This window comes from Chenopodium quinoa, unplaced genomic scaffold, assembly GCF_001683475.1.
Source record: "Chenopodium quinoa cultivar QQ74 unplaced genomic scaffold, ASM168347v1, whole genome shotgun sequence".
NCBI classification, from domain to species: Eukaryota; Viridiplantae; Streptophyta; class Magnoliopsida; order Caryophyllales; family Amaranthaceae; genus Chenopodium; species Chenopodium quinoa.
The window spans coordinates 627,565-699,653 of record NW_018742455.1 but is presented as its reverse complement, the minus strand read 5'-3'; the positions used below and the strand labels follow the sequence as shown (position 1 = coordinate 699,653).

General features: G+C 37.2%; 3 protein-coding genes and 1 pseudogene across 3 annotated transcripts; 1 reads left to right on the top strand and 3 right to left on the bottom strand.

The window, feature by feature from the left end:
- Positions 1-10,556: 10,556 nt before the first annotated feature.
- LOC110717088 (cytosolic sulfotransferase 5-like) lies at positions 10,557-11,838 on the bottom strand. Its single transcript, XM_021895737.1, has one exon. The coding sequence runs from the start codon at positions 11,785-11,787 to the stop codon at positions 10,696-10,698; it is 1,092 nt and encodes a 363-aa protein (XP_021751429.1). The 5' UTR covers positions 11,788-11,838; the 3' UTR covers positions 10,557-10,695.
- Positions 11,839-20,576: 8,738 nt separating this feature from the next.
- Positions 20,577-22,046, bottom strand: LOC110718167 (probable carboxylesterase 6). The gene has a single exon (XM_021896973.1). The coding sequence runs from the start codon at positions 21,804-21,806 to the stop codon at positions 20,796-20,798; it is 1,011 nt and encodes a 336-aa protein (XP_021752665.1). The 5' UTR covers positions 21,807-22,046; the 3' UTR covers positions 20,577-20,795.
- A 19,907-nt stretch (positions 22,047-41,953) lies between these two features.
- On the bottom strand, positions 41,954-51,932 carry LOC110718157 (65-kDa microtubule-associated protein 5-like). The gene is made up of 11 exons (XM_021896962.1): positions 49,048-51,932; positions 47,811-48,014; positions 47,475-47,720; positions 47,174-47,389; positions 46,383-46,538; positions 46,110-46,269; positions 45,577-45,728; positions 45,103-45,190; positions 43,353-43,426; positions 43,186-43,260; positions 41,954-42,707 (listed from the first exon to the last, which is right to left on the bottom strand). The coding sequence occupies exons 1-11, from the start codon at positions 49,111-49,113 to the stop codon at positions 42,456-42,458; spliced, it is 1,689 nt and encodes a 562-aa protein (XP_021752654.1). The 5' UTR covers positions 49,114-51,932; the 3' UTR covers positions 41,954-42,455.
- Positions 51,933-54,699: 2,767 nt separating this feature from the next.
- LOC110717325 lies at positions 54,700-57,807 on the top strand (annotated as a pseudogene).
- Positions 57,808-72,089: the final 14,282 nt, after the last annotated feature.

Here is a 72,089-nt window from a genome sequence, read left to right as displayed (position 1 = left end):
TTCATATTTGCACACGCCAGGTCAGACTTAACACTCTGACTATCCACCAAGACCAAATCATCCCTTCGAACATCAGTTATAGTGGTAGTAGATGCTGAATTTGTAGGCTTCTGAGTAAAAACAAGCGATTTTTTATTCGACATAAGCTTTCCCATCTCCTCCACCATCTTTGCTCTACCCTTCCTAGGAGACGCTCTCAGCCATAGGCCCCATTGTTTCTCTTCAGGCTCCTCATCTTCTGCTATATTCGGACAGTCCTTCTTAGTGTGGCCAAGAATGCCACACATAAAGCAAAAAGAAGACAGACGCTCATACTTAAACTGAATGGTAGAAACGTCTCCCCTCTTGTTTCTGATTTTTTGTAGTCTACGCAAAGGCTTAGAAGTATCAACCATAACTCGAACCCTCCTAGATTTGTCCCATCCTAACACGCCATCCTCCACCTCCATAACAAAGCCAATTTTGTTAGCAATCATTTTCACATCATCATTCGTTCTACTATCAAGGGGAAGGTTGTAAATCCAAACCCAGAACGGGCAAAATTTCAGTTCAATCGATTCAGGTTGTTCGCCAACTTGAATGTCTTTAAACAACAATAATTGGTTATCAAAGTTCCAAGGAGCCCCATCTAGAACTTTTTCCTTATCCCGCCAATGGAAAAACTGAATCACAAATAAATTATTTTCTATCTTACGGAAGAGTACCTCACGTTTCAGCGACCAGACCTGTTTCAATGTTCTTTGCATCGCCTCGAAATTATACGATCGCATAGTTAAGATTTTTCCAACCACTGATAAGGCTAATTTGCTTTCTTGATCCTCGTTAATGTTCTCGCCCAAATTCGCAATTTCATCCTCTTCTGCCATTATGTTAAGTTTCGAACACTTCACAACAATATCATCTTCCATAGCCACCGTAGAAACCCCGCCGGAGAGGGAGAAAACGCTTGAACAAGCAAGAGAAAACCCACTCAGACCCCTGTTGAGAGGAAACCCTAACCCCAGAGCGAGACTATTTCAAGTGGTACTCGTTTTGGGTAAGCTAGCTAAAATGATATCGGTATCATGGGCCTCGAAATGGGTTTGCAATGAGATTGTGGGCTCAAGAATTGGGCACCAAAAGCCTTGGTAAAAGTTAATGGGGAAATACCCATTGTAATAAATTCATTCAGAATAATCTAATATATATATTTAAAGGCGAATTTTTCCCCGAGTTTTTAGAGAGCCACGTAAGATTTAATTTTCTTAGCGCGCTATGTAGAATTATAAATTTAAGTGGTAGCCAATTAAATAAGAGATTATTAATTTTTCTTACAATTAAATAATTCAAATGCCACGTAAGCAAAATTGGCGAATGAGATTTTAAAGTTTAAATTAATTAAATACAAAATATTATCTTTTGAGGTTAGGAATTTTATCTAATATTTTAAAACTAATATAATAACAATTTTAATCACATAAATATGAAAAATATTTTTTTTTTAAAAAAAAAAAAAACACTAACAAACCGTGCATCGCAAGTTTTTTTTCCCAAGTTTTTGAAGAGCCACGTCGGATTTAATTTTATTAGCGAGCCATGTAGGATTATAAATTTAAGTTGTAGCCAATTAAATAAGAGATTATTAATTTCTTTTACAATTAAATAATTCAAATGTCACTAAAGCAAAATTGACGAATGAGATTTTAAAGTTTATAATAATTAAATACAAAATAGATAAATTTGTTATAAAGGTACTTATATGTTCATTTTTTTGTGAAAAAAGGACCTTATATGTTCAAAGTGGTGAAAAAAGGCCTTATAAGTCACTTTTGTTGTGAGTAGGGACCTTGACATCAGAATATGGCCATTGACTTTACTTTTCCGGTGTTAACCATCACTCACGTGGCACGTGATGTTTTAAAAAGGCCCTTTCGTTCATTTTTTCCCACGTTTTCACATTTTCTCTCTTACTATCCCCAAGTTTTCTCTTGAAATCCCTTCTCTTTCCTTAAAATCAAGAGAAAAAAAAGTAGGAAAAGGCATTTTTAAAACATCACGCGCATATTACATGATGGTCAATGCCGGAAAAGTAAAGTCAGCGGTCATATTCCGATGTCAAGGTCTCTCCTCACAACAAAAGTAACTTATAATGACCTTTTTCACCACTTTGAACATATAAGGCCCTTTTTCACAAAAAGGTACACATATAAGTACCTTTTAGACAAATTTTCCTACAAAATATTATCTTTAGAGATTAGGAATTCTATCTAATATTTTAAACTAATATAATAACAATTTAATCACATAAATATGAAAATATTTTTTTAGAAAATACTAACAAACCGTGCATCGCACGGGATTCATCTAATTACTCCAAAACTCTATTTGTATTTTTCTCAGGTTTTCAATGTAGAAGTTCCTTCTTCGTTCCTTCAAGTTGTGTTCTTAGCTCCATTTTAATGGCGTTCAACAGATTTTAATAGTCTCTTTAGTGTTTGAACTTGGTTATTCTTCTATCTATCGAATATGTTTTATACTCTATCACGCACCCTCACATGAGGGACCTTTGGGCTTGAAATGTAAATGCAAAAGGAGGGATGAATGGGACTTGGACCCGTGACTTTTGTGTCACACTAGCTCTGATACCATGTTAAGGAACCAACTCAACTAAAAGTTTAAACTGATGGTTGAGGTCAAGAAATATGTTTTATACTTTATAAATTACAACCAATCACGAGTGCAACATTTAGCATAAACAAGATTAAGTATAGTTTATGTCATGCCTTTGTGCCTCTCTACACTATAAATAACACTCGAGCTAGGAGGTTGTTCGTATTAGACATGTGTATGTGATGAAGTACCGGTCGATTTATAAATATTTATTTATAACGATAAATAAATCGATCTAAATTCTCCTATGCTTTAATTGTACATCATCAAATAAAGTTAACATAATATATTTCCTCAATAAAAAAATTATATATATAAATACAACATATAAGATGAATAAACATTAAAAATCAATTATTGGAGGCAAATGAAAAGAGAATGAATATTACATGTCTAGAACTACAGCTACAGCAAATGATCCTTGATTGACGATATCTGAATAATAAAAATTATATTATGAATTTGGTGTTGGTTTAGGTATAACCTTAATGTCCCCCTGGAGCAACAAAATTATCATGGAAGTGCAGGAAAAGTAAAGCAAGTTTTCTATGAGTACCGGGTGCTGGTGTTTCGTCGGCCACTAAAGGACGGGTGGCTGAGACCGCGACAAAGGCCATGAGAAGCATTGCCATGGCTACGAACACCACCTTATTTTGTCGCTTGACTCATTTTGTTAATTTGTTGTATATGCTTAGTTATGTAAACTTGCATGAGTTGGAACAATCACATTTATATATAGAAAGGTAGCTAAGGGGTTTTGTTGGAAGGATAACAAATTTGTGGAACAACCATATTTATCAAACGTGGTTTCCACTTCGTCCAAAAAAAAAATTTAAAAAAGATCGTGGTTTCCATACTTCCATTTTCATAATTTGGTACTCAACTCTATTTTAAGGCAATAATATGGCTCAACCTTTCGAACAATAAAATAAAGATGACAGCGATAAATTATAAATAGAAAATGGATAAGAATTAAAATTTTAATTGTATAAAGAAAACTGGAAAAACTATATTTTACCACCCCAGAGTCAAAACACCTTATTTGGATTTAACCTTCCCTTAATAGATGCTTCCATACTTTTGACAAGAATATAAGAGTTTCTATACTCTGATATCTTTTCCAATATACATTATTAAACTTATTTTTTATAAATAATTAGGCTATTGATTACCAAGGTAATTAAAGTCATCCTTTCAAAAAAAAAAAAAAAAAGTAATTAAAGTCATATATATTGCCTAAAAAGAAAACGAGCCGAGTAAATTACTAAATTTTGTAAAAAATATAAGCAAATTAATCCAATATATTAACAGCCAAGAGTGCAATCATGCACATACTCTACATTCTTGATGTCTTACAGTTTTGTCGTGGTCTGACAATCAAAAAAACTTATAGAAAGATCCTTGCTAATTAGGTTATTATCCAGTTTTCCCCTCAAAAAAAAAAAAAAAGGTTATTATCCAGTTTCTAATGAAATTTGAACTATTTAGTGGCCGATTTCATTCGTTTTCAAAGTCAAGATTATTCCAATAGGGCTTGGATTAGCATTTGGGCTAGAATTAAATGGATTAGGCTTAGGATAAAAATAGTGAAACGCTAAACATCGCCCGCAATTTACCATATAAAGCCCACAAATATGTTATGATTTGACCATTATGCCCTTTTGCTAAAATTGAGATAATCTCGGTGTAAAAAATGTGGAGTCGTACTGGCTCGCCGGGGGAGACCGGATGGCAGGCCGGAGATGCGGGGGACGCCGGAGGTACGTCGTCGTCGACGGAAAACGAGGTAAGTGACCGCTAAAATTCACGGTTTACCGTCGTAGTGGCTCCGGCGCCTAGGGTGGACGCCCAAACCGTAGCCTGGACGTCCAAGCCGGACGCCAGAACCACCAGAGTGGCGTCCAAGCTAGACGCCCAGACCACCAGAGTAGCGTCCAGCCCAGACGCCCAGACCACCAGACTGGCGTCCTGGGCAGACGCCACTCTACTGGGTGAGGCGGCCCTGCCAGGCGCCAGTCCAGTGGCTGTGGCAGCCCTGGCAGACGCCACCTTTAATAATTAATTTTTATTTTTTCCTTTTTGATTTTGTTGTTGTTTTTTATTTAATTTTTTTGTGAAAATAAAAAATCGAAAATGATTTTTTAAAAAAATTCGAAATGGGTTTTTTGTAAATTAAATTTGAAAATTCGAAATAGGTTTTTTTAAAATTAAATTTGAAAATTCGAAATGGTATATTTTTAAATTTAGTTTGAAAATTCGAATTGGGTTTTTATAAAAATTAAGTTTGATTATATATAATTATGTTTTTTTTTTGTGTTAATTATGTGGAAATATAGAAATTAAATGTATTATCCGTTAAATGTATTTATTGTAATATATAATTGATGCAGGAATATGGTGGAGACGGAAATGATTACAGTGAGATATTTGGACATGATGGTCCATTCGAAGAAGCTCAACAGGCGATTGATTGGGCAAAACAGGTTGCAATTGCAGCTGGATTTTGCTTGGTAGTAGAAACTCATAAATCTCAACGGGATGGTAGAATGGATCGCATTTTGAGATGTGACCGTTATCGCAAAAGAGAAGAAAGAGATTTTCGTACAGCCACTCGGTTTGACACAAAGCGGAAAGGTTGTGGGTGTGAGTTCAGAGTAAAGGTTCGACAACTACGGAGTCGTGACGGTTGGGAAGTGATAGGTTACTCTAAATGGGGGTATCACAACCATGAGATGATAGTATATGAAGAGGGTCATCGACAACTGAGCGGCTTAAGTCCTGCTGCGAAACTAGTTGTGAAAGAAATGAGTGATGCTCAAGTGAAGCCTGCTAAAATATTAGCATCTGTGTTAGAGAAATTTCCAGAAGACCATCCAAACCGAAGACACATCTACAACGTCAGACAGCAACTCAGGTTTGAACGGTCATAGGGAAGGAACCCTATACAGCAGCTGCTACACCAGGCACAATCACGTGGTTACCTGTTCTGGTTTGATTCTGATGAAGATACAGCGGAGGTGACTCATCTTTTCCTTGTGGGGAGGTGGACCTTGCGGCGAAAATCATTATTTTGACGCGCCCCTAGATCTGTTTGCCGTTGCAAACATTTACAAATGCGCAGTCATGCATTTCGGCCTGGGAGTGCATAGTCAAGCTTATTATCCTTGTACCACGGTTCTCCCTTGGCGGTCGCGTGAGACTGTCACCACACTTGTCAGAGAGCTAGCTATTGCGTTTCTTGGGTCGTCATACAGACATTTCATCCGACTAGACATGTCAACCGATTTTCCGGTGCCACCGATTATACCTCGGTGGTACAACATTCGCACAACGAGCGTAGAGGGTTGGGGTGCGCTATATAATGACCGGATCCACGAATGGAACACCCTAGCTGCATTTTAGTTTTTCTTGTTTACATTCTTTATTTGTAATCTTATTTGTACATTGCTCTTTTAATGAGAACATTAATATTTTATATTGTATTGCTTACTGCATTCTACATGTTGCATGGGTAAGTTGCGCGGATCCACTGTTAATATGTTTAAGTTGGAAGCTAAAAGAACAATCTAAAATGTTACAATTTTACAACATAATGTCCAACATAATACAATAACCCTCTGACTGAATGGACCGTAATCATCATACGGTCCACTGCCATCGTCCACATCCTCATCCTCATCTGCGCCCTCCTCCTGCTCCTCCTCCTGGTCACCCTCCTCAGCATCATCATCGTCATCGTCATCCTCATCCCGACGGTGGATCCGTTCTCTACGAACTGAGGCCGAAATACCACGGGATCTGACATGTCTATGCCCCGACCTCTCCACTGAATAACTTCTACTAAGAAGCTCTATATTCTTCCCCCCACCATGACGACCCTACACAAAATTTTAAAATATATAAACATACAAAAATTTATACGATAAATAATCATCATCGCAAATCAAATACACTAAAAACATACAAATAATTGTAAACAAAATATAAACGTAGAAAAAATACAACGAAATTGAAAAAATTTATAAAAATAAACAACAAAATATAAAAACAATTCAAAATTATATTAAAAAAAAATAATAATAATAATTAAAAACAATTTTTTAAAAAAATTAAAAAAAAAATAAAAAAAAAAAATTGGGGGGGCGCCTTGGCTGGACGCCCAGCCGGCGGTGGTGGCGCCAGATTCAGACGCCGCCACCAGTTGGCTGGCGTCTGGGCTGGACGCCACAGCCACGGCTGCGGCGCCTAGACTAAACGCCACAACCGTGGCGGTGGCGTCCAGCCCAGACGCCAGCCAACTGGTGGCGGCGTCTGAATCTGGCGCCACCACCGCCGGCTGGGCGTCCAGCCAAGGCGCCCCACCGCGTTCACGGCGGTTTTCCCCTTTCTTTTTTTTTTTTAAAACAAAATATACCTTTCCTCCTTGGGACATCCTTCCCTCCGCCGCCGCCGCCACTTCCTTGCCTTGCCGCCTCGACATTGCCGTTATTTTGAAATTTTTTTTTTTTTAGAGAGGTTGAAAGAAGATGAGCAATGAGAGTGTGAGTGATGAGAGTGTGAGTGTTTTTTTTTTTTTTAAGGTCAAGGGCAATTTTGGGAAATCAAGTGAATTTTGTGGGCTTTATGTAGTAATTTGTGGGCGATGTTTAACAAATCCCTAAAAATAAGGAAAAGGTTAATATAAAATGTTTGGGCCTGAAACGAATGGATCAAGATAAAAATGGATCAAACAATTTTTTAATCGGATATGTAATCCGACCCATTATCGGGTTTGAGTTAGAGAGACAAAATTAAGTGTTTACATGGCACGACATTTGATGAAATGGTGGAAAATTAAAGTGTCAAATACTACCTCCGTTAACATTTACTTGCAACTTTGGAATATTTTATGTCTCTCAAATAATACTCCTAAGTTGCAAGTAAATGTAAACGGAGGTAGTATTATTGTTTATTAATTTCATGGCCTGACTAATTATATTAGTTTTATGTATTAGTTACGAAATAATCCATATGATATAATATAGGTGCTAATGATCTTTAAAATTATGAATTCTAATAATATTACATTTCATTCCATTAATCAATTCAGTATATAAATCGATCAACTCCGATCCAAATTAGTATGGGATTTAGAAGTCATACCTCTTTAATTTAGTTGAGATTTCTTACTAGTACATTTTAATTTAACAAATCAAACAACACCTAAGATGATGACATGAATTTTTTAAAAGACAAAACACAGTTTTCTTAAGGATTAATTAAGCTAAAACATATAATAGGAGTAATTAATAGCTAGAGTGTATGTAGCTGGCTTAGCATTTCATGTCTATCTCTAGCCTTTGACGCCAGGTCATCTTTGAGCTAATCAAAACCCACATAGCATGATCTTACGTTTAATGCCTTATTCCTTCCATTTTTTTATACACAGTATTACTCCGTATCTCATTAGGAATCTTTAATTTGAGTAGAGAAAAACTTTAACCATGAATAATCTATGGTAAATATACTATTAAAAAAAAATCTATGGTAAATATAAGTTAAAAGTAATAATGTGGAATCATGTTAAATATCTACTTTTAATATATTTTGTAATGCATAATTGAAAATATTGACACTCAAATAAGTGTATTAAGTTATCAAAAATAAAAAAAAAAATAAAAAAAATATGTGTATTAAAATATTTACAACATTTAAGACCAAAACAAGAAATAAAGGATGTATCATGTATGTACACATTATTTTGAATGTCAAATGTCACTACACGTAATTATATGAGATACACCGTACACATAGATTCATTGAATGTGTAGTTTTATGAAAGTCTTCCCTCAAAAAAAATATAATATGAAATTCTTAAAAAAAATTATTTAGAAATCAATATATTGGTCAAACCTAAATTTTAATACTATACAAAATCAAAAGATATTTTTTAGAAACGGAGGTTGTATGATTTACGGTGTAATACATTAATAGATCATTGTCTCATTGTTCATTAAGAAAGCAAAGCCAATTGAGAAATCATGCAATTCTATAAAATAAGATAAATAAATAAACTGGTTACGTTGTCCTATCCTAGCTATTTGTTCGTTCTTCCCACTTTTACTTTTTTCATCTCATAAAAAGATTTAAATGGAAATAACATAAATGATTGGAGGGAGTATTATATTACATAATACTAGTATATTATTTGATATATAAATTATTAGAAAAGATAAATTAAGTTACTACCTCCGTTTTATATTATTTGTAACGTTTATACATTTTCTACTCATATTTTATGTCAAACCGTTGCAAATTAAATAATACTTGTATATAATGGTTGTTTCAAATATATATATATATATATATATATATATATATATATATATATATATAGGGGTTCAAGGGGGTTCATTGAACCCACAGATTTTTTGAAAAAAAATTATTAGTTTTAATATTTTTTTTTTTGTTCATAAAGCATAAAAAACGGATATATACAATTGATGTGCATAAATTAGAGTTGGAAAATAGCGGAGCTCAGTGGTTTTGGCCTAGCACATTAGTTGTGCTTCGGGCTTATTGGTCAGAGGTTTGATTCTTTGTTACAACCTTTTTATTTAGTTTTTATTTTTTTCAGCCTTTTTTCCCCTTTGCTTCTCTTTTCTTACTTTTTTTTTTTTTTAAAAAAAAAAAAAAACCCCTTTTTCTTGAAGGACAAAGGTTTGATTACCATGTAACCTACATTCAAATTTAATGTTGCAACATTTGTAATTTTCAATATTTACTCACACTCCTTCTACTGTTTTTTTAATTTATTCTCATGTTGGGAAAAAATAGGTATAGTAAAATGGTATCTTGTTAGATTCAATTCATCTAGAAAAATGCTTTAATTTTGTAAAAAAAAAAATGCTTTAATGATATCAACTTTCTTTAATTTTTACAAAAATGTGATCTAAGATATTTAAGGTATAGAATTTCCATTGACAAGCGTAAAATCCTCAACGTTGCAATTTAAAAAGACCAGGGGGTTATATCTTATTTTGTAACGCTACCGAACCCCCACTTCATATATATATATATATATATATATATATATATATATATATATATATATATATAGGGGAGGGATCCGGTGAGAATAGGTCCATATGTGAGAATTCATACTTATATGAGAACTGATTTAAAATTTAGAACATGTGAGTAAAACTTTAGAACATGTGAGTAAAAATTTAGAACATGCGAGTTAAAATTTAGAACATGTGACTCAAATTAAAATTCTGAACATATGAGTAATAAATTAGAACATTTGTGTGAGTAATATGTTTAGAACATCTGATTTTAGAATTAGAACAAGTGATTAAAAATTTTTAAAATTTGCTTTATGAAATTTTAAACATATGAGTAAAATTTAGAACATCTGACTTAAGATTATGAACATGTGAATAAAAATTTAGAACAAACTGATATAGAATATAGAAAGTGTGAGTAAAGAATTTAGAACATACGTGTAAAAAAAAATAGAACATACGTTTTAAAATCTGGAACATATAATTAAAAATCTTAGAACACACGTTTTAAAATTTAGAACATATAAGTTAAAATTTTGGAACAAGTTATTTAAAATTTATGACATCAAACTTAACTAATTTATTGTTTAGAACATGTGAGTACTAAATTAGAACATTTGATTTAATTTAGAACACCTAAGGAAAAGTTTAGAACATCATATTTAAAATTTAGAACATACGAGTAAAAATTTAGAACATAAAGAGTGTTCTCACATATGAAAAATTCTCACATAAGAAAAATTCTCACAGGAGTCTTCCCCTATATATATATATATATATATATATATATATATATATATATATATATATATATATATATATATATATATATATATATATATGGTAAAAAAGAAAGTAGGGAAAAAAAATTATATACATGTGTTTTATTGTTGAAATAGGAGAGCTAAACAAATTAATTCAATTAACTAATAACCAATTAGCACTATAAACAATCTATAATGGAAACTTTACAAATGAATGAATAAATCCTTCATCCTGCTTACTTAGGAGCCTCAGTAAGGGGATGATAGTGTGTAAAAGAAAAGCCAGAGTCCTTAAATTTCTCTTGGATGTTTTGATCAAAACTCTTAACTATTGAAGGGCTCAAATAATTAGTCCAATCTCCAACTTCACCTTTTCTAAACAAAGCTTTGTTCTCAAAAAACCCATAAAAATTACCACTCTTATTCACTTCCATTTCCTTCAAACTTTCAAGGCTACAAAGTTTGATTATTTCATCAATGATACCTTTGTTTTCCTCCTCTTTCGAAAACGGGTAACCCACAAACTCCGCCAATTTCTTCACATAGGCTTTCGGATCCTCCTTTAGCCCTTCATATTCCATGAACAACACCTTGTTTGGATTTTGTATGCTTTCCTTCCAATACCCAAGTACATGATCTTCATAAGGGCCATATGGGAATTTCCCCTTAGAAAACATATTAAAATCTTCCTCTATCATATTTACCTTAAACTGGCGGTAAAAATAGAAAAAACCTAAAATCACCTTTAGCTGACGGAAAAGATGCTTAAAACCCATATTTACCTTCAACTGACTGTAAAAATGCTTTAAGCCCATATTTACCTTAAGTTGGCGGTAAAAATGCCATGATGAAACGAAAGTATCTAAAGGATTTCGACATACATAAATAATTTTGGAGTCGGAGATTTTCATTGATTTTGGTAGTGAAGAATACGGTATATGGGTGGCAAAGAGTCGAGGTGAGGGTAATTTGGTAAGATCGGGTTGACACCCTTGAATATTTTTATAAACTTTGGCCTCTAACTGAAGAACAAGTTCGTGGGCGTTTTGACTCCGAAGTGGGTGTTGATCAATGTCCGAAAATCTCTTCCGATTTATAATAGCATAAAGGAGAGATTTTAACCAAGTGGTACCTGTTTTGGGTAAGCTAGCTAAAATGATATCGGTATCATGGGCCTCGAAATGGGTTTGCAATGAGATTGTGGGCTCAAGAAGTGGGCACCAAAAGCCTTGGTAAAGGTTAATGGGAAAAATACCCATCCAATGATCAATTGGAAGGGAAAGTTGAAGTTGTTGAAACTCACCTTCAATTTCTTGAATTGTTGGCATTTTGGTTCTTGTATTTGGTTAATGGATATGACGTTGAGAAATTCTTGTTGCTAATTTATACATAATACGGAAAAAAAAAAAAAAAAAAAAAATGACTTGTACGCCAATACATACATTAAACAAGACTAATTTGATTTGTATTAAAGAAAAATGACTTGTACGCCAATACATACATTAAAGTGATTAAACAAGACATCTAAATCTAAATGAGTTAAATATTAAATTTTAGTTATTTTATTAGGGAATGATCTACCTATTTTTTGAGTATGATACATGGAATTGAATTAATAAAATTTATTAACTTTCTAATTTACCAACTGGTTGTTTGTGTTGTGGTGATTGGGACTACACTTGGTAGGGAGGACTCATGTTCGATCCTCCGCAACAACAATTGGGAGGGGACTGGAACATTACCACTCAAAACTGATCCACAAATCTAAATTAGTCCAAAAGGTGAAGCGGGTGGAACACCAAAAAATAAAAATAACTTTCTAATTTTAATATATACACATTTAATGCATCTAATAGAATTACGTATGATTATATATTATCTAATAAATTAATGTAAAATTATAGTCAAAGTTTCTAAAGTTAGAACATAAAGAAATGTTACAAGATTATTAAAATCTAATATTTTAACTTTTTTTAAAGGTGGTTAGATAAAACTAAAAAAAAAAAAATACAAAAAAATAAAAAAAAAATAAATAAAAAAAAAGAGATAGAGAGAGAGAAATGATAAAAAAATAATCACAAATCCTTATAGGTTGGTCACACGTTGTGTGTGGCCAATCATCATAAGGGTTACTTCGTTTGTTTTATAAGGGTTACTCAATCAGTGTTATATGAATTATTTTGTCATTGTTATAGGGTTACTCAATTAGTGTTAAAAGAATTTACTCGATCAATATTACAGAGGTACTCTGTCAATGTTATAGGGATTACTTTGTTCTTTTAAAAGCGGCCCATGATCGATATGGTTAATTGAATAATTGGGTTTTTTTAGGCGTGGTGTAAAAAAAAAAAAAAAAAAAAAAAAAAAAAAAAAAAAAAAAAAAAACTCGTATTATTTCTAGTAATATTAAAGCTTGAAGTAAATTTGTGTCTGGCGTGAGCTTAGATTATTTGAGTTATTTATTGGACTCCAGAATTATAATCTATTTAACTAATATTGTACGTGATGTCTTTCAAAAAAAATCTTCTACGTGATAGGAACTTCGCAGCAAATATATAAGTTTTTCTATGGTGTCTTGTCTTCCCTTTCCAATCAATGGACACCTTTGAATCTCATTAATAAATTTTAGTTTTTTTTCCTATATAATACTACCTCCAGTCCAAATTACTTGCAACTTTGAGGTATTATTTGTGAGATAAAAAATATTCCAAAGTTGCGAGTAATTTAGACTGGATGTAGTATTTAAAAGTTAAAACTTAGCTTAATCAAAGTGAAAATCTGATTCAAAAACTTTTATCACAAAATTAGCATGGGCATTGATGGCTGAGTCACTAGTCATTAGTTCATTACATAAAATTATTTAAATAGCAACTTTACCTTAAATCAACAACTAACACAAGTTTTTCAATAACAAAATCAACTAACACGAGTTTAGGATATAGCTTTACTCATAAAACGTGGTATCACGACTCTAGATAGTGTTATTTTTTTTTCCTTCGTTTAAGAATTGATATAGTCAAACTATTAGCAATATTATAAACTTGTGTTAGTTGTTGATATAAGGTAAAGTTGCTAGCTATATCCTAAACTTGCATTGTGTTAGTTGCTGATTTAAGGTAAAGTTGCTATTTTAATACTCAATGCCCATCTTAATTTTGTGATAATTTTATGTAATTACTAATGACCGAGCCATTAATGCCCATCTTAATTTTGTGATAATTTTGACCTATTAGTAATAATTAGAGACATTTATAGTGAATTTATGCTTTGATAAACATAATATAAGAAAGTAAGAAATGTGTCTATAAAACAGAACAAGTATAGTTTGTTCAAATCGCTCACGTTTCTATTGAAAGTCATTTTCAAATTATGGTCTTCATTTAAGGCAAGTACAACGTGGGCTTGGGTCGTTTATATCATTTATTAGTGACAATTGTTGCCTATCATTTCAGTTACTTGTCATATATGAATACTCAATTAGAGCCCACATTGGACTTATCAATGAAAATTTTAATTATACTTTGTATCTAACATTACTCCCTCTATTCATAAATTCCATTTCTAATTTTTTCTATTATGTAACGAAAAAATGCTAAAAGAAAGAATGTAATTTAAGAACGGAGGAAGTAACATTGCATTTATAATCAATCATTCACTATAGAGCGATTTCTCCTAACTTAACATGCTACATAGTGTATATATATATATAAAATAAACAAATTAATAAATAAATAAATAAAACCTCATGTAGGAGCTGTGAGATGTTTCTTCAACAATTATCATTATACTACCTTCGTTACATATTATTTATAACAATTTAACATAAAGTAGAGAGGAAAAGAAATGTCTAATCGTTGCAAATAATATGTAACGGAGATAGTATATTCACTTTTAAATAATATCTCCTAACCTAGCAACGGTATAAATCTTATTAGAATGAACAAAGGTGATGGTTTGCAATTTCAATTCCTCCCTAAAAATTCATGCTTGAGCTTAGGAGGACAATAATGTGAGAACGGAGAGTAATAATTTGCGTAAAACTTGTAGCACTTTTAAATAATTGTCGATACATATCGGACTATTTGAGCTATATTTGTTGTCCTTGAGGACCACCATAATTCAAGAACTTATGGTACGTATTAAATTTTCTGTAGAGGCTGACTTAAATTTTTTTTTTTTGTTTGGTACATATTAATTAGAGCCCGAGTAATATTAGGTACTAGCATTAGTTGGGATTTGGGAGACACTACATTTACACTCAGTGTACAAAAGGAACTTGCACACTCTTTTATGATTGGTTAATTAGGCTTTTTTTTTTTTTTTTTTTTTTTGTGGAACCTTAATATTTTCATTTAAAATTGAAATGAAAATCCTTAAAATTTTGAATTCAAAATTGAAATTAAATCTAACTTTTCAACCACTTAGGATTCGTTTGACATTGCTGTTGTTTTCTGTTTTTTGGTTTTTTATTTATTAAAAGTATATGATATATACCTGTAGACACCCATTTGTGTCTCCACAAAACCAAACCCAGTGATGAGTACTTTCGCATTGAATCATAATCGAATGAAGCGAAAGTGTAGAAAATCTAGTGTTGCGGATAATTTTAATTTCTTTTCTCTTCTCTCTGTTTTTGAAAACTTATTTTAAGAAAACAGCCAATCCAGTTTGGTTGGTCCATGATATGGGTCTAATAGTAGTGTAGTTGGATGGGGCTTGCAAAGAGCTTTCCAACGATATATTATAAGCCCAATTCCGATGAATATTGAGGAAGTTATGGCCAATTTACTAAACTGGGCTCGGTTTGAGCTTTATATGCGGCCCAATGATCTAGAGAAGGGCCTAATATGATTTATCATTCCTAATGCAATTAGGAATGGTTTTAGTCTTCTAAATTCTTCTAGAAGGTTCTTTTCATTCCTAATTCAATTAGCATTGATAAATTGACTTTTGTTGACTTTTCAGAGTTTTAATTAAAATCAAAAAGCATTTTCGAGGAAAAGACACGATTTTATCCTCCAGTACGGCAAACTTATCTGATTTTCGAAAACGCGTCAAAAACAGGCCTGGCGCCTGACTCCAGGCATTGGCGCCTGGAACCAGGCTTGGCGCCTAGTGCCAGCCATTGGCGCCTGGTGCTAGCCATTGGCGCCTGGCGCCAATTAGCTGGTTCTGGCGCCAACTCTGTTTTAGGTGCGCCAATCTCGTTTTACGTGCGCCAAGTGCTCTGTTTTGATATTTTATCTTTTTGGCTGATTTCTCTGTAAATAACGTATTAAAAACTCCGTTTTGATTCACCAATTCTCACGAATTCTCACCTACAATCAGTTTTCATTCGCAATCATTAATTCCCTAATTCTCTCTTAATTAATTCATCTCTCTCTTTCTTTTTCTAAACTTGCTTTATAATACAAAATTCCGCATTCATTAGATCTAGAAACACCTAGCCATATTCGAAGTTGCCTTCGCCCTAGACGTGAAAGGTTTAATTTCTGAGGGTTTGGTCCCAAATCTCTCTTTCAATTATTTAATTTAATTGTTTTGTTTATTATTTTCCTTGAAGTTACTAACGTGTGTATTTTATTATTAGAAAGAGGTACGAGGCATCAAAGTAAGTACTTTAATTGATTTATTGATATTATGATGTAGAAATCATGTTTAAATTGTTGTTATGATGTTCCTAGTATCATGTCTAGGGTATTTTTAATATTAAATATGCTTATTATGATTCCTGCGATGTCTTTTATTCTCTTCCTAATATTTATGATTGTTAGTATCCTGTTAGGGCTAAAGATTTGATTTTATTGCTTAGTGACATGCTAGGGTTTGTTATTAATCTTGTTAGTATCATGCCTAGGATCTCGCTATTTTTATTATGCTTTAACATGATTTATGATTGTTTTGATTATGATTATATTTTTATTATTGCTATAATTATTATTGTTATGATTAACATGATTATTATTATGGTTAATATGATTGTTATTATGATGATTATTACATTGTTATAATTTTATGGTCATGATTATACTTATTATTATTTTATTATTATTATGTTGCTTGATGCTTATTTATTGTTATTGCTTGATCACGCCTTCTATGCATGTTTAAAGGGAATTTGTACTTGTAATCACGCTTAATAAGATAATTAATAACCTTGTTTAGGGTTAATTTGATTATAATTCAAGTGATCACCAATAATAGATTTATTTGTGCATTATATTCAACCAACATAGATAAACAGGTTTAGGGTTAATCCTAATGATTGCATGTTATTTAGAAAGCGCACATGAATACGATTTGAATAAAGTAGAGGCCTATTATTAGGGCAGGTTCAATCTCTTTTAGGTTGGATTTGTACCTTCATCCCCGAACCCTTATTTGGTTCTAGACCTTATGGAGTTGACGATCTCTTGGATCGTTAAGGGGTGTAACCTTCACCTCGTGAATGGTTTACAAGTTCCTAAAACTTGTTAGCGACTCTTTTGCTCTATCTTCTTCCCTTTTGGACGCCACCGTACTTTAGTATATGATCACAGTGGGGTTCAAGCAAGGGGGTTAACGCTTGAAATTTATTCCCCACAATACCTCATAATGAATCAAAAATATTTAAACTTATTAAAATCATGAAAATTTTGAAAACTGACAACAGAAAAGTGAAAACACCTTTTTCTTGTTTCCTGTTTTTGGTTTTTGGTTTTTTTAAAAAAAAAAGAAAACTGAAAACCAAAAATGATGCCAAACAAGCCCTTAATTAATTATTGTACAATTTTCAAAATTCATCCCCTTATACTTTTATTTTTGCCTTATTGTAAATTTGTAACTAATCATCTTCCCTTTCCCTTTAAAAAGAAATAAAAATATAATAAAAATATAACAAAGATGGTATGGCTTTTTATTGACGTTGCCTCAGGATACTAATTTTGTAGTTGTACATCTGCTAATTTTTAAGAGCATTTAATTCATGTCATACATGAACTACATTTTTTTTTAAAACAATACATTAACTACATTTAAGAAGAAATAAATTAAATAAACAAAAGTATTAGATAACAAAGATAGTATGCTTCTTATTGACGTTGCCCCAGGATACTACTTCTGTACGTAGTTGTACAACTACTAATTTTTAAGAGCATTTATTAGTGTGTATGTAGTTGTAGTATGTATTTTCAATACTTGTAAAGTATAATATCATTTATTGTGCAACATTAAAGAATAAATGATTATTAGCCTAGATGGTTAAACAATAACGTTTCTTCAAAGAGGTCAAGTGTTTGAACCTTGTCATCCATATTTTTTTTTCCAATATATTTGAGGCAACATGAAGTATTGTTAGGGATGGCAACGGGTCGGACTCGAAGCGGATTATGCTACAGCCGACTCCAACCCGACAGGAAATCGGAGGTTAAATCCGACTCCGACATCCGACTCCGACTCCGACTCCGACTTCAATATCCGACCTCCGACTCCGACTCCGAGTTTTTTTTCATTATTCAATATACTTTGAGATGTTGGGCTATTTGGGCCTTTACAACCCACACCGAATGCCACTATGTCCCACACAAAAATCCACTATCTATTAGAGTCGGAGTCGAATAATCCGTTAAAGTCGGACATTTGTCGGAGTCGGATTTTTTTTCTCGGATTTTTTGTAGGATCCGACTCCGACCCTCCTTCGACTTGGAGTCAGATTATTTTAACGGAGTCAAACTCGGATTACTTTTTTCTCGGACTCGGAGCGGATATTTTACCTCGAATCGGGGCAGAGTAGGGTCGGATCTGGACTAGATTGTCATCCCTAAGTATTGCTAGTAGTGCGGATGATGTGACATATTGAAGAATTGAATGGATGACGTGGCATAATAAGAAGTTGAGTGAGTGACATAGCGTAGTGAGGGGTCCATGTGGCGTTGAGACGTTTTTAGAAACGTCTTTTAACATATTAGTATAGAACTATAGATAATCCAAATTCTCCAATCTTATAGTACGGTTAATGTTCATACTCAAAAGTACATTGCTTTTGATTGAAATAATTGTATGTCACCATTGAATTAATATAATTTTATACTACATCCGGTCCAAATTACTCGCAACTTTGGGGTATTATTTGTGAGATATAAATATTTCAAAGTTGCGAGTAATTTGGACCGGAGATAGTATATACAGTTATTCAATATTATTAATTGTTAGGAGTCAAATCTTAAAAACTTTTTGTTAATTGTGGAATACCAAGAGGCCAAGACATTCCAACTTTCTTAATCTAGGTCTCTTTTCATTTCTCTTGTAAATTAAATTTTAATTTTGGGTATTTTGTTGTAAATTACTTATATCTGTATGAATTTGTCTATGTTATCAAATGATTATTAATGGGTATTTTTTCTGTCGTGGGAGGTGGTTGGTCATGGTGACTTGGTGAGTGATTTGGTGGGCGGCGAGTTGTGGTATTGGGTTGTTGTTGCTGGTCGTTTGTTGGCGGGGATGGTTGGTGGAATTAGATTAGCAAATGGTGTTTTTGCGGGTGGTGGGACTTGGTGATTGTGTGCGTAAGGTTGGAGATTGATTCGTTATGACTTATGAGTATTCAACTATTCACCATGGACATTGTAATTGGTTTTTTTTATAACAATAATTTTACATGGAAAATGGAAAAATGGAATAATACCATTCACTAGGAATTTTCCGATCCATTATTCACTAGCAAAATGGGTTATTTAGTGAAAATGATAGTAACTCATCAACTAAAAGTACTTTTTCGATCCATTGTTCCAATTTGAAAACAGCAAATTTAAGATTTAAATCGCCAATTCTTTGACCTTATGTGTATAATGATCCTTTAAAGGGTAAGATAAGTGTAAATACCTAAATGATCTTATAAAGTGTATGATGATCCTTCAAAATGATACAAGATAATGGTCCATAGTTTTCCATAACAAAGGTTGATTGATATTAAGTTTGCCACAATAGCCAACAAGTTGTATATTTTGGTGGTATCGAATGAGAGATATTATTGATAAAACTCATTAGGCATTTTGTCGAACACCTTGTAAGCGGCAATCGAATACTGTAAGAATAACAATGGTTTTCTGAGTTATTGCAGACATGTTTGTCTTTGGATTTGAGCCAATTCATCCATTATGTTATGCAATTATAAAATCTCCATCGAAAAAACGCACCACCTGCATTTGCCCACCACCCACCCCGAAGATCACCGCCCACGTAAAGGGAGGAGAGAGGATATATAGTAATTAGTTTAAGCTGATTAAAATATTTAAAAAAAAAAAAATTGAGAAGAACAAAGTTGGGATGAAATTATGGATTGATTCTTCAAAAAAAAAAAATCATGGATTGAAGAAGACGATAAATAAGATACTTTCTCTCTCCTAATTAAAATTCACATAGTTATGTTGGTGCCATCCAAATATCTTCCGCTGCAAAGACTATTTGTTCGGGAAAATGCCAAAAAAATTTCCCTCTTAATTCTCCTTCCTAAAATTTCAGCTTCCCTCTTTCTTTTTTATTTTATTTTTATTTTTTATGTGACCTGTTGAGTTGTCCAAATTCTATTTATAGTGCGTAAAATTAATTTGTACATTGAGGGTAAATGTAGTGTTTTTGTGAGGATTTGGTTAGTCAGTTGGGCTTTGGAGGTATCAAAAATATATAAAAATAAAAATAAAAAAATAAAAATAAAAATAAAAATAAAAGTTCCCATCAAAAATTAAAAATAATACTGGTAATGAAATTTTCTTTTTTTTTTTTTAAAAAAAAAAAGTAAACTAAAACTTTTCTTTCTTTCAAAAAAACTATTTTGGATAACAAAAAATGGAAGGAAAGGGAGGGAGACAACTTCCTTGTTTGAATAATATGTTGGGGGAGGGGGAGGGATGGATCCATTTTCCCTCCACCTTTAATAAAGACCATCCCTTTAAAATTGGAGAGATTTGGAGGGAAAATAGAGCTCATCAATTCCTCCTATTTCCCTCCCTTCGATTTCCCTTCTAATTTGTTATCCAAACATAGCATTAAGACTTTAATTTTGTTGGTTACTCAAGTAGTCAAGCCATCAAGAGTTGGTTAGTCCACAATTCACATAACTAAAATAGTGAAAAGACCAAACTAGAGAGAGCAAGAAGTATTCATAAAATGGTTTGTCGACAAAATCCAAATAACAAGGATCTTAATCTAAATTACATCACCATTAAAACTACATAATCATTTATTAGGACAACATGAAGCTACATTACTACAATGTCACACCACCAATCACATCTAAAGTGACAAAAACACCTTCATTATTGTGACTATTGTCTATTGATAAGTCTTTTTCTCCAATCAATCAATGCCTTTTGATGAAATCAATTATAGCATCATAAAGATTATCAGTTTGGGCCTTAGTCTGAGGATCATGGTCCACGGCCATTTTATTGAGGTAAAAGCTATGAGTCACATTTTCACTCATATAAAGCTCCACATTTTTGTTAGCCTTCTTCAAGGCTTCATAGAATTCCATTTGTGTGTCAATGAACAAATCCTTTTCAGCCACACAATACATAATTGGTGGCAATTGGAGCCCATCTAAAGGCGGTGCGGCTGGGCCCATTGGGCATGTAATTGGGTGATCCTTGGTGCTCCCAATTGGTAAGGCTAGGCTCAAAAACTTATCAGCCATGTCTAGGGTCAAAAATGGAGTTTGGGGCATTTCTGACTCGGACCGGCTTCTCGTGGCTCGAACCACACCCGGGTGGATCGGAATCGACCCGGCTAGTTTCAATGGGCTCAAATTAGTTTTTCCACCTTGGGCCCCCACTTCATGGACTAGGTTACCACCTGAGCTATCCCCAATTAAAAAAACCCGTCCAAAATCAGCCCGGCCTGTGAGCCACTCATCATGGGCCTTGGATTGGGCCAATGAGGTGAGCCATAAAAGGGCCGAGAACCCCTCATTAACAGCAGACGGGAGCCGGTTCTCGGGAGCATGCTGAAGGTAGACCGAGACAACAATGGCCCGGCCCAACTTGGCTAACTTTGAGTAAAACACATAGTACATAAACCAATCGGCCTCACTTATGCAAAACCCACCACCCGGAAAGTGGAGGATCACGGGTAACTTCTCATTCGGGTCATCCTCGGGTCGGGTCTCGGGCATGTATACCCGAACCCGAGGACCCGATTTGAGATTCACATCACGGACCGCAACCCCGTCAATGAATTCTTCATGGGCCGAAACCGGGTCAACCATGAACTTTACCTCGGGTGGCCCGACCCAAGACCGGTCCACGGAACCGTCATCGTAAATCCTTAGCCAACCGGAGACCTCATCAACTAGATTTCTTTCTTGGACCGGCATGGCTAAAAATGGTATGGTGGGAGTTTTAGTTAGTAAGAGAGAGTTTGTTACTAGTGAGTTTGGTGTGTTCTACTCATTATTGTGATGAATTCTAAGAACTATTTATAATAGTCTCATCACATGTGGAAAAAAAAAAGGTAATAGTGCATGCATTAGATTGGAAATTTCGTGGACATTTGGTAGTATTTGCATGTAAAATAATTGGGTGAAGTAGTAACATACTTTACTACGGAGTCTCCTTTGATACCTAATATTCCAGTTTTTGGCTACAAGACTATTCCCTTCAAGTCTTTTTTTTAAATAAAATTGCACTATTGATACAGATACTTTTGTTTTTTTTAACATTACACTACTCGTCTTTTAATTAAAAAATACTTGTATCACAAATATTACACTACTTCTATTTTAATTAATTACGAGTACAATATATATTTTATGAAATCTTATAAGTATGTGACTAGCCATACATATAGTGTGGCCACTTAACATTTAAAGTAATAATTATGTAATAGGGTTGTTGTGTTGAATACCAATTGGTTGTTGGTGTAGTGGTGATTGGGACTACATTTGGTAGGAAGGACTCGTGTTCGATCCCCCGCAACAACAATCAGGAGGGGACTGGAACCTAACCACCCAGAACTGATCACCGAATCCGGATTAACCCAAAGGGTGAATCGGGTAGAACACCAAAAAAAAAAAAAAAAAAAAAACAGTCAGACTCAGCAACTAAAAAAAGGACCTTACTCGACATATTAGAAAAAATGGGATTACTTTCATAAATGGGTTGATTGATTGGGAGCTACGAGATTTATTGTATCAATTTTTATTTTATTTTTTTTAATTTTTTTTTTTTTTTTTTTTTTTGAAAAAAAGCTATAAGAGCGGATGATGAGAATTAATTCCATGATCATCTTAAATTGAGAGTGAGGGATAGCTCAAGTGATTAGAGCTTCCCTTCCGATTTCAAGAGATCCTGGAATCGATTCTCATCCTAAAAAAAAAAAGAATGATCATTTTAAATTGAGTGGATTTAACCATTTACGTTATCGTTCGCTTTCATTTTTATCTGTTTTTTTATTAATAGTTACACTTTTTTTTAGTGATACATTAAGTGGTATTGTATTATTGTACTCCGTACTTCGTATTTATATTTTGGTGGAGACGATGGAAAACGACCGATTAAAAAAAATTGATGAAAGGAACGTTACTACGGGATAGAATCTTTGAAATTTTGCTAACTTGACTGGTCGGGCCCAAAGGCCCACAACTACAAGTTAGGTGTGTGGTACATCACATCAATAAAATGCACACTCTTTTCAGAGCAAATTCCATTGAAATTACAAATGAGCTACTCATTTATTCTTCCTTATTGACCGTATTAATTTTCGTTCATCCCTTATTGACCGACTTAAAATACTACATAGTACTTACTCTATCCCTTATTGATAGTCTTTTATGACCTAGTTTAGGTTTCAAAATAATAATCTCATTTACTTTCTAATTTGACAAAATTTCCTCTAATTTGCAACGATATTTGTGTAAATTTAGCTTCCTTATGTAAATTTTGCATTTTCATATACTTTTATTACTTTATCTCTCAATTTTTTTTTTTTGTATACCCTGTATAAAATTACCTTTCGAATGTACTTTTATTACGGAGTACTTTTTATTTAAGTTTCTTAATTTCCGTAAAATTTTACCTATCATAGAGGACTATCAAAGGATGCACATAGTAACAAAAAGGCTTATGTTTTACGATTATAATTATAAAATCGTGGGATCAAGTCAGCAAACTCATTACGAGACTTGGTGAGCATCTTATTCGCTTATTGTTTTTCCCACTTTTCAAAGTGTTTTGTCCTCCTCACCTAGCTTGGTTTGATATATGAGAGGTCACCTTTAAAAAATAATAATACCGAGTAACATATTTGGTTCATTTAAGAGTTAATTTAAAATAAAAAATAAAAAAGTAACACACATTTTTCATGGCTAAATACTTACATTATACTCCGTACTTTCTCCGATGATTTTTTAGTTGACAGTATTTAACTTTTACATTATTCGTAAATTAATCTTTTACTAGTTTTTGTGATTTGTAACTACGACAAAATTAACTAGAATTTTGTTTGAATCATCTCAATATATAGTTTGTTAAAATTCACTTTTCGAAATTTTTCAATGTCGAGAATTACAAATATTAATCTTTAAAATAATACCACCTCCGTTTTTTATTTAGTTGACACGTTTTGACTATAACACTATTCACACACCTCTTTTTGACCATGTATTGTGCTTTATACGTAATGAAAAATATACTCATGTAGGATCTTGTTAGATTCGTCATATTATATACTTTCAAAACATCAACTTTCCATAATTTTTGTTTATCAATAATTAAAGATATTAATGATTGATAATTGCATTGACAAACGTGACTAAAGAAACGTGTCAACTAAAAAGAAACGGAGGAAATATATATTAACAAATGAAAAATGCAAAACAATATAACTAACACACATATTTACGTGGTTCACCAACAATGAGTTGTCTACGTCCATGAGCATGCGAGAGTAATAGTTTTATTGATATTGGGGAATACAGACTACAGATTCATAACAGATTTGAGACCAATCACAGAAAACATATTGATTGTCTCTTGGATTTCTAATGTTATCTCTCTCATAACTCACAGATGAGAAATGCACAAAAGACTCTCAGATTTCTGAATAATCACTCAACTAATGATTGTCGCGGCTAGGAAATAACCTAGGAGTATTTATAATAACCCCTACACTAGGAAATAAAGGCCTTAATTAAGGAAATAAGGCCCACGAGCAAACTACTCAAAATCGGCCAAAAAACTCCAGGCATGAGCGTGTCATACAGGGCATGGGTGTACCCTGAATCAGAAATAAAGCAGTAACTTGAAAACAAAATGGTAAGGGCATGTCAGATTTTGACATGGGCGTGTCAGTGCGAGTGCTCATATTCTCCATTGAGGCACGCCCATGTCTCCCTAAGGCATGGCTGTGTATCGTTGCATCTTCCCAACTTCTTCATCGAGGCATGCCCATATATACCTACGTCCCAACTATGCAATACAAGTTTCCTAACTCCTGAATTTCCTAGCTCCCCAATTCAAGGCACTATTTCTTAACATATTACTTGTATTCTTTTTTGTATATCTTTTATGTTGTTTTTTCATAGCCCTTTTGCTCTTTTGTTTTATTCTTTATCTAGTTCTAATTAGTTTTTTGTTCTTTTTTATTTTTTTTAATCTTGTATGTGTTGTAGCACCGATATTCTTTGAATTTAACCCTTATGTTCTTTCGTTTTAGTCCTTATGTACTTATAATTATGAATTTGACTACTACGTTATTTGAGGTATTGTATGATACATAATTTATGTTTTAACATATGTTATTCTTAAATTAGTTTTTAGCGCTATTTATAGTTGTTATAATATTAATTTTGAATATTATTTATTAATTTTATTTAAAAATAAATAAATTATTAATAACTAAATACTCCGTATTTTTTTTTCATTTTTTTTAATGAAATGAGCATCATAGAGGTTGGTGACAATATTCTTTTGGGGCTTCTTCCATTGATGATTAATTTCCAAACCTAAAGAACATCCTTAATATATATAAAGAACATGATAATATTATTATATGTGAACATTATTTATATTTATTCACCATGATCTAAAAACAAAATTCAAATAACATTTCACAATAATCAATGAACATTTTGTCACAAATAAAAGTATATTAGACTTATTACAATTAGCGAACATGGAATACTTACAATAGTTTATCAACAAAAGATCTACTCCCTTTGTTTTTAAATACCTGTTTTATTCTTCCCGCCCGTAGTTTTAGGAGAAATTGGAGAAAGTAATAAAATATGGAGGTAGTGGGGTTGGTGGAATAATAAAAATAAAAAAACCCAAAAGTAGTGGAGAGAATTAAAGGAGAGAGAATATGAAATTAAATATAGTTGAGTCCACTTGGTGAGATAAATTAATTAAATATTGTAAAAGCTTTCCAAATAAGGAAATGGAGCAAGTAATTAAAAACAACCGAAAAAAAAGTGGAGCAAGTATTTAAAAACGAAGGGAGTAATAAAGAACATTATCTGATATAATAATGGACATATGAAAAGAACTTAGTATAAATACTTTCTCCATTTTTTTTAAATGCATCACTTTGACTTGCATAATTCACATACCATGGTTGACTTAATTATTTCCTCTCTATAAAATAAACGGAAATTTCACCAAATGCCACTGACAAATTTAAAAATTCACCAAATGCCATCGCACTTTTCAGAATTCACCAAATGCCACTCACAAACAGTATAATGTCACATCGTGCCATTAATGAGGTCTGGATGTCAACAGTCCGTTAATGGGATTCTTAATTCACCAAATGCCACTAAATAATTACTAATTTCACCAAATGCCATTACTTATTGCAGTTATTACACGGTATACCTCTAAAGTAACGACTAGTTTTTTTTAACAATTTTGAATTATTGTTGGGGCACAGTAGCCGTTGCACACACATTCTTGTATAAATGTAAGACTTAAAACACACATTGCATCCCTCCTACTTTCATAATCATGAGTTTGATATCAAACACATCTTCCTCAACACACGAGTGTGTATATGTGCGCGTTCCAAACAAATTTTGCGGTTGTGGCAGAAAATACGCGATTAGAAGTTCGGAGTCAACATCAAATCCACAAAGGCTTTATTTCAAGTGTGACTCGTGTATTAGCTTCAAATGGTGCAAAGTTTTGAAGGCGCAAGAAGTTCACGGGAAGCTACTATGATAGGGATGGACTGGGACATAGCAATTTGCATGATGAATTGAAGCAATTGAAAAAGAAAGTGAAACAACAGCAAAAAGTTCTAAATTCTGTTTTGAAATTAGGTGTATTGATGTGTGTGATATTTGTGATTGTAATGATGAAGTGAACAAAATGTAATTGAGATGAAATTGAATAAAGTGTTAACTTGAACATGTCTTTCATATATTTCTTCCTGTTTCAATCATGTTCATCCAAAAAATAAGGCCACTGTTCATCCAAAAAATTAAGGCCACAATTGACAATGTATTTCTCAAAAGTTTACACAGAATATTTCCCAAAAAAATACCAACACAACACAGCACACATTGGAATTATATTGTTCAACAACTATACTACATTAACAAGTATGTTGTGCATTCAAAAGGGCAGGGGTTTGGAGCTCAAGCAGCTTTCTTTGCTCTCTTCTTGGGCCTTGAATTGCTTGCTTCAGCTTCTGCATTGTTGTTAGTTGCTGCACTTGTTGCTTCAGCTGCTGCAATCTTTTTCTTTGCAGCTCATGTCAACATGTTGTGCCCCAACTCCTTGCATAGGCTGCACTTAACTGTGAAATGCCTCTTCCCTTTTCTTGCTTCACTTGCACCTCTTCTTCTCTACTTCTTAGGTCTGCCTCTAGATCATTTCACTGGGGGTGGTAGTATGTCAGGGAGGTTGAATGAAGGCCACTGGGTTTGGTCAGGCATTGGGTGCATATGCTCAGCATAAGTGCTTTTGTATGCTCTCCCTTTGAAATAAGGTGACACAAAATCTATAGCCTGCATCCTTTGGTGGTAAATCACCCTAATCACATGCTTACATGGGCTCCCTAAAAGTTGCCACTTTCCACAACCACAAGTTCCAGCCCCAATTTTAATGGGAAAGTACACATGTTGATCCCTCACCTCAAACTCATCACCCACACATGGTGTAGCATAGCAGAACCTAGACTCATCTTATCTTGTTTGCAAGATCTTAGTTGCATACTCAGTGAGCTCCCCATCCCCCATTGATGTTGCTTTATCAAACCTTGGAGCCATCCTGTTCATGCACCATTGCCTGATAGCTGCAAAATAGAAAGCAAGATAGAAATTACAGTAAAGCAAGGTAGAAATTGCATTCAAAAAATGATTTAACAAGAGAGAAAATGTTTTTTAAACCTTCAAGTAGCTTTAACACAGGTAAATCTCTGTATGGCTTGGTGCAAGAGTTGAATGATTCCAAAAAATTTGTTGTGTTATGGTCACAACAAATTGCTGGCTCAAACTGATGCCTTGACCAATCCTCAGTGGTACTGTTCAAGTACTGAACAACCTTTGGATTGTAGGCATGTGTAATACCCCGTATTTTAAGTCATTTAGCAATTTTTAAATATGGATTTTCCGATATATTTTATCATACAAAATATTTATATAATAATTTTTTTTACCTATATTTTATGATGATTTTAATTATACGAGACAAGTCAAAAATTTGTCGTACCCAAATCAAATTTTCAACCGTTAATAAATTGTACCCGATTCAGACGACAAAGTACAAAATTCGCTATTTATATACGAGTTCAATTTATATGTGTAGTACACTAGTACTACACAAAAATATCTACTTCAATATATATATATAATAATAATAAAAAAAAAAATGAAACTATGTCGGCAAGGGGGGAACTACCACCCACTTGCCTCCTTCATTAATGGTGAAAGGTGGAATAGTGCCAAGAATTATCTATAAATAGCCATGCATATCAAGCTAGTTACTCCACTCCACTCTCTTCTTCAAGTTCTTCTTCATACCTTTCCTCACTAGCCTCAAATCTTTCCTCCAAAACCACTACCACCATCGCTGCCCTCATCTGTGCCTCGGCTTCCGACCACCGCAGCCCCTCCTTTCCCTTCTCTTTCCGCGGCCTAGCCACAGTCGGAGCCGTCGCAGCGTACGGTTGCTGTTGTTGCTTTTCCTTCCTTGTTTGCGTTGTTCAGAGTAAAATTATTTCCTCCCTATTTTTGTTTGTTATTTTGTACTACATTAAACTTATACTTGGATATATATGAGAACTCACGTTTTTAGCATCTTCGTCGTCATTTTCGTTATCTAATTATTACTATGTACATTACTGTCAAATTGTAGCTACTATATTTTATTACTATTATTATTATTATTATTATTATTATTATTATTATTACTGTTGTTGTTGTTATTATGACTACTACTACCTACGTATAACTACTACTACTACTATATACTACTCATATTAAAGCCACTACAACTATTATCATTATAACCTTGATGGATTATTAAAGACTAATTTATAAAAAGTAATTATTAAATTAAAAAGGGGTTAAATTAACTAATTGTTCATGCACAACTAGTAAAGTCGATATTTTAAGTCGTGCCTATGGGTTGAAAAAATATATTTGATTAGGATTATTGGATCGTTATAGGAGGAATTTCGTGTTCGGAATTAGGAGCTCCGTAATTGTGTTCAAAGATCAAGGTACGTACACGTGGCTAAATCTTTTATAAAGTGACTTTTATATGCAACGTGATTTATATGTTAAGTGATTTCGAACCATGTTTAAATGATTATGATATAAATTTTGGTGAAGCATGTTTTAATCGCTTAATCTCACATGTTTGAATATTTTATACGGTTGATTATAAACTTGTATTGATATTCAAGAAGGAATTTTTGTTGTTTAAATTATCCCGAGTATGGGATATTGGGAAGTTTATTTATCAGGATTTATTCCTTGGATCTTTGGATTTTTAACTCCCACTGTGCGGAGTAAGTTTAAGACTATGGACTTTGTATGACCTAGTCTTTCCCCTTGATAGCACTATGTAAAGGAGTTACTAGCTTGGGGGGTGTTCACACTTAGGTGATAAAATGATTTTTGAAAATACGGACTGATCCATCCTATTTGGAATTATTTTTGGAAAGTTGGTTATTTCGGAAATTGGTTCTTTTGACAAGCTTTTATACGTGAATTTATATTCAGGAATGCTTTGGATAAATTATGATTTAATAAAGTTAAAGCTTTTCGAAAGCACGTTTAATTAATTAAATTGATTTTACATGTCTAGCATTTGTATGTACTTAGCATTTTGGCTAATACGTATTTGTTTTGTTTTGGCTTGGCCCTACTTATCATTTTGATAAGTAGATAGGTGATGGCGATCGAACAACGTGAACTATATGCTGCATGGGGAATGATGGGCGGTGATCACCTAGTTTAATCTAGTAGACATAGTATTAGTGGTGTAGTTATTTTGAAAATGTATCAAACTATTATTACTACTATTATTATCATTAATGAAAGTTAAGTACTATTTTCCGCTGCAAAACTCTGTTAAACCTTACGTAATCACGTGGCGGTAATACTCCCATGTTACTCCCTACAGTTGGATTATTATTGTTAATATTAGAGAGTAATTTGGGGTGTTACAAAGTGGTATCAGTTTTCGGGTCTTAAAAAGATAAAAATGTGTATATAAAACTGATGGGTAGACCTAAGAAGGGATATAGGATAGAGTTTCGCGTTTGTTTTTCCGAAAGTATATATTAAGTATATATTTAAATAAAAACTACTTTCTATTTTAATACGAAGAAAGATTAATAGTGGGGATAATTGGATTGACAATGAACTCTGGCTAAGGCAGGACTTGGGCTCAGGGCAACGTCGACCCTAACCTCTCCTACCTGGGATCTCATTGGTCCAATTAATCCACATTATGAATCAAGTATTCAACTTACAAATATATGTAATATTTTCGAAATTAAGAATTTGAAACGTATTCAAAAAGTAATTTCGAACTTTACGTGAATTATGTGCATATGGACTATGCAAACGTCCAAATTATATTTTAGAATACAAAGGTTCGAATTAAAATTCGAATTGCATTGAGATTGGTAGTCTTTTGGGAATTTTATATCCCAAGGTATATTAATGAAGGTTTATGGATTATTATTTGATAATTATTCCTAAATTGGAAAAGGATTGGAAGGTGAATTGCACTCTTATGTGAACTATATGATGAAGTGTTTTGTTAATTTGTGTGTCATAATTGCATGCAAATTATGATAAAATCTTGTGATGGTTTATTTTGAGATGCTATCTAGAGTTGCTTTTAGATGGCAATTTAAACTTACCAGTCAATTTGATAAAACGTTTAGTATCTTGTGAACAGTAATCACAATTCTGAGTCTTAGCTGGTAGATGAATAAATTGTTTTTAAATTCATGTGTCTAACTACCACATTATTCAGGATCATGTCTCTAAGGAAACGAATTAAGAAAGGGAGTAGTTCCAAGGTCAGCTCTGTCATCAAAAGGCTAACCAAAATAACCGAAAACATAGCCGGTATTGTCTCAAACCAGGGAAAAGCCCATAATGACCTTGATGCTTTTGGGGAAGTTTTTAAAAGAATAGCTGCGGCCAAACCACCCACTTACCTTGGAAAAGTAGACCCAGCGAGCTTAGAAAATTGGGTGAGAGAATTTGATAAACTTTTTGATGCTATAAATTGTCCCGAGGAATTAAAAGTCAATAATGTTGTTTATTATCTTAGAGAGGAAGCCGATTTATGGTGGAGTCAAAGGAGAGATGACTTGTTGAGTAATCCTAACTTTGGGTGGGCTGAATTTAAGGAAGCTTTAAGAGAGAAGTTTTACCCTTCCTACTTGAGGAAACAAAAGTGTATGGAGTTTACAAACCTTAGGATGGGGAACATGACAATTAATGAGTATTATAGCAAGTTCATTGAGTTGATGAGATTTGCACCTGAGGTAGTACCAACTGAAGCACTTAAGGCACTGAGGTTTGAGCAAGGTTTGACTTTGACCCTTCAAGGAAAACTAGGAGGAGTGACCTTTGAAACTTTAGATGAGGTTTATGGGAGAGCAGCGCACCTTTATGGGATCAAGGGGAGAGAGCTAGAGGGAAAATTTTCCGGGGAAAAGAGGAAGCCTAGTGGGACTTTCAATGGGAGTGAGAAGAAACCCAAAGTTGAGGGGAACCCGAGTGGGAATTTCAATGGGAAAAGGGACAACAGGGGTAATTTTTAAAGAGGGAATGGGAACCGAGGGAATGGGAACCAAGGGAATGGAGACAAACCCAAGAGAACCTATTTTTGCAAGAGATGTACGAAGAACCACCCAGGAAGGGATTGTGAGGGAAACCTAGTGACCTGCCGCTACTGCCAAAAGCTAGGCCACCGTGAGTAAGAGTGTTACAAGAAGGTTTCAGATGAGCAATCGGGTAAACCCCAAGATGAGAAGAACCAACCCAAGCCAATTCAGTCTAGCGGATTCAATCCTAAGCCTGTACCCAACAACAACAGTGGAGCCACTCCCAAGGGTCGTGTGTTCGTGATGAACAACCATGAGGCTGCAACTGCTTCTGATGTGGTAATTGGCAATTTCTTTATTTGTTCTATGTCTACTAAAGTCTTATTTGATTCAGGGGCGTCTCACTCTTTTATTTCTAGAACTTTAGTAGATAGACTCAAGTTAGAGAATCTGGTGTCTGTTTCCTTAGACATTGCTATCCCATCAGGGGAAGTGGTGAGTTGCACTAAAATGCATCAGAGTGTACCTCTTATTATTTCAAGTGTAGAGTTTCCGTCAGACTTAATCGAGCTTGACTTACAAGATCTCGATATTATTTTGGGGATGGACTGGTTGGGCAAGTACAAGGCCCAAATTGATTGCGAGGCCCAAAAGGTCACGTTGTGTGGCCCGGGCAAAGTTAGGGTAACCTATCGAAGGGAAGGAAAGAAATCAGGGTTAAAAATCATATCTGCTTTGCAACTTAAGAAATGTGTAGCAAAGGGACACCCACTATATTGGTGTAGCGTCCAAAGGATAGAAGAAGAAAGTAGAGATGATGGGAAAAATATTCCAGTAGTAAATGAATTTCTTGACGTTTTCCCCGAAGAAATTCCAGGGATGCCACCTGCGAGGGATGTTGAGTTTACTATAGACTTAGTGCCCGGGACATGACCTATTTCAAAGGCTCCATATAGGATGGCCCCGGCTGAGATGAAAGAGCTGAAGACTCAGTTAGACGACTTGTTAGAGAAAGGATATATCCGGCCTAGTTCATCACCATGGGGTGCACCAGTTTTGTTCGTGAAGAAGAAGGATGGAAGCTTGAGGTTGTGCATAGATTACCGAGAGTTGAAAAATGTGACGATAAAGAATAAGTACCCGCTGCCTAGGATTGATGATTTGTTCGACCAGTTGAAAGGGGCGGGAATATTTTCGAAAATTGATTTGAGGTCAGGGTATCACCAGTTGAGGATAGCAGAGTTGGACATTGCAAAAAGTGCTTTTAGGACTCGTTATGGTCACTATGAATTCACTGTAATGCCATTTGGGTTAACCAATGCACCTGCTGTTTTTATGGATTTAATGCACCGAATTTTTAGGCCATACTTGGATAAGTTTGTTGTGGTGTTTATCGATGATATTTTGGTGTATTCGAGGAACCCGGAAGAACATGAGGATCATTTGAGGATGGTATTGTCAACCTTGAGAGAGCATCAATTGTACGCCAAACTTTCAAAGTGTGATTTTTGGTTGGAAGAGTTAGCTTTCCTAGGTCATGTGATTTCTAAAGAGGGAGTATCGGTGGATCCAGCAAAGATAAAGGCTGTAAGTGAATGGCCGACCCCAAGGAGTGTGTCAGATGTTAGGAGTTTTCTTGGGTTAGCAGGTTATTATAGGAGATTTGTTAAGGATTTCTCGAGAATTGCAAGGCCTATGACGATCCTAATGAGGAAAGAATGTAAGTATGAGTGGACCCAGATTGTGAGAAGGCTTTTCAGACATTGAAAGAGAAGTTTACTACGGCACCTGTGTTAGCTCTGCCTGATGGAAGTGAGCAGTATGAGGTGTATAGTGATGCGTCAAAGTTCGGGTTAGGTTGTGTGTTGATGCAAAATCGGAAGGTGATTGCTTATTCTTCGAGACAATTAAAGCCTTATGAGGTAAACTACCCAACACACGACTTGGAGTTAGCTGCAATTGTGTTTGCTTTAAAGATCTAGAGGCACTATTTGTACGGGGTAACTTGTAAGATCTTTACCGATCATAAGAGTTTGAAGTACATATACACTCAAAAGGAGTTGAACATGAGACAATGACGATGGTTGGAGTTGATTAAGGATTACGATTTGGAGATTCAGTATCACGAAGGAAAGGCAAATGTTGTAGCTGATGCATTAAGTAGGAAGTCAAGTCACGCAGCTAACGCGATGATTCTTCCAGATCAATTGTGTGTGGAATTCCAAAAGATGAATTTGGAGGTACTGGAACAAGGAGAGGTAAAGAAAATTTTGGGTGCCTTGTTGAGCAAACCGTCGATTTATGATGAGATTCGAGAAAGTTAGCCTGGGGACGAGAAGTTGAGAAAGATTAAAGAGAAGATCGAGGAAGGGCAAGTATTGGACTTTTCAATAGCCGATGATGGAAGCATGAGATTTAAAGGGAGATGGTGTGTCCCTCAGAATCGAAGCGATCTTAAGCAGAAGTTGATGGAGAAAGCTCATAGTTCCCCTTATTCAATGCATCCCGGAGGGGATAAGTTGTATAAGGACATGAAAAAGACATTCTGGTGGCCGAACATGAAAAGGGAAGTGGCAGAATTTGTGGCTAGATGTTTAACTTGTCAAAAGGTCAAGATCGAGCATAAGAGACCCCAAGGAACAGTTCAATCCTTGGAGGTGCCTAGTTGGAAGTGGGATTCGATCTCTATGGATTTCTTGGGAGCCTTACCCAAGACTCGAGCAGGAAATGATACAATTTGGGTCATAGTGGATCGACTAACGAAATGTGCAACGTTCATACCCATGAGAAGCACATGGTCGATGGATCAATTGGGAAGAGCATATGTGAAATTTGTGGTAAAATACCATGGAGTGCCGAAGGACATCATCTCGGATAGAGACTCAAGGTTCTTATCCAACTTCTGGCAGAGTTTACAAAAGGCTATGGGAACTAAGTTGTTGATGAGCACTGCATTCCACCCCTCAACCGATGGTCAAACAGAGAGAACAATACAGACATTAGAGGATATGTTGAGATCATGTGTTATGGAATACCAGGGTTCGTGGGAAGATCATTTGGACTTGATAGAATTTTCCTACAACAACAGTTATCATGCAAGCATTGGGATGGCGCCATTCGAGGCTTTGTATGGGCGGAAGTGTAGAAGCCCAATATGTTGGAACGACATAAGTGAGACAGTTACACTCGGGCCAGAGATGATCGAGGAGACAGTGAAACAAGTAAAGATGATTCAAGAGAAAATTAAAGCCGCACAAGATCGTCAAAAGAGCTATGCAGATTTTAAAAGGAGAGATGAGGAATACGAAGTAGGTGAGAAAGTTTTATTAAAAATATCCCCAATGAAGGGAGTGATGAGGTTCGGGAAAGAGGAAAGTTAAGCCCGAAATACATTGGACCCTACGAGATCATCCAAAAGGTGGGAAAGGTAGCATACAAGTTGGATTTGCCTAACGAGCTAGAAAAATTTCACAATGTGTTCCATGTGAGCCAAATTCGGAAGTACATACCAGATGTTTCCCATGTTTTACAGCCTGAAACCATCGAGATGGACGAAAACTTGACTTATGAGGAAAAACCTGTGAAGATTCTGGATAGTAAAGTGAGAAGCACTAGGAACAAGGATGTTAAGATAGTCAAGGTTCTATGGTCAAACCATAAAACCGAGGAAGCTACTTGGGAAGCCGAAGCAGATATGAGGAAAAGGTATCCAGAGTTGTTTTCTGAGGTTAGTAGTCGAGTTACGGGGGCGTAACTCCCTTTTAAGGGGGGTAGAATGCGATAGAGTTTCGCGCTTTTGCCCTTTTTGGTTAGTTTCAAGTCATTCTGAGTCACTATGTGTTGCGTCTGAGTCGTAGTTTAAGTCATCTCGAGTCATTATAAGTTGTGCATGAGTCAATTTATATTAACTTGGATTATTTAACCAACTTTTTACTCAAGTTTCGAGGTCGAAACTTCTTTTAAGGGGGGTAGACTGTAATACCCCGTATTTTAAGTCATTTAGCAATTTTTAAATATGGATTTTCCGATATATTTTATCATACAAAATATTTATATAATAATTTTTTTTTACCTATATTTTATGATGATTTTAATTATACGAGCCAAGTCAAAAATTTGTCGTACCCAAATCAAATTTTCAACCGTTAATAAATTGTACCCGATTCAGACGACAAAGTACAAAATTCGCTATTTATATACGAGTTCAATTTATATGTGTAGTACACTAGTACTACACAAAAATATCTACTTCAATATATATATATATATATATAATAAAAAAAAATGAAACTATGTCGGCAAGGGGGGAACTACCACCCACTTGCCTCCTTCATTAATGGTGAAAGGTGGAATAGTGCCAAGAATTATCTATAAATAGCCATGCATATCAAGCTAGTTACTCCACTCCACTCTCTTCTTCAAGTTCTTCTTCATACCTTTCCTCACTAGCCTCAAATCTTTCCTCCAAAACCACTACCACCATCGCTGCCCTCATCTGTGCCTCGGTTGCCGACCACCGCAGCCCCTCCTTTCCCTTCTCTTTCCGCGACCTAGCCACAGTCGGAGCCATCGCAGCGTACGGTTGCTGCTGTTGCTTTTCCTTCCTTGTTTGCGTTGTTCAGAGTAAAATTCTTTCCTCCCTATTTTTGTTTGTTATTTTGTAATACATTAAACTTATGCTTGGATATATATGAGAACTCACGTTTTTAGCATTTTCGTCGTCATTTTCGTTATCTAATTACTACTATTACTGTCAAATTGTAGCTACTATATTTTATTACTATTATTATTATTATTATTATTATTATTATTATTATTATTATTATTATTGTTGTTGTTGTTGCTGCTGCTGCTGTTGTTGTTATTATGACTACTACTACCTACGTATAACTACTACTACTACTATATACTACTCATATTAAAGCCACTACAACTATTATCATTATAACCTTGATGGATTATTAAAGACTAATTTATAAAAAGTAACTATTAAATTAAAAAGGGGTTAAATTAACCAATTGTTCATGCACAACTAGTAAAGTCGATATTTTAAGTCGTGCCTATGGGTTGAAAAAATATATTTGATTAGGATTATTGGATCGTTATAGGAGGAATTTCGTGTTCGGAATTAGGAGCTCCGTAATTGTGTTCAAAGATCAAGGTACGTACACGTGGCTAGATCTTTTATAAAGTGACTTTTATATGCAACGTGATTTATATGTTAAGTGATTTCGAACCATGTTTAAATGATTATGATATAAATTTTGGTGAAGCATGTTTTAATCGCTTAATCTCACATGTTTGAATATTTTATATGGTTGATTATAAACTTGTATTGATATTCAAGAAGGAAGTTTTGTTGTTTAAATTATCCCGAGTATGGGATATAGGGAAGTTTATTTATCAGGATTTATTCCTTGGATCTTTGGATTTTTAACTCCCACTGTGCGGAGTAAGTTTAAGACTATGGACTTTGTATGACCTAGTCTTTCCCCTTGATAGCACTATGTAAAGGAGTTACTAACTTGGGGGGTGTGCACACTTAGGTGGTAAAATGATTTTTGAAAATATGGATTGATCCATCCTATTTGGAATTATTTTTGGAAAGTTGGTTATTTCGGAAATTGGTTCTTTTGACAAGCTTTTATACGTGAATTTATATTCAGAAATGGTTTGGATAAATTATGATTTAATAAAGTTAAATCTTTTCGAAAGCATGTTTAATTAATTAAATTGATTTTACATGTCTAGCATTTGTATGTACTTAGCATTTTGGCTAATACGTATTTGTTTTGTTTTGGCTTGGCCCTACTTATCATTTTGATAAGTAGATAGGTGATGGCGATCGAACAACGTGAACTATATGTTGCATGGGGAATGATGGGCGGTGATCACCTAGTTTAATCTAGTAGACATAGTATTAGTGGTGTAGTTATTTTGAAAATGTATCAAACTATTATTACTACTATTATTATCATTAATGAAAGTTAAGTACTATTTTCCGCTGCAAAACTCTGTTAAGCCTTACGTAATCACGTGGCGGTAATACTCCTACGTTACTCCCTAAAGTTGGATTAGTATTGTTAATATTAGAGAGTAATTTGGGGGTGTTACAGCATGAATCTTCTCCATTGCTTTGTTGAAGACATATGGATTGTAAGCATCAGCAGCAACCCAAAAAATCTTGTGAAAAGTTGTTCCACTAAAACCATTTGTTTTGCAGTTGTTGTACAAGTGTTGACAGAAGATTCTTCTACTAGCTCTGGGGAATGTCTCCATAATTGCTGCATCAACTCCCTGCATATGCATATAACAAGTGAGAAAGGAGAAATGTGCTCTTTAAAAGAAAATAATTTGCACAACAAATTCTGAGTTACCTTCATCCTGTCAGAAATAGAAGTCCAATCATCTCTGTTGCATCCCTCTTTCTGAAAAAGGCACTTCAAATTCCTCATAAAATAACCCCAAGTCTCAACACTCTTTGTGCTTACTATGCCATAAGCAAACACAAAGATCTCATTGTTCCCATCAATTCCAACTGCTGTTAACAGAATCCCTTTATAATAACCACTTAGATAGGCCCCATCAATGCCAATGATAGGCCTACACCCTCTCAAAAAGCCTCTAACTTGAGAAGCAAAGGAGAAGAAGCATGCCTTGAACCTAGGTTGGACATTTGCAGATAATTGTGTCCATGTCACTAGTGCATAACTTCCCGGATTGGTCTCTTTCACCATCTTATCATATCTTGGAAGGAGACTGTATGCCTCTCCAAATCCACCATGAATCATCTCCTTGGAAATTGCTTTCACCTTGTAAAACAACCTTTTCTTCACACGAATTCAGTACCTTTCCATACAGATTCTTCGCAAAGACTCAACTGGAATGTCTGGATTGGCTTGAATATCTGACTGCAAATGTCTGCAAAGCCAATCACAGCTAACAACAAGGGTTATCTTAAGCCTGCCACAGGTTGCATGCTCCCCTGTCAATGTCTTCATTGCCCAACTCACTTTGTCAGCCATGGTTGAAGCATGAATTCTCCAGTTGCAACCATTAATAGCACATCTTGCTATAAACCTTTGAGGGTCACTCTTTTCAACAAATACTCCAAACCCTTCTTGTACACAAAAATCCTTAAAAACTTCAGTGAATGACTCTTTGTCTGCAAAAATCAGCCATGGCTCTAGTTTAATGCTTCCACATTCAAGTGTCTCCAAACCTTGCCATTCTCGTATGTCTTATCCATTGCTTGGCTCCCATCTAGGTAATCTTCAAATTGTTTCTCTGGGATGTCATCATACAGGCATTCAACTTGTTCCTCTTCTTCTATGAAGTCCCCAAGATCATCATCATCATCATATTGTTCACTCCCAGATTCTATGTAATCTAAATCCTCACTGTCATCATCATCAGATCTATCATCCTCACTAGTGTCAACCCTAGCTGGCGACCTCCTACTTCTTTCAAATCTCCTTAAACTGACCCTCTGCTCATTGCTTCCCCCAGCAACTCCTTTCCCACTCTTCTTTTTTGTTTAGAAGCCTGGTGGTCTTGACCTACCCACCTTTTTGGATTTCTAAGGCATAGCATTTCCAGTTTCAGCTGTCACTGTTTCTACTTGAGGTTCAACTGGTGGAGATGGAACTGGTTGCTCAAGTGAAGGGGGTGGTGAAGTTGTTTGTGGTTGAGGTGAAACTGGTGCTTCAGGTGATTGAGGTGGTGGGGTTGTTTGTGGTAAAGGTGAATGCGGCGGTTCAGGTGGTGGGGTTGTTTGTGGTTGAGGGGAGGGTTGGGTTCTTCCAGTTGACCTTTTATAGGGTGTTGTTTTTTTTTTCTTTTTTGAGGAGTCCTTTTTTTGCTTGCACTTGAGGATTTGGGCTGGTTCAGAGGAGAAGTTTGTTGAGGGTGTTTAGGTGGAGTGGAAGGCTGAGTACTCTGTTCAGGCTCAGGCTGAGATGCCCCTGGGAAAACCTCATCAGCTCCTGGAGTGTCAAACACTCTAACATACTCCATATCACCACCATCAACATTAGCAACAGGAACCTCAACTGCAACTTTAAAAGGTTTCTGTTCCTCCAACTCTCTCTCAGCCTGGGCCTTTTCCTCCTCCAATCTAGCTTTCTCATCCATGGCCTTAACCCTTCTTTGCCAATTAGCCTCAGCATCCTTAAACACCTGCCTTGGACTTTGCTCTTCCTCCAAGAATATTTCTATTGTCTCCTTACCTTGAAACCACTCCCACAATTTTAAGCTTGTCCCTATCCCTAGATAACTCCAACTTCCTATTAGTTCTAGGTGGCAATACAAACAAAGTGAAGCATTTGGGAAGGATCACATTTTGTTTCACAGAATCCTCAAACATGAACTCATACAAATCCATTATACTTGTTTTGTCGGTATCATCAACCAAAGCCCTGATCTCTGTAATGGACATCAAGCCACCCTTTACTCATCCTATCATCAACAAATTACACATAACATCAACACACATCATTCAAATTCACAACCACATACCAACACATCATTCATATCACAAAACAACATACCAACACATCAGACATTGCCAAAATTGAATTTCAAGCACTTCACAAACCCAAAATTCATATCAATGCCAAATCAATACCCACAAATTACCATCTTTAACATGAATTTAAACAATAAATCACATAGGTCAAGTCAAATAAGCGCATAAAACTGATCATTTCATAAAACCCTAACCCTAACTCAATTTTCGATAAAAAAATTCAGAATCGAAGCGCGAAATGAAGATTGAAAGTGAAGATATTACCTTGATTGCTATTTCCAGCACCCCGAAAAAAATTTGAACTCAAGCGTTTTCCTTCTAATACCTCCATAGAATTCACCGCTTTTCAGGTTCGCCCAAGTTCAACAAACGATAAAGCGTGAATGTGGTTGCGTCTTCCGTTCAGGTGTTCGAAGAAAGCTTCTTCCTTGTTTAGAGATTTGAAGGTCTGAGTGTTGCTGAAAGCTCGAAGAACAGGGGAAGGTTTGAGAAGAAGAACGAGGTATTTTTGTTTTTTTTTTTTATCTAAATTTTAGAAGTCAGAGAGTCAATGCACTTTAGGGCGCCATAAAAGACAATAAGGGCATAGAGGTCATTTCGCGTTAACGGACTGTTAACGTCCAGACCTCATTAATGGCACGATGTGACATTATACTGTTTGTGAGTGGCATTTGGTGAATTCTGAAAAGTGCGATGGCATTTGGTGAATTTTTAAATTTGTCAGTGGCATTTGGTGAAATTTCCGTAAAATAAATAAATGTTATTATATAATATATCATTAGATTTGTCATATGTCTTGTTTCATAATAATTTTGTTATAACTTTTATTAAAAGACAGTTAAATATATTAATGGTCAAAGTTGCGTCTCGACAAATGTACCGGTCAAACTAATGCATTTAAAAATAAAAAAAGAGGAAGTAGTTAATTGTACATTACAAAAAAATATACTCCCTGGTCTCCGTTTTTAAATACTTGCTCCATTTCTATTTTTTACACTATTTATTTGTCATACTTTGACTAATGTTTGTGATTTATACATAAGAAAAAAAATAGTCTTGTAGATACTTGTTGGAATCATCTCAATTAATAGATTATTAAATTTCAATTGTTAGAATTTATACTTATTGTAATTAAAGATATTATTGATCAAAGATTAGCATCGGCATTCGTGCCAAAGAGAAATGGAGCAAGTATTTAAAAACAGAGGGAGTAATATACATCATGCTTTCTGATAAAGAACATTATTTAACGGTACTTCATATGTTCTTTCACTCTATTTATATGTTCATTATATTTTAACAATAAGTCAAAAGTGTGACTTAGGGAGATTAACACAACATGATCTGACTAATTCTAATGACTGATGAGATAAAAATAAATAAATTTTCTCAACAAATAAAATCATTTCCATACTAAAGCCCCCCCCCCCCCCCCCTCTAAGTATCATCCTTAATGTTCTTAACAACAACTAGGCCGTTGTGTTATTGGCACAAGAAATAGGCCTATTGATTCATTAGTGACTCAACAAGTGGGTTGGTTACTTGATAAAAATAAATAAACCTGAAGAGGTTTGTTATGACTCAAAGAGTTTTCGGCTTGGGGAGTATGAACTTATAAAAATAAACCATTACTCCTTTAAACAAAAACAACGAAAAAAACCCAAAAAAAATTCAAGTTTATCTCCTTGATAATAAACAAATTTTGTTTATCAAATGGCAAAATCGTCCCACGCTTCTCTTGCTTGTCCAATTTGTAAACCATAAAATGAAGTGTAAAAGTAACATAGATCCTCAGAACTTTCAACCCCCCTATAACATTGTAATCATGTTATGTTATTGTCCTATAAACACTGTAAAACTAACACGAGGGTTCAACGATTTGCTCGCCACCAAAGAATTCTTACAAAACATATAATTACTTGTTAAGTTCGGCAATTTAAAACATATCAGTAACTAGTTTCAGAAAATATGCAGTTCTCTGAATTCACCCTATATTAACAGATTCAAGCTTTTAACAGATACTAGCAACTAACTTCAGAAAATATGCACCCTCCAGAAATATCAATTTTGACAGATTCAGACATGAATGACCCTCCTAAACTATTGGTGTGTACACTACGAAAGAACTATTTCAGCATTCATTCATCCTGAAAGTCCTCTTTCTCAACCATATTAAGGCCATCAAACCAAATTGCATCAAGGTCAGGTACCACGAGACACTGGATCATCCTTGGCGAGTGCTACAAAGTTCACTGGTATAACTCTTGCGCTATCTCTGCGCTCTTTACTACCTGAGATCCCAAGACGCCCTGAAGGAGTTCCTATCCTACGAGTATTGGGAGTTCCGACCATTGTATTATTATTGGTGCTCTGACCCAAAGGCTTTTTATTAGGCTTTGAACCATAGAGCGCTTCTTTTTCAGTAGCAAGCTGTTCTTGCAACTTTTTCTGCTCCTGCGATAATCAAAGACAATTTCATTAAAACTCCTCACAGTCCTCAATCACATGAACAACCCCCTCGGTCTAGTGTTAATCTCTCACTTGACCATGTCAGTCCATCACAAATTAATCTTTATGCAACTAAAATGAGGGAGTAAACTTATTCCATGCAAAGTTGGGCTTCAGTTTCACTTACTACCATCTCTCCCCTATATCAAATCAACCCTCTTATTTTTCTCGCAAGTCCTACCCTTTTTCTTCCTACTCTATCCATATATTATTACAAATGACTTTGTGAGACTTCCTACTCTATCCATATATTAGTACAATTGACTTTGTGAGACTGATGCGATAAGTGTAGCTCATCTATGCTGAGGCAAATTAATTAGATTCGACTTAATTAATATTTTGTAGTACACTGTACGCTAGATCAGGAAGTGAAGAAAAGGTGACTGCGTGATAAAACTATACAATAGATCAGTCAGAGACATACCCGAGTTCTACGTTTCTCTTCTTCCCTCTGCTGACGCTGTAAGGTGTATTCTTCTAATTGATGTAACAAAGGCTCCTGGTAATTGATAACAAGAAAAGACGTTATGTAATATAATATGAGAAGAGAACCATTAATAAAAACAAGGAGTAAAGGGTCTGGTAGATCACCTTATCATACAGGAATGTCATTCCTTTCTCTACCTCCCAAGCTTTAACTTTCGTTATTAAACTCTCAACAAGAGCTACATAAAAATAATTCAGACTCATGAAAAACAATTCAAACTCTTTTGGAAGCACAGGATGTTGAATCAAATAAATCATTGCCAAATAAAATTCAATGATCAGTAACAATAAAAAAGGTGTTAGAAACAGCAAGATGCCAAGAAATGAATAGTAAAACTAAGGGCTTGAAGATACACCAGATTGTTCATCTGTACAAAACTAGAAGAGAACTGGCATTTATTTATTTATAGTATCACACAAGGAATTCAAGCAGAGAACAGCACAACCATTTGAAATGTTTAGGTATCATGCAATGAATTCTTAATGGAAGAAAAAAAAAACAATTCAAATGTAAAATAGATAGAGCAAAACAGCCCACTAGTTCAGTAGTTCCCCCTTTTATATAAAATGAGAGGTGCCACAGATAAAATCGTATGTGCAATTACTTTAATCCATAATTCACTACTACATATACAAACTAAATCATCATCAGCATAAAGTACAAGATACTCAAAATACATTAATAAGGTACAGAGAAGCAGTTGCAAAATCAAGTGAGATATACTAGTACCCTTAAATTTAATTATTGTCAGCAAAACTATATTAGAACTGCAAAGAACAAAGTACAAATAGAGGACAAGGTAAACTCATTAAATAATCAAAAAAGGTGCAACTACTAATTAGCCCAATTTCTTTAGATTTACCCTAAAAAGCCTCCAACCTCCTCAGCCCATAATTTATCTAAGAAATTGATTTTGCCCCACAACATAACACTCATAGTAGCGTTGCCAAGCAAAATAGATTAATTGCACTCTAGCCACACGATCCACATAATAGCCATCACTGCATTTCGCCAAAGACTAACACTTCTATAGTAAAAACTCCAAGTTATGCTAATCATATTATAGAAATTTGAAGACATTTATACATTAGATGGTAAAAAAAAAAATTGGAGTTATAGATGGTGTCACATCAAGAATAAATTTTTATAGAAACGAAAACACATAAAACTTCAACATACCAATGTTTCTCATCTATCATATTAGTCATAATGTTTAGAAAAGAGAGAGAGAGAGAGAGAGAGAGAGAGAGAGAGAGAGAGAGAGAGAACAGTCAAGGCACCTACAAGTTTGATGCATAATGTTCAATAATTCTTGCATGAGGCTTATAAAAGGTAGACTTGGCAAAAAGGAAATTTTCTTGTTGTACCTCTCCTCTCCCAAGTCCCAACACCCCCACCCCCTTTTAAATAGTCAGCTTTTACATGCAAGCACAAAATAGTATACTCAAGAGCAACATGATGCCATCATCTATGTTAACTGGACTTTTAAAGTCTTCATACTGCCCCAAAGATCAGTGTTAGATACTCAAAACTAAACTCTGACTGTCTGACAAGATATCTGTGCTTAATTATAAATCAAAAATAGAATCAAAGTAGACATGTTTGACGCAAACATCTGACACTAATTGTGGCGCCTCAATTAATATGGATCAGCATCTCTTTCAACCTTTATAACAGTGCAAGTTGTGAATCATAGCAGAGGTTTAGCTTGATCCCCCAAAAAGATGAACAAAAAACAAAGCTCCTTGATGCTACATAATATCATGAAACTGTACCAACGTAAATCTTGTAGCTTAGCCCTAAATGGTATAATCAGCAGAATTGTTCAAAAATATAAAAACTGAAGAAGCTCACATGGAATTTTGCCGACTAGAGTCCTTGCCTTTTCTGCTCTTTTCAAATTTTTATGTCCTCCTCTACCAGCACAGTATCTATTATCATCCTGAAGAAATGATGGAGTATATAAGGAATATAGAAACATGAACAGGATACATTCTTTTAATGTGTGTATACAAGTACCGAGAAGTGCCACTAATCAGAGTCTTACATTACAGCCATCATAAATTATACCAAAATCTTGACAACATTCCATCATTGAACATGTTAAGACACAAGTACAGGTGTGTAGCTACTATCTTTAAAGATTGTTTGGAATTGAGAAATAATACAAGTACTAAATTGATTTGTCGATTCACCAGTACATTTGAGAAAAATGTAGAAACCACAACTGCAACCATTATGATCAGTAAAATTTGGAGTACCACTTAGCAACTAGAGCTTAACTTGAGCAGTTATGTACAATCTAAAACGAACTCCCAACTTCATTACCTTTTCATATCCATCTAGCCAAATTTCTTCCTCTGAAGCATGCTTCCACTTCTCAACTCTATCTAGTATATCCTTCCTGTTCTGAGCTTCTTCTTTAGCTTGTCTTATTTGATCATCCATACGAAAGAGCATCTCAGACATATCTACTTTGCCTGTGAAGCCATGAGAAGATAACTATTACTAGAAACATAACACGAATGAAGAAATACTATGGAAGCAGTAGAGCCCACGACTCCTGCAAGATGCTCTAAGATAAGAATGGAAAAACAATATGACTGTGAAATCCAAAATAAACAAATAAAATATTGATAAAATTAAATTAAACTTCACAATATCACTGAAGTACAATACTTTAGGATATCAGTTCTCGATGAAGGCAATGGCCAATTTGTGCTTCTGCAGGTTTTTTTTCCGCATTAAAAAGGACTCAAGTCCATGGTTAAAATACAGGTATTATAGCATGAAATTTAATGAAATCTTCCAATCTAGAACGAGAATTTAAAATAAATAAATAAATAAATAATTCAACAAACCAGAATCTATGAGGTTGATCAGCATTTTCCTTGCTGCATCACTGTCTACATCCACATGAACCCCTCTATATATTTCTTCTAATTCAGTTTGCCTCTTCAGCACTAGCTCTCTCATCTTGCTGGCTTTAAGAGTATTCAACTGCTCAACTTCAATTTCAGTCTAACAGGAAGAAAAAAAACATGTCAGGCTCCTAGGATAAATATAGATACAACTAATAGGTTAGAACCGTAACTTTTACAAATTAAAACACATTGAGAGAGCAAGAATAATACCCGCTCAAGGACATCCAGTGAAAGGGAACCAGATCTGGAAACCTCGTCAACAGACGAAGAAATTAAGGATGTGACATTCTCAAACTTTTTCTGCTCGATAGTTGGGGTGTCCAAGAGACTCCACAACTCCATAAGAGCACTACCCAAATCTTGAATCTGTCAAAACAAGTTTTAACTTGGTTATGTTTACAACAGAATTGATAAAGCAAAAATATAAATAATGAAATGAAATCATTTCATTCGTACCTATGAGATCAACATATGAAAATATAATCTAGGCATCTAGCTAGAAAGTCATGAACAATGAATTTATTTAAACAGAAAATTGATCAGTTTAGAAGAAGAAATACTGCAGTTTAGCATATTCAAGAAGATGAAATACTGCAATTTTCCCTTTTTCAGCATCCATTCAACCCGAAACACAGTATTATAAGCTACAGAGACAATCGCTAGAATATTTCAGAATTTGCCACAGGTACAAGTTGAATTCAAAAAAAAAATTCTTTGGCTAAACAGCACCATGATCCCAATGGAATAATTAACAGAAAAGTCAGACAAAAATACATGATCCTGTAGAAATGATTCGGTGGGAAAGAAAAAAGTCTTATACCTAAACAGTGGCTCTTCAGCATGTCAGACTATTTTACTGTCCAGGCAAAAGGTTGAGTTGGTAATACTAATGTTTTAGGTCACCAACAACTCTGATTTTCTTATTTACATCAGGAACTGTCAAGGATTAAGGGAATTAGAACACCTATGGATACAAGAAACATGTGTTTTAAAAAAAATACCTTTTGCAACCGTCGCTGCTTTTCTTGCTTTAAAGACTTCACAACACCTGTCAGCTTAGCAAGAGTATCATTACTTATGCTCTTCAACTGGCCATATCCATGATCAACCAAAGAAGGGTGGACCTCATCTACCGTTGATCTAAAGTCAAGAGACATTACGACTGATAACTCATGAATAGCACTTATGTGACTATTAACTTTCTGCAAACGGAGAGCCTACAATGGAGAGACATATCTATGCATTAAAGCAAATTTTTTTCAAAGCAGCGATTATAGATGTTGAAGATACTAGATAGAATACCTTCTCATTCTGAAGCTCTTCAAGATGTGATTTACGTTCAGCTAGCCTTTGTACAGTTAAGTCTTGTTCATCCACTTGAGGTTCAGCATTATTTATAAACTGATCATTCCCAGCTATCTCAGCACAAATACGAATAATCTGGGACTCAATGTCAGAGAATTCTTTTACTCTTTGCAGTTTCTTTAATCTCAAATCATCTAAGGTAGGTTTTACAGAAGATAGCTGCTCTCTGAGAGTGCCCTTTGCCTTTAGAATAAAAATAAAGGAATTAAGTTTGTAAAAAAACAAAATGGAATAATATTGCTGAGACCGAATGTCATTAAAAGAGAAGCAAACCCGCGTAAAAGAGGCCCTCTCTCCAAGTGTTGACATTAGTCTAGCAATTTCAGCTTCACCCTCAGCAAGTGTTTGATAAAGATCAGATTTGTACTTCCTTGTATTCTCCACCTTCCTTCGGTAAATGTCAAGGCATTCTTGCTCAAGTTCTAAAAGCATCCTGTCTCTTTCGCTATCATTCTCCCCAATTTCATCCCATATTTTCTAAATGAAGAACATTAAAAAAAAAAAAAGTATAAGAAAAACAGAACCTTGAAATTAGAATACTAAATGAAATCACTCAAATGTAAGACTTTAGGAGATAACATAAATTCTTCTAATTCTAAGAGTAACAGACTGCACTCCTCACTCTTTAGCAGTTAGACCCAATTGTAATAATTTAGACATTTTCTTCTCTAAGACCTTCATGTAACAAAAGGGATCTCGATTAAAGAATTAAAACCAACAGGAGATAACTAACCCGGCTAAGAGTGAAAAAACACTAAAACATCTATGAACAACTGCTTTAACTATTCAACACAAAGTGAAAAAAAAAGTTGACACAAACACAAGACGATGACACAAACCAGACTAAAGAAAATTAACAGGTTCAGTTCCTAAAGCATTAAATTTGGAATAATTGTATCATTTAGGTTAACTGAATTTTGTTGGGGTTTGCACCTGAAAACAATAATTGCACCAGTTCATTCAGTCTCACATCTTACCAGCACAAATGATACGTGCTTCTCCATTAAATTTTCAATAACAAAATCACTATGTAAAGCTACTCGTGCAATCGTATCATGGGATCATCACCCATCCAAAAAAAATTCACGATAGCCACCACCATCACCATCATCACTAAGAATACTCATTCTATGACGAGAACAGCCACTGTTCACCACCACTCACAATCAGAAAAAGACCAAGAATTTTAATTATTCTCACAAATATACATACTGCATTTTCAGCAATTTGAACAATTCCTCAAACTAAAATGATATTTGAATCAAAATTACCCCATTTCGCCTAGTTTTGTTTACTCTACGGCTTAAAAAACAGGCATTAACAATTATAATCGCCAAAATTTCACAATTTCATACTAAATCCAACAGTTCATCACAAAAGAAACGAAAAACAACTAAAATCAAGCAATTCAAAAAATCAAAAACACTCACTAAAATCACTAAAAACAAGTACAAAAATCAAGAAAACAAATTAAAACACAAAAAAAAAAAAAAAAAAAAAGCAAGAAAACCTGCAATTCTTGGAGTAGAGTACCACAAGTAGTCTGAGAGTGAGACTGAGAAGAAGCCGCTCTCATATCGAATGAATAAAGTGAAGAGAATCAATGGTGAAACCCCCAATAATTTTACAAAAACCCTAGAAATTGGGAAATTTTTGAGGAGAGAGAAAACCAAAAAAATTGAAACGAGCGTTACAAAAGTAGAATTTCAGAGAGATTGATTTTGAAGGATTTGATGATTTTTTGTAATAAAAATGGGAAATTTTGTTTGATTTTTAGGGATTTGTTTAATTTTCTCTTTATTTTGTGTGTAAGAAAGGGGAAAAAAAAAGGAAGGTTGAGGTGTTTGGCGCGAATTTGTAGTGAATGTGAAGTGTGTTTAAAAAAATTTAAATTTTTATTTGGACTTTTGGAGTATCATTGCATTACGGGAATACGGGGTACTTTTTTGTGCTACGGTATTTACTTTCAATCCTTTTTTACAAAGAAGATTGACCCAAACTGGAAAATAAAAGGAAATACTCGTACAATGGAAGATTTGAATTCCGGTTTTTTTCAAGTGTGCTGGTTTGATTCTTTACGCTACTTTTTTTTTTAACCCGTTAAGGTGTCATTATATTGATAATTTATCCATCAAAACATATGGAGAAACCTCACAAGGACTATAGTTCTCCCAAATTTGCTCTATACCAAAAGGCGTTAATCAGACTAAATTATGAGCAATAACATTACCCTCCCGTCTAACATGACATATAGTAACGGAATTAAAAACGCAACAAGAAGCTAAAATATCATCAAGAATGTTATCTAGATCAGTGAAGAAAATTGAAGCCTTGGATAATCGATTGATTGGCACTTGGTTGTCCCCCTCAATAATAATGTCAGAGAGATCGTGGCTCCTGGCAAGTTTGATGGCCATGGCAGCAGTGAGCTTTAGCTATGATCGGGGGCCAGTGAGCTCTAACTCGGCGAGTAGCTGCGAAAAGAACGTCCCCTTTCCAATCTCTTGTTGTGACTCCAAGTCCCACCCACCCTTCAACACTAAGCGATGCATCACAATTCAATTTAATCGTACCTTCAGGTGGGGCTTTCCAAACTTTCGGGCTACGGCTGGAAGGTTTCTTGATGCCTCCATAAATTCTCTTCGCATATGAGCTACAATCGATTGCCAATCGGAAAACACGCTCAACAATGATGGGGTGGTAAACCTCCTTGCCATTGAACACCATATTATTTCTTCTATTCCACAGGTTCCACATTAGAATTGCTCCCCTGCATACCTTCTTTGCATCAAGTTTGCCCCAAGACTCCATCAAGTCGAGGAACGACATATCATTCTGCCAAAGGGACATTTCCGTTCACTCACATTCCACTCAAAGGTCTCGAACTGAAGGACAGTCGAAGAAGGCATGCTGAACTGTTTCGGGAACACCAACGCACCACAGGCAATCCGAGGTTCCAGTCATGTGCATGTACTTAAGGTAGGCTCTAACAGGGAGAGTTCTAGTGCACAATCGCCACAGGAAGTGACAAACTTTCGAGGTGATGTCCAAACTCCAATTATCTAACCAAGACTTATGAAAAATATCAAGATTGCATGACTTACCCGACATATAGGCCGATTTGACAAAGTAGCAGCCATCTATAGAGAAAGCCCAAGTGAGTAAATCTGGATCGGCCTTCGAGCTCAAGGGGATTGTAAGTATGTTGCGGACATCCTTATCATTGAATATGTTCTCTATGCATTGCACATCCCACTCACCAGAATTATGATCAATCAAGTCGCTAACAACTTGACCCTCATTGGATACCGGCGTGCTTATGAAGCAGCTATCCCCATTATCGACCCAAGGCTTTCCCCTGTTCACCAACGATCCGTTCCCTATTCTTTAAATCAAACCCTCCTTGAACAAAGCCTTTGAGGACCAAATGCTTTGCCAAGAATAGCTTCCCCCAACACCAAGATGAGCCTTGATGAATGTCTTCCCCGCATAGTACTTTGCACTAAGTACTTTGTTCAAGAGGGAGTCCGGATTACTCGTAAGGCGGCAAGCTTGACGACCTAAAAGGGCATCATTGAAAACCTTTAAATCTCTAAAACACTTCCCACCAAGGCACTTCAGAGTACAAAGATCCTCCCAACTTTTCCAATGTACTCTTTTTTATCATTTTCTTGACCCCACCAGAAACGAGCAATCATAGCATGAATATCATCAATTACCCCTGCTGGAATATTATATACCCCCATGATGTATGTGGGAATGGCCTAAATCACTGATTTTATGAGAATCTCCATCCTTGCTCTTGATAAAAAATTTCTTTCCAACTTGACAATTTTTTCTAAATCCTATCCTTGAGCGTCGAAAAGACCATCTTTTTTTATTTCCCTATAATGGTTAGGACTCCAAAGTATTTCTCATGCTTGTTGACTCGCCTCATTGATAGAACACTCAACAATTCTTCTTGTCTTGGGATGCTAACACCTTTGCTAAAAGAAACCTCCGATTTGTCATAGTTAATTTTCTGCCCGGAAGCCTGCTCGTATATGTTGAGAATTTCAACAATCTTCAAACACTCCCTTTGATTGACTCTTTCAAAGAGAAGACTATCGTCCGCAAAAAAGAAGATGAGAGATCTCCGGCCCCTTACGACTAGCTCTGCCTCCATGAATAGCCCCATCAACCAAAGCTTTATGCATTAAGCCTGAAAAAGCATCTGCAACAAGGATGAAAAAATACGGGGATAGGGGGTCTCCTTGACGGAGGATTCTAGTCGAAGTCACAGAACCACACACATTCCCATTGATAATAAAAGAGTACTTGATCGTAATCACGCAATCCAATATGATCTTCACCCATCTGTCGGCAAATCCCATTTTCAATAACAACTTTTCAATGAAACTCCATTCTACTCTGTCATATGCTTTACTCATATCCAGCTTCATAAAAACCAAGCCTTTCCTACTAGAACATCTCTTCTTCATTGTGTGGAAAAATTCCAGAGCAATAAGAGCATAATCAGTGATGAGACAACCATGAACAAAAGCATTTGATTTTCCGAAACAATGTTAAGGAGAATCGATTTCAACCTCATCACAATTCCCTTCAAGACAATTTAGTAAAGCACATTACAGAGAGCAATAAGCCTAAATTCCAAGACCAGAGTAGGAGACTTCACTTTCGAGATAAGAACAATGTTAGTACTATTTACAGAGCAAAAAGACTCATTACCATGCAAAATATTACTAACAAGCCTGGAAACATCATCTCCAACAACATGCCAAAATTTTTGAAAAAAATATAGCATGCATACCGTAGGTCTCGGAGCCTTACAGGGGTGCACCTGAGATAGGGCGGGCAAAAATCTCATCGTTTGTAAAAGAACGCAAGAGATTAGAGTTGATTTCCGGAGTAATAAGCTCATTTGTTGACTCTAAGACTGACTCCCAAGCCTCTTCCAACAGGGTACCCGCAAAGAATAAGTATCGGTAAAAGCTTTGAACAATCTTTTCAATGTCCTCCTCCTCCTGCAAATTACCATCACCATTTAAAAGACCCTTAATTTTATTCCTCGATTTCCTCTGACTTGTGGTGGAAATACAAAGTATTGCGATATCCATCCTTGATTTAATTTCTGAAGCTCTGGATCGCATGTACCAATAAGCTTCTTGCTTATCAAGAAGATCTTCTAGTCTTTTTTCAAGCTCAACACACCTTGCAAGGGATTCGTTGGTGGCTCTTTCTCTTCTTGCCTTTCTCAAATCATCTTCAAGAGTATCGATTTGCTGCTCCATTTTCAGGAATTTTGATCTACTCCAAACCTGAAGATCGTCGGCCACATCTTTCACATGGTCTTCCACTCTACCCACATTGCCATGCCAAGCCCCCCTAACTTCCTCCTCACATTTACCATCAAGAAGCCAACATGTTTCAAATCAAAACCTTTTTTTTCTCCTCTTTTTCCATCTATGCGCACCAAATCTGAGAAATATGGGTGAGTGATCAGATTTATCACAATCAAGATTCTCCCCGGTTGAGTTTAGGAACACATCAAGCCACTTGTCATTGGCCACATAACGATCAAGTCTCTCTCTAATAAGAGTTTGAATTGTCAAACCTCTTTCCCAAGTAAACCATTGTCTCATGTAGCCCAAATCATGAAGATTACAGTCATGGAGAGCCTCTCGAAAACCTGACATCCCTTTTCTCTCTTTATCAGCTCCTCCCTCCTTCTCGTCATAAGAAAAAATCTCATTAAAGTCACCACCAAGAAGGATAGGGCCATCAAAATCATTGTAGAAGTTTCTAATCAAAGTCCAGGTTTTGTTTTTATTTTCAGTTTCTGGCCAACCATAGGTACCAACAAAACGCCAAAGTAATCCATCACTCGTTTTAATATCTCCACAAATATGATTTTGAGAAAAAGATTTAAGAGAAGAATCCATATTATCTTTCCAGTACAAACACAGACCACCAGCTCTACCAATACTACTAACACCAAAAGCATACGCAAAACCAAATCTATTTTTATTACTTTTAGCAATAGCTTTATTGACTTTTGTTTCAGAAAAAAAATAAAACATCAAGAACTAAAGAAGTGCACCACTTACGTAGTGCTCGAACTGCACGGAGACTAGACAGGCCCCGACAATTCCAACATAGGAAACTCATTGGAGGGGGCGGGGTTGAACCATGTCAACCTCCGCCGGAATAACAGAATGAGGAGTCATCGCAGGGCTAGACTTAATCCTCTTCTGATGAGTGTCATTTATGGCACTCATTTAACTTCTTTTAGGATAAATTTTCATGACTTTTGTATTCCTTTTACTCCATTTTCTCTAGTTTTGCTTACATTTTATTAGGGTTGAGCAAAACTACCCGAAAACCCGAAAAAAACGATCCGTAACCGTTCCGAAAATTAGGGTACCCGATCCGATAACCACAACGGTTCGGGTACCCATTCCGATAATTTGTTATCGGGTATGGTTATGGGTATCATTTTAAAATTAACGGTTACCCGATCCGATCCGATAAGCATTTTTTTTTGCTTTTTTTTCCCTACTTAAATCTATTAATATAAATCTAAACTTTTACTTTACTTCATAATCACTTTATAATATAAATGATTAGTAATATTATTAATAATTTGGTCAAGATCATATGGTATTGTTTTTAATTAGTTGTAAATTATATCATAATAACTACATAATTAAGTTTAATTATCATTATTGGATATCATATTGGGTACCCGATAACCGATCCGAAAATTCGGGTACCCGAAATTTGGGTACCCGAACTTATCGGTTCTGATTATAGTTATCACTTTTAGTGATTTTGGTTATCGAGTACCCGAACCGCTAGTACTAACGGTACGAGTACCCGTCCCATGCTCACCCCTAGGGGTGTACATGAACAGGACCGGACCTGAAAACCGACCTGACCCGGACCTGTTGGGACCGGACCTGACCCGGACCTGTAGATTCAGGTCCGGTCCCGGTCCTTGAAAATCAAGGTTTCCGGTCCCGGTCCGGATCAGGTCCAAACCCGGGGTTTTCAGGTCTGGACCTGAAACCCGTTAAAAATGCGTTTTTTATAAAAAAAAAAAAAAAAAAAAAAAAAAATAAAAAATCCCAAATTTCAAAAGAATCCGTTTCATTTTTGTTAACACACTCTAACCCTAACTCACTTCTCTCTCTCTCTCTCTCTCTCTCTCTCTCTCTCAGCCGACAAGCAAACACGGCAACACCCACTCCCTCCAGACCACCGCCCACCAGACGTCCAGACCAGCAGTGACTACACGCTGTACATCCTGCAACGACGAGTCGACGACTACACCCTGCATCTGCATCTCACTGTAAGTTCTTTTTTTTTTTTTAATTAAATCTAATTATATTTGAATTGGGTATTTTGTATTTCAATTGCTTATAATGATTGTTTGATGTTTGCATGTTTGTAAGTTCTGTTTTTTAGTTAATTTTTTTTCGAATTCATGATTTTTTTTGAGGTTTTTTTTTATTTATTTTAAGTAACTGTTTTTGAATTATTTTAGTTCATTTGTTTCGAATGCATGTTGAATTTTGGTATCCTGTAAGTTCTTTTTTTTTTTTAAATTAAATCTAATTATATTTGAATTGGGTATTTTGTATTTCAATTGCTTATTATGATTGTTTGATGTTTGCAAGTTCTGTTTTTTAGTTCATTTTTTTCGAATTCATGATTTTTTTTTGAGGTTTTTTTTTATTTATTTTAAGTAACTGTTTTTGAATTATTTTAGTTCATTTGTTTCGAATGCATGTTGAATTTTGGTATCCTGTAAGTTCTTTTTTTTTTTAAATTAAATCTAACCCGTATGGCCTTTGTCCGACTCTTGACATGATACATTGGATAAGGGTGTGAGTGTTTGAAGCCTAGAACAATTTGAATTTGAACAATGTTATGAAGTGCTTTCTGGACAGACATGTTTGGATCCCTACACAGACATGATTATTGTCTCGAAGTTGAGATGTTATGGATTTGGACTTTAGTATTGTGTTATTAAGTGGAAGTGTGATGTGCAGTGCAGGTGCCTCAGAGACTGTATACTTTGGATGAATTAAAGCTGAATGGAATTGAAGCTGCTTCTCTCTTGTCGCCTGTGGACACGACTCTTGGTTCAATTGAAAGGAACCTGCAGATTGCTGCGGTTTTAGGTGGTGTTGCTGCTTGGAACGCCTTTGAACTTAGCCCCTAGCAACTCTTTTATATCTCTTTGGGATTGTTGTTCTTGTGGACATTGGATCTGGTAACTTTTTTTTTTCTTTCCTTTGTCAAACTTGAGAAATTTTTTCCTACATTAATGGTTGAGGCTCATGAAAATATTGTTCATGGACTGAGTCACTGTATTAAGTTTTTGTGCTTAGAGAAATGCTTTGAATCATTTAAACAATGTGTTAATCTGTGGCTTCTAACAGATTTCTTTTGGTGGAGGAATTTCCGGCTTGGCTCTTGATACGATTGGCCATGCCATCAGTCAAAAGTACCACAACCGGGTTATTCAAGTAAGCACATGGTTCATTTTCTCGTTTCCTGGAGCTAATACGTGTTGTCTTATTGGATTTGTTATCTTTAAATGTATAAATATGGTAGATGTTTCCTTATAGGGTGGCCTTTTCTAGTTTTCGTCACACTTAAAGTTTTTGCTATCCCTGAGTTGACCACAAGATCAATTTTCAACTGCAGCATGAAGCTGGACACTTTTTGATTGCCTACTTGCTTGGCATCCTTCCAAAAAGTTATACACTTTCGAGTTTAGAAGCTTTGAGCAAAGAAGGGTCTCTCAATGTTCAAGCAGGAACAAATTTTGTTGACTTTGAGTTTGTCGAGGAAGTAAGTTATTCTCTCTATGACCTGTTGAGTTCTCTTCCCTTTAACACTCTCTCTGAACTATCATGTCTTACTGTCTTAGCTTGTCCAACTAGCTTATGCTTTGGTACGTTTGAACGTCTTTTCCGTGCTTATTTTTTATGAGCTTTGTTTGCTTGAATTTGAAATTCTGAATCAATTTGTGACTGTAATTTGCAGACCAACGCAGGGAAAATGTCATCTACGGTATGGTCTCTTCTTGGTGCAAGCTTTTATGAGGCTCCCTTGTACTTAATTTTCTCTGGAGAAACCTCATGTTAATTAACAGGAAACTACTTATGATTATGACAGTATTATGTCTTTGATTAGATGCTGAACAGATTCTCATGTATAGCATTGGCTGGTGTAGCAACAGAGTACTTATTATATGGATATGCAGAAGGAGGTTTAGCTGATATTAACAAGGTTCATCCTACTCATCTATCTGGTCATTTCATTGATTTAATCATCATGTCTTAGATTCCCCTATTGGTCTTGAAAGTCCCCCCTTTAGTGAACAAAGTGCCCCCGATTTTACTGTTATGCATTTGTCATTCCTTCATGAACACACAGTAAAATTCATATTGTAGAATTTGCTGCCTTGTTGGTGTATTGTATATTTGTATGTATTCTGTTTATTTTGTGAATTCAATTTGAATTGTAATTGAATTCTATCGTTTTATATGTTTAGGATCAACAAGAACCACGGATTCTTACTCTTGCAATGTAAGTTGTTCTCACATTTTTTTATAAAATGTTATGTGTTTATAATTGTTACTTAAAAATTACTTATATTGTGTATAATTATATTGAAGATTGTGTATAATTATATTGAAGATGGAGAGCTCTCAATCCAAAAGATCTGCTGCTTTTTCTTAAGAAATGTCACAGCCACTTTTTGAAAAGGATATGGAAGAATTGCAATCTACTTTGCCTCCAGATAAGAAGTTAAAAGCGGGGCGGGAATACATATGGAACAGAAAAAGTAAGAGGATATGGAAGAAAATTTGAAAGAGTTACAAGAAATGGAGAAAGGTAGTATTAATTTTATGTACTTGTAATTTTGTTAACCAAATTTATTATTTCATTGTTATCATTCATTAATATATTCTATAATGTTTTTTTATTTAGAGGTGCAACATAATGTATCTAACGATGGAGACGATGAAGTTGTTTTCGTTGACTCATTAGTGTGAATCACGCAATCAAAGGGAAAGCAACTCGCCAAAATTCAAGTTGTCTTTGGATAATTTATGTATTTCTAGTATTTGAGACTTAGAGACTTTATGTAATTTAATGAATTATTTGTTATATTTGAGACTTATAGATTTTATGTAGTTTTTGTCATTGATATTTTAAGATTTTATGTAAACAGGTCTATAATTAGGTCCAACAGGTTATTTATTTTCTTTAAAAAAAAACAAAAAAAAAAAACACACAAAACAGGTCTGTTCAGGTCTGGACCTGACCCGGACCTGATTGCTCAGGTCTGGACCTGACCCGGACCTGCTGAATCAGGTCCGGTCCCCGGTCCTCAGAATTGGCTGATTCAGGTCCCGGTCCTAACAGGTCCGGTCCAGGTCCGGTCCGGTTTTGGACCGGTGTACAGCCCTACTCACCCCTACATTTTATTTACTTTGCTTTTTCCTTAGAAGTTTTCTTATTTTCTCGCTTTTCTAGTGTATTTTGCATTTTATTCTTTACTTGATTGATTTTCTTTGTTTATAGGAAGTTGGTGATGTTCGAGAGTCTCAAGTGTGTCCTCCTCGGAGTTTCAAGCCAAAAGAGATGTCCCGTTTCTCCATTTGAAGCCCAAGAGCAAAGGAGTTCAATAGCTTGGTCATTAAAGTTGCGCCTTCATGCCGTGTGAGCATGAAAGAGTGGTGTCAAACCCACCAAGAGTGCTCAACTTACTGCCTATAGCATCATGGCTCATTTGGAGCTCTGAGGACAAGCTTGGCCGCACTAGGGAGGTTCCCCTGCTCTAGTTGCGCGGGCGCGCGCGAGAGAGGAGCGGCCGCGCCAGGATGCTGCGCGGCCGTGCGCAACACTGGAGCGGCCGTGCCCCCATTCTTCTCCCTATTCCGTACCCTTTTTGTAGCGGTCGCGCACGCAAGAGAGGGACCGCGCTCTTTAAGGTCCTTTTTGGAACATCTAACTAACTTCCCTTTTAGTTAGTTTTACTGTATATAGTTTTTCTTAATTTTAGAGAGAGAATTAATTAGAAAATAGATTAGATTAGATTTTTGATGAAATTTTAGAGAGAGAAGCTCTAGATTTTGATGATTGTTCTTGGATTTTTAGAGAAAGAAACTTGATGATGTTGATGAATGCTATTTTAAATCTTCTACTTCTTTGGTTTTGATCATGTTTTTGTAAGAATTTTTTACCTTTAATGCAATTTGATGTTTGATTTTTGAATTTAGTTGAATTACTTGTTGTTTGGTTAATTAGATTTGGATAAATTTGAGCATATTTTGATTACTTTGATGATGATGAAATTTGTTATTGATTTAGCTTTCTTGTTTGAATTTGCAATGACTAGTGAGTAGTTTTCTTGTTAGGGGTAGGGTGAAGCATGAACATGTGATATTTCATGATTAATTGGGGGAATTTTATTAATCATCATTGTGATTAAATTGGTTAGTGAATTTTGTGCATGTGTTTGATAACTTGGGGAATGATCAACCTCAACTATCGTGCTAGATTTCATATTAGGTTCAATGACACGAACAATTGATTTGGAAATTATTATTATCGATTGAGCTTAATTTGTGATTTTTCTATTGGAATCATTTGTAGAGACATCTAACTTGACCCTAGGAAATAGCCTTTTGAGTGATTTTGATTGCATTTCTTGCTTTCCTTTGCGTTGCATGATTGATCGATTTCCTTCCCAATAGCGTGTATATCAAGAGTTCATATGAATCCCGATTCCCTAGCATCCTTTATACTTTTCTTGTAGTTGTTCGATTGAATTGATTCAATTTAGTGTAGACCAACCCACTCCCTAGCCTTCGGAATAGCTTAGCATCGACCTTAGCACTCCCTCCTTCCCTTGGAATTCGACCTAGACTTACCCTAAACCTCGGGTTGGTTTAGCTTTATAAATATTTTTTTGGCCGGGAAATCTAGTCCCCAACGTCCTAGGTTCACCCCTTGTCATCTTCCCAAGTTGTGCCTCGTCCACTTCCACTTTAGAAATCTACTCCAAACTCTTTCTCTTCCCAACAAGTGAAGGATGTTCCTCCATTGTGCAGTCAATGTCTCTGTCTACTCACCTCCAAGACCTTCCTGGGTGTCCTACCGATTTGCGCCCCCTTTAAAACTATCAGTTCCTTGAGAAGTCGAAGAGGGAACTGAACTTGCAAGAGTAAGGGGTTGCACAATATGATCAGTCGGGCTTCTTGTTCCTAGTTGAGGTGTAATCTGCTGCTGTTGTTTGAGGGCAAGAGGTTCAGATGATGGGGTTGCCATCATAACAACCTTACTGCTCCCCTCCGCCCCAATAGTTTCCTAGTACATGGCAACATTCCAGGGCACAGTGTCCCCTGTCTTGTTCGGAGTTGGCTGAATAGGTAGGGAATTGAAGAGATTTCTTGCCACAGTTGAGGGTATCTTTCGAATGGTTCGAGGGTCACGATATCCTGGGAGTTTTGTGCCTTGATTGCCTTTGGGTTTAGACAGCCAAACTTTCTCCTTTTCTTGCTTAAATATTGATAAACGAGTTGACTTCTTAGGTGATGCACTCAACCAAGGGCCATACTTATACACCACTCCGTTTTTCACCTCCTCTTCTTCAACAAATTAGCATTCTATGTCTGTGTGATCCATCCTCCCACGATAATAGCATAAATCAGCAAGTCTTTCATATTGAAAGCTAAACCATTTAGAGTATTGAGAGCTCTTAGCTATTTTTATCCCCCTAGTAAAGGCTTGATAATGTCAACCAACACCTTCACCCTCAAAAATTCGTTCCATCTAAGAGGATCAGAGTCATCATACTCCAAAAATCCTCCCAAATGCTCACCTATTTCATACACAAAATCAGTCGAACGCTCATTAAAAGGAACATCTCTGATTCGTGTCCAGAAAGGTGTGTTCTTGAATCGAACCTCTGAAGGCTATTCGTCACCAATTATTCCAGTCAAGAGAAGCAATTTCTTGTCAAAAAACCAGGGATAGCCGTCCATCACAAAGATATTGGTCTCCACCATCCTAATCGCAACATTACCCCTAATTTCCAGATATTGAGTAGAGTACGTTTCATTGCTTTGACATTGAAAGGTCTCCCCGTAAGCAATTTTCCCACCAAAGTCAGGGAAATTTGAGTCTTTGTGTCATCGTTAACCTCCTCTGTAAAACCACCACCAATAATTTTGTTTTTCATCTTCTGTCAGGCTCAATTTCTCCAAATCCTCCATTTGATTCGGCTCCATTGAATGAGAAAGGGTCAAAAAGGGAAAATTTGAATAGAAATTGAACGGAAAAGGCTACCTCACCACCGGAAAAACTAAACTGAACGCAAGAGCCCTAGTTGAGGGACGAGAGCAAACCCTAGACGAGGGACTATTAGATTAGGCTCTTTACGCTACTCATAAAGTTATACTCAACTTTGATTAATGTTGGTAACTTTTATAATAATAATCTTATACAATACGACTCTCAGTTATTTAATTATACATTTATACATAATAAAATATCATAATCATGTTCATGTTATAATCTACCAAGCTAAGCTTGGTTTAGTGGTAAAACCGTACGATTATCACCTTCCAACCTTGAGGCTGGGGGTTCAATCCCCATTAGGGACACTTTGAGGGTGGGGATCCCTTACCCTTCCCCCTCACTCTCAAAGTATCTAACTCGCAAATACCGGACCAAAAATAACTATAAGGGTTGAGGTACAGTCAGAGTCTTTCTCTTTACTCCCTTGGTTTTTAAATATTTGCTCCACTTTTTTTTTCAGCCATTTTTAAATACTTGCTTCATTTCCTTATTTGGAAAGATTCTACAGTTTTTAATTTATTTCTCTCACCTAGTGGACCCACCATGAATCACATTTAATTAATTTCATATTGTAGGCGTCGCTCGAAGTGCACCTACGTTAAAAGCATGTTGTGAATATGCTTGGCACTCTTAGGAAGTGGGAATTGACATTATACGATTAGGGACAAGAAAAATAGGGAGCCGCCAACAAGTTTTTAAGGAACTTGTAAACCGTTCACGGATCATAAAAGGCAACCACGATTAAGGGACAACGATAGGCAACAACGATTGACCCGTGAAGGTTACACCCCATTCATAATCCATGAGATTACTAACTCCATATGGTTTGGAACCACGAAAGGAGGTTCGGGGATGATGGTACGAAGTGAGTCATTGAGTCACATTTGCCCGTATTGGCCTCTACTCGATTCTTATAGTGAAAAGTGATTCCTGCGATCTCAAAGGCATGCAAATAAAATATTCAATTTGCTCCAAACTATTATTATGCTAAATTGGTTGAATATTAATGCAACATATAATTCTAAAATATTAGTGATCACTTTAATTAATAACAAGATTAAAAAGGAACCTAAATCGGTTGTCCAAATTATCTTATTAGGCGTGATTTTCAATTACATATTCCCTTTAAAAACAATATGGTGATCAATAAAAATAGTAAAATAAACATTAATATTGGAAGCAATTTAACAATAATTGTTTAGGGTATTTTTACCCTAGACACGTGGACCAATGAGAGGTCGCCACGTGTCGAGCTTAGGATGGCCCATGTGGCTCAACATCCTCTTGACACTTGGCGCCCTCAGATATGTTTCCAAAATGGCTGCCTTCAAAGGCCCAGATTCCTAAGCACGCCGTAAAACGGCGCAACCCACTAAAATCTAGGTCAAGTGACCTAGGTAGGGGCACATTTTCCAACGACCCTATAAATAGGGAGATATTTCCCCACTTTGGGGGACACATTGAATCATTAATTACATCCTTATTCTCTTACATCAGAGAAAGTCCTGAGCTTGGAATCTGAGCAGATACCCACCTAAATTTTCGTTCTCTCTATTCCGTTTCAAGTTACTGACTTGTGCGTCGGAGGCGGAGCACCACCCAACCAGTGTCTCCGTTTGTTTTGCAGGTACAGCTCATTGCGGATCAGTCTTCGTGTTGTAACTCTCTCAAGGTTCAAAAACACCCAAAACATTTGGCGCCGTCTGTGGGGAGAGTACCTCGAAGATGGTTCAAGAGTTTGTACCACCCCCTAACCGTCTGGGTGAAGACCCAGAAGTTTTTATAGACCATGAGGATGAAGATCCTCAGGTCGAAACTTTTACAGCCGGAGACGGCTCTCTCATAACTAAACGCATCCGGCCCAGAGACACTCTGGAGCGGGGTGCTTCCCAGGCGGGTCCGAGCAGACCCCCTGGGCAGCCGGAAGGGGCAACCCAAACGGCAGCTGGATCAGCCCCTGTCACCCGAGACGAACTCATGAGGTTCATGACGAGTTTCAAGGGTGAAATTACAGAGCTGATCACCAAAAGCAAGGCTGGCCCAAGTAAAGGTCAGTCGGCGAAGAAGACTCCTCCAGAGAAGGGGAAGTCAGTCAGAAACCGGCAGCCCACTCCCCATCCAAAGGAGAAGGTAGCCGGGACCATTGATTGGTCAAAAATTCTTCTTCTTGGAGGGAACACCAATAACACTCGCCGGCCTCAGCAGCCGGTGAGAAGTAAAAAATCAACTCTTGATGCCCGGGAGATTATTAACCGGAAGAGAAACCAATCGCTGTCTGAGTCGGCTTCAACGTCGAACTTTCCAGACAGCTTCAACAACATCTCTGCAGGGAGTGCACCCTCCTTGCATGAGAGCCAGACAGGCGGTAATACCGTCCATTCTAGCCCTCATATGATTGGAGCCGTCCCGTATGTGCCTACTCAGGCTTACGGGCAGTATCCTCCTCACTTCATGCAGCCGACCTTCTTTGGGGGTCAGGCGGCGTATCCAAATGTCCTGCCGTTGGACTGGCAGCTTCGCCTGCTGCGCCTGGGTGAACAACCTTCTGCGTTCACTCGGGAGATAACCGAGGCGGCTCAGCCGGCCAAGGTTAAGAATGTGTTGGTTGGTACCTATGATGGTACCACCAATCCGGAATACCACCTCATGGCTTACACCAACCTCATGTATCTGCAGGGGTTGGATGATGCCACTTGGTGTCGATGCTTCCCGGCTACATTGAAGGGCATTGCCCAACAATGGTTTGGCAACCTGCCAGCCGGGTCCATAGACAGCTTCAGGAAGCTTGCCTTCCTGTTTGCTTCCAACTTTTCAATAAACATCCCTGCTAAGAAAACAAGCCTTGATTTGAGCACTGTTAAGCAGGGAGAGAGAGAAGGGCTGCGCTCATATGTCAGGCGGTTCAACCTGATCAGAATTCAGATTCAGGGACTGTCTGATGAGGTAGCTTTTACAGACTTTTTTAAAGGTCTGAGAGACGGGTCGACCTTTAAGTTCGACCTAGTCAGAAAAGGGGCTTTCACCCTACAGGCGGCCCTGAGGGAGGCGGAAAGCTACATTCAAGCGACCGACCTCTGCTCGCCTGGTAGACAGTCGGACTCTAAGAAGTCTGACAAGCATAGAGACAACCGGCCTGCTCAGCCGGCAAAAAAGAAAGAAGAGAGCAAGAAGAGAAAAGAGGTCTGGGCGGTTAGTGACTCTGACCAGCCGTCCCAGAAGAAGAAGAAAGAATTTAAACCATACGTCCCAAAGTACGAGTTTAACAAGGACTGCAACTCCATCCTCATGGAGATAAAGGACCGACTGTCCCTTGAGAAGCCGAATCCAATGAAAAGTTCCGTTCAATCCAGGAACAAAAATAAATTTTGCCAATATCATGAGGAAGTTGGCCATGACACCAACGACTGCTTCAGCCTACAGCGGACGTTGGACCGTCTGGCTGACAAGGGGATGTTGAAGTCCTATATTTCCAAGTCCCCAGCCGGGGCAAAAAAGAAAAAGAAGGGTAAGTCCTCCAAGACTACCCCCCAGCCTGCTAGTAGTTCGGATACCGACAAGGAGCCGGTCTACACTATAGCAGGCGGGTTTTCATGTGGTGGCCCTACCATCAGGGGCACCAAGAGCCATCTTCGAAAGATGGACAAAGATGATGATGAGCAGGCGGAAGCCAGCTCCTCCTTCCCAGACGTCTTAATCACTGAGAAGGACAGGGGCAGCGTCCGTCGCCCGCATGATGACCCGGTGGTCATTGAATGTAAGGTTGCCAACCAGCTGGTTGGACGAATCCTTATTGACACTGGCAGCTCATCAGACATCATCAGCCTCCGGTGCTTGCAGAAGCTGAAATACAATATCAGCAGCATGCATCCGGTCACCCACCCCTTGGTTGGTTTTGGGGGTGGGATGGTCTACCCAGCCGGAAGAATTGATTTACCCATTCGGCTGGGGAAGAAAGGCCAGGGACGACATATTGTCGTCAGATTCTTGGTCGTTGAGGAGCTGACCGCCTACAACATTATTTTAGGCCGGCCAACACTCAACGTAGCCAAGGCAGTAATCATCCCATCTCTCATGCTCATCAAGTATGAGAAGGATGATGGCACTGTTGGTTCCCTAAATGGGGATCAGAAGACGGCTCGGGAGTGCTACCTCTCAGCCGTCAGGGACACTGTAACCCCAAGTGTCCAGGAACCAATAGACCTTGACAATGTCAAGGATGCCGATCCAGCACCCGCCCCACCAGCAGCCGGTAAGAAAAGAAAGGCACCTCTGCTGGTGGAGGTGAAGAAGGAGAAAAAATAGCAATCACTGATCGGTGAGCGGCCAGATGAGCTCCGTCCCCAACCGGCTGGAGAAAGCATTGATCTCGTTCTTGATAACAGCCGTCCAGAACGTACTGTTAAGGTTGGGACAGTTGCTCATGCTACTTTGGGTGCAAACTTGCACCTTCTGTTGAAGGAATTCAAAGACATCTTTGCCTTTGAAGTGGAAGAGATGCCAGGCGTCAGCCCGGATCTCGTTGTCCACAAACTCGCCGTGGACCCCAAAAAGAAGCCCATCCGGCAAAAGAAAAGAAACCACGGTGAGGAAAGAAGTCAGGCGGCAGCTGCCGAAGTCAAAAAGCTGCTAGACGCCAGGTTCATTCGGCCTTGTAATTTTCCCGACTGGGTGGCCAATGTGGTCCTTGTTAAGATACCGAACGGGACCTGGCGCATGTGTGTTGATTACACAGATCTCAACAAGGCGTGTCCAAAGGACAGTTATCCGCTTCCAAAGATCGATAGTCTGGTCGACTCTACAGCCAGTCACGCCTTGATGAGTTTCATGGATGCCTACTTCGGCTTCCATCAGATACCCCTGTGGAAAAAAGATCAAGAAAAGACGGCCTTGGTCACTGATCAGGGGCTATTCTGTTACACGGTGATGCCGTTTGGCTTGAAAAATGTGCCGGCTACATTCCAACGGATGATTAACACTGTCTTTGTTAATCAAATTGGGAGGAATGTAGAGGCATACATTGATGATATGATAGTCAAATCCAAGCAGCAGACGGATCACCTTGCTGATCTCCGAGAAACCTTCACCACACTCAGGCGGCATAAGGTCATGTTAAATCCTAAGAAATGCGTCTTTGGTGTTGAGTCTGGGAAGTTTCTCGGATTCCTGATTGATCAAAGGGGGATAGAGGCTAACCCTGAGAAGATACAGGCGGTGATTGACATGAAGTCACCCCGCACTGTCAAGGAAGCACATAGACTAACCGGTTGCCTGGCCGCTCTGGGGAGATTCCTCAGCCGATCAGGTGACAAATGCCTTTACTTCTTCCAAGAAATCAGGAAGAAAACCAGATTTGAATGGGGGGATGAGGCTGAGGCGGCCTTTCATCGGCTGAAAGAACACCTCCACTCTTTGCCAAGACTTGTTAGTCCATTGCCTAGGGAGGTGTTATACATGTACTTAGCTGTCTCAGATCATGCCCTCAGTGCCGTTCTCCTTGCTGAGAGAGACGGTGTTCAGCTTCCGGTCTATTTCATTAGCCATGTCTTAAAAAATGCTGAGCTCCGGTACCCCATGGTAGAAAAATTTGGCCTTGCCCTGTATATGGATTTCAAGAAATTGAAGCCATACTTCCTGGCTCATCCGGTGGTAATCTACACTGATCAGCCCCTCAAGCGGCCAATGTCTACCCTGGAGTCATCCGGATGAATGTTGAAATGGGTTATTGAAATGCAAAGTCTTGAAATCACTTTTGAACCTAGGTAAGCAGTGAAAGGTCAGGCGTTTGCCGACTTCATTGTTGAAATGACCCGACCGGTGCAACCGAAAAATCTTGACTAGGTTTGGAAAGTGTATGTAGACGGAAGCTCAACAAAGAACGGCTGTGGTGTAGTAATTATATATGAGTCCCCATATGGGGACAAATTTGAATATGCACTGCGGTTTAAGTTTCAAGCCTCAAATAATGAGGCATAATATGAAGCCATGCTAGCTGGAATCCGCATGTGTAAGGCGGCAGGGGCAATGAAGATTGACGCCTATTCTGATTCACAGTTGGTCGTTAGCCAGTATGAGGGAACATATGAGGCAACTCATCCGGCTATGATCAAATATCTTCAGGCAGTCAAGGAAGAGACTGGGGCACTTGAGGAATTCCGTCTGAATCAAGTGCCCAGGTCAGATAACAACCTGGCGGATGCCTTGTCCAAATTAGCTTCATCCGCCTGCTGTGATACTCCTCGGTCGGTTTTTTGGGAAGTTCTTGAAAAAAGAAGCATACATGAAGAGCCCATTGGAACCTTAGACCGAGGCTCCACTTGGATGGATGTCATCTGGGCTTATCTTTCAGACGGCACGCTCCCTGATTCACCACAGGAAGCAGCCGTCCTAAAAAAGCGAGCCGCAAGCTTCGAGTTGAAAAATGGAGAACTCTTCAAATCAAGATTTCTTAAACCCTTGTTGAAGTGTGTCACCCCTGAAAAGGGGAAGGAAGTTCTCGAAGACTTACACTCGGGATTCTGCGCCTCTCATATAGGCGGCAGGTCCCTAGCCGTCAGAGCCAGACGACATTACTTTTGGCCCACTCTTGAGGCAGACGCCAAGGAGTTGGTGAAGAAATGTTACAAGTGCCAAAAATTTGGCAAACTCATTCACCGACCGGCTACTGATCTGACGGCCATCCACAGCCCAATCCCGTTTGCAAAATGGGGAATGGACATTCTAGGTCCTTACACGCCTGCTCCAGGTGGAAAGCGCTACATCTTGGTGGCTCTGGATTACTTCACCAAGTGGGTGGAGGCTGAGGCGGTCAAAAACATCAAGACCTCAGACGTAATTTCCTTCATTTGGAAGAACATTATCACCCGGTACGGGGTACCTATGTCTATGGTGTTTGATAATGGTCCTTAGTTTGAGACGCCTCAGCTAAAAACTTGGTTGGGAGATCAGGGGATCTCAAGCTATTTTGCATCTGTTGGCCGGCCCCAAACAAACGGCCAAGTTGAAGCCTTCAACAAACTCATCTCAGACGGCATTAAAAAGAAAATAGAAAGAGCCGGTGGCTTATGGGCAGAAGAATTAATCCATGTCCTATGGGCCATCCGGACAACAGCGAAGGGGGCAACCGGCGAAACCCCATTTCTCATGGTATACGGTGCTGAAGCCGTTTTGCGTATTGAGCATTACGAGCCGACTCTCAGAGTTTTGCTCTATGTTGAAGAGGCAAATTGGGAGGCCATGCGGCTGGCATTGGACTCCCTCCCGGAGCGTAGGGGCAATGCTGTCCTGCGCCATGAGATATACCGCCTGAGGATGACCAGAGCCTATAACAAGAGAGTGCACAAGCGTCCTTTGAAAGTTAACGACTTCGTGTTACGGAAAATGGGGGCAACCGGTAGGGCCAATGAGCTGGGAAAGCTAACTCCAATTGGGAAGGCCCCTACCGGATCTATGAAGAAGTAAGGGATGACACCTACCGCCTGGAAACTCCAGAAGGCAGGCGCCTGCCTAGAACTTGGGATGTAGACAATCTAAAAAAGTACTAATTATGAGAATGTAAACTTTTTGTAAGCAGTGAGTCAATTAATGAAGATTCAGACTTTGTTTGCAAAATTGAGTTATCGTTTGATTATCCATCCGGGTAATATTCAGGCGGATTCCCCATTAACCTAACTAAGTTAGACACTTAGTGAAGGTTACATTTGTTTATTCGCCAGGGTAATACTCGGATCTCTTGTTTATTTAAGTTTAATACTTTGTTTATTCAACTGCCTGACTATCCGCTTTGGTAATACTCAGACGGATTCTCTATTTATCTAACTAAGTTTGATACTTAGTATGATCAAATATTTTCCAGTCCGTCTGGGTAATACCCAGACAGACTCGTTTGCTTTAAAAACTAAGTTTAATACTTAGTGTAAATTCAATACTCTGACTAAAAACTAAGCGCAAAAACGTTTAGTGGCTATACAACCGGTCTCAAACAAGGCCAGAGGCCAAAATGGCCGGATGGTTGCTCATTTTATAAAATCGCCTATCCCGACATGGACAAAGGCGTCCGGCGACACCCCTCCGGGTGCAATCGTCGCAGAGAACGGACTATTTGTCGGTTCTACCCATGCAAACGGCAAAAATTGAACGACCAAATTGGTCAACTCATAGCCGTCTGACCAAAATAACCTAGGAAGAACGAATAAGTTTCCAGATACCGGATGCCCATAGGCATCAGTCGGTCATTGATAGAGATTCTTGGGTTATTTATTCCAAAGTTGCACTCACTTCCCCTATTGGGGCAAAGGATTATGTAATGGCTACGCGTTAACCCCAGACGGAATATAACCGTCTGGGTAAGAAGCTCAAAGCACCCGCTTTTATGGCCGGCTGTGCACTTGGTTTGGGGCAATCACCATTGTGATTGATTGGCTTAAAAACACTCCATACTTCCCCAAGTATCAAGTGTTTTCAAGCCAATCAATCAGCCTGACATAAAACCAACCACACAGCCGCCCAGGGGCAAGAGCACCCAGATTGCAAATTGCCGCATGCTTTTTTAAGTTGGGCAAAATACTATAGAATTGCAAACAGAGGAATAAAAATTCAAATCGAAAAAAAAACTCAAGACATATATAAAATCCGACCAAGTCGGAATACTTCATTTATATTTGAAATGGCACAAAGGCCACAATAATTGTTAACCGGACACATCCGGTGAAGAAAGAAAGTGGAAATGTTAATCCAACCCCATGGTTGGTAAAAAGATAAAACAAAACACGGCATGCAAGCCGGTAAACAACATTAATTGGCATATTGCCGCAGAAAGGTGGGAGGCTCGCCTAAGGCTGAGGCGGAGTCTTCTCCGGCTGAGTTTGGCTGGCTTGGCCCTCTTGATGATCATCCGCCGGCTCCTCATCATCCGAGACTTCATATCCCTGCTCAGCAGCCCAGTCTTGGAAGCGAGGCGGAGGAGCATCACCCAGTTGCTGGGCATCATACACCTCAGTGGCGTAATCATACCTCAGCTTATAGACCTCAAAGTCTATTTCGAGGTAAAGGAGGCCCCAGGTGATCTTCAGCCGAGCCAAGTTGTCCCGCTCATTCTCCTCGGTCAGCCGGGTTTGCTCCTTGGCCAGCTCATCCGCCTGCTTGTTGCGCAGGGTCATGAGCTCGAGCCTCAGGCGATCATTGTCAGTCCGGAGTTGGGCATTCTCTTTGTCAGCATCCTCTAATGCCTTGAGATCAGACTTGGCATCCTTCAGCTGCTTGTCAAGGTCATTAGCCCGGCTGTTAGCTTCATCGTTTACAGCCGTTAAACTCCGGATCAGCTCCTCCTGTTTCAACTCTACTGCTTTAATCTTTAAATTACACATATAATCAGAATGTTCAGCAAAGTTGAGGTTTTCTAGGGCCCTCCGTTTGGCGTCATTTACCTCTTCCTGTTTTCGCTTGAAGGGACCCCGGAGATTGTCCACTCTCACCAAAGCCTGAATCAATAACAGCCGGTTTATGAGTTACTTAGTCAGAATAAAGATTAAAGACATCAAGGTAGAGGAATCATGTACCTCAGTCAGAGAGCCCATTATCCGGTCAAAGTCCACGACCTGCAGATCAGGTATGGAGGCCTTCTCAGACCGGGTGAGGGTCCTCACCATCCGCTTCGCAAAGCCGGCGAGATCCGGTGGGTTAGGAAGCAGATCTGCATCAAAAGTAGTTCTTTGTGAGATAGAAGCAGTGTAGCTGGCATTCATCCGTTGCCGGCTGATGGCTGACCCTTTTGAAGAATCAACCTTAGTCTTAATTCTCGTAAAATTAAGTGGCCAAGGTATTTCAGTTTGTTTCTTACCGTGAACTTCCGGATGGGTCTCCGGCTTGTCCTCCCCCCAGCGGTTGCCGCACCGCCTGCAACCTTAGGTGGCTCGCCACCCTTCGAAGCCGTAGAGGCCTCCGGCGCTTTCTGCTGTTCTGAGCTTTCACTCAGTTTCTTCAGAACAGCAGGGGATTTGCCCCCAGTCGTTGGACGACCAGATTGGGCAGAACTTTGCTTCTGGGGGGGGATCCTTCCTTGCGGCTTTGGCAGCCGGAGCCTTCTCTAGATCATCTCCCTGCCTTTTGAGAAGCTTGGAGAATGATCGAGGGATTCTCTTGGCGGACTCCTGAGAAAGAAGCAAAATATAAGTATACCCAGCCGGTATGTAAAAAAAAATGCAGACATAAAGTCAGGCGGTCTTACCCCGCCTTTCTTCGTAGCCTCGACGGCTGCCTTTTTGACAAGGGCCGCCTCCTTGCGCAGTAGCGCCGCAGATTTAGCAGGAGTCTTATCCTGGTCAACCATCCTCAGGGCTTCTTCTGCAAAAATAAGAATGTCAAGTTAGAAAGAATTAAGGCAAGTTTGCAGTAAAAATAAAATGACAATCATTCCGGATGAGAAGTATTCTACCCCTGGAAAACATCGTACTCAGTCCGTAGGCAGACAAGAAGCACTCATCTTTGAAGAAGTCCGGATGGGGGATCCAGTTCTTGGGAACTATGATGTGAGTCCCATCCCCCATGGGCTCAGTTGTTGTCTCAAAAAATCCCGGCTCCATGATTTGCTCCCGGGCTTTAGTAGATAGTTCCGGGAGAGGGCATTTACGTCCAAGAAGAGCCGGATCAGTGTTGTATCGGCGTAGTGTCCGGTTGTGTCTTAGGGTTGGAGAGGAAATCAAATAGAACTTGTCCTTCCACCCGGACCACTTGGACACTTTGTCCAAAGTCATTAGATATTGGGGTTGGGTAGTCAGCGTATACCATGCCCCATGGCCGCCTGGAGCCTTGCTCAAGTAGTGCATATGAGCGAAGGCAGAGAAGCAGGGGTTCAAGTTTTGGAACTCGCAGGCGGCAATGTAACTTAATATGTTCACCCACGAATTAGGGGTGAGCTGCTAAACCCCCAGGTCATACCCCTTAAGGATTTTCCTAATCCCAGGGTGGAGGGGGAACCGGAGGCCGGCTTCTATTACCGCCTCATAGCAGATGAAGTAGTCATCTGCATGGTCAATGTCATCCCCCCAGGCCATCACAGCATCAGCCGGAGGGACAATAACTTCCCAACTCTTTCCAAATGGATGTTTCTCTTTAAAAGCCCTGAACCCGCTATTAAGAAGGGCAATGTTACTCGACAGCATCCGGGTTCTT

Excerpts from the sequence above, each read along its gene's own strand:
- LOC110717088 (XM_021895737.1), bottom strand. The coding sequence starts at position 11,787 with ATGCCAACAATTCAAGAAATTGAAGGTGAGTTTCAACAACTTCAACTT.
- LOC110718157 (XM_021896962.1), bottom strand. The coding sequence starts at position 49,113 with ATGAGAGCGGCTTCTTCTCAGTCTCACTCTCAGACTACTTGTGGTACT. Across the intron at positions 45,729-46,109 it reads GATCAACCTCATAGATTCTG|GCAAAGTAGATATGTCTGAG; the intron begins GTTTGTTGAATT and ends ATGGCTTCACAG. Across the intron at positions 42,708-43,185 it reads AAGAGAAACGTAGAACTCGG|GAGCAGAAAAAGTTGCAAGA; the intron begins GTATGTCTCTGA and ends TGATTATCGCAG.
- LOC110718167 (XM_021896973.1), bottom strand. The coding sequence starts at position 21,806 with ATGCCGGTCCAAGAAAGAAATCTAGTTGATGAGGTCTCCGGTTGGCTA.